General features: G+C 55.7%; 4 protein-coding genes across 13 annotated transcripts in view; all 4 read right to left on the bottom strand.

The window, feature by feature from the left end:
• IKZF4 (IKAROS family zinc finger 4) overlaps positions 1-22732 on the bottom strand; it is a 46512-nt gene extending 23780 nt beyond the window's left edge. For 2 of the 7 annotated variants that reach the window (XM_039514346.1, XM_039514348.1), the window contains exons 1-2: positions 22519-22650; positions 6140-6194 (exon numbers count right to left, since the gene is read on the bottom strand). In XM_039514346.1, coding sequence (XP_039370280.1) covers positions 6140-6179 — 40 coding nt within the window. In that variant the 5' untranslated portion in view covers positions 6180-6194; positions 22519-22650. Of the gene's footprint in view, positions 1-67; positions 212-6139; positions 6206-22518 lie in introns of those variants that run through there. The other 5 variants (XM_039514347.1, XM_039514342.1, XM_039514344.1 and 2 more) reach the window with 5 other exon arrangements.
• Positions 22733-27532: 4800 nt separating this feature from the next.
• On the bottom strand, positions 27533-36731 carry SUOX (sulfite oxidase). Of its 3 annotated transcripts, none has more exons than XM_039513683.1 (4): positions 36684-36731; positions 32377-32443; positions 31061-31232; positions 27533-30482 (listed from the first exon to the last, which is right to left on the bottom strand). In XM_039513683.1, exons 2-4 carry the CDS (start codon positions 32430-32432, stop codon positions 29037-29039), a joined length of 1674 nt encoding a protein of 557 aa, XP_039369617.1. In that variant the 5' UTR covers positions 32433-32443; positions 36684-36731; the 3' UTR covers positions 27533-29036. The 3 variants fall into 3 exon arrangements, with proteins under 3 accessions (XP_039369617.1, XP_039369616.1, XP_039369618.1); XM_039513682.1 differs by lacking the exon at positions 36684-36731 and adding an exon at positions 34716-34817; XM_039513684.1 differs by lacking the exon at positions 36684-36731 and adding an exon at positions 32914-32966.
• Positions 36732-37782: 1051 nt separating this feature from the next.
• RAB5B (RAB5B, member RAS oncogene family) lies at positions 37783-55721 on the bottom strand. The gene is made up of 6 exons (XM_039514599.1): positions 55587-55721; positions 44502-44778; positions 42975-43126; positions 42650-42772; positions 41967-42060; positions 37783-41088 (listed from the first exon to the last, which is right to left on the bottom strand). The coding sequence occupies exons 2-6, from the start codon at positions 44662-44664 to the stop codon at positions 40973-40975; spliced, it is 648 nt and encodes a 215-aa protein (XP_039370533.1). The 5' UTR covers positions 44665-44778; positions 55587-55721; the 3' UTR covers positions 37783-40972.
• Positions 55722-58854: 3133 nt separating this feature from the next.
• CDK2 (cyclin dependent kinase 2) lies at positions 58855-65676 on the bottom strand. 2 transcript variants are annotated; one of them, XM_039514750.1, is made up of 7 exons: positions 65523-65676; positions 63504-63581; positions 63072-63192; positions 62787-62957; positions 62067-62168; positions 60912-61115; positions 58855-60363 (listed from the first exon to the last, which is right to left on the bottom strand). In XM_039514750.1, the coding sequence occupies exons 1-7, from the start codon at positions 65636-65638 to the stop codon at positions 60259-60261; spliced, it is 897 nt and encodes a 298-aa protein (XP_039370684.1). In that variant the 5' UTR covers positions 65639-65676; the 3' UTR covers positions 58855-60258. The 2 variants fall into 2 exon arrangements, with proteins under 2 accessions (XP_039370684.1, XP_039370686.1); XM_039514752.1 differs by lacking the exon at positions 65523-65676 and adding an exon at positions 64470-64488.
• Between the last annotated feature and the right edge of the window lie 2895 nt (positions 65677-68571).

Raw genomic sequence — 68571 nt, 5'->3', positions numbered from 1 at the left:
CTCCTCCCCACCTCGACGACACAGAAATGACACGGAGTTCTTCCCCCAGCCCTCCCGTTTCACTTACATGATTCTACCTTGCTGAAGATACCCTGGAGTGTTCTCACAGCCAACTCCTTGGAAACAGCACTGAAATACAGGCTGTGTGTGCATGTCTGCATGGCAGTGGTAGGGTGAACTCAGCCACTCACCTTCCAGGAAGAACAGATTCCTGGAAGTGAGAGAAACGGCCGTCATTTTACAGGCAAGCGGCACAGTTAGCAGGAATTCAGGGCTGCGGCATCCCCTTTTGCAGAGATGCACACTCGCTCCTCCGGCTGCTCGGCGGGTGGGCGCACGTGTCCGAAAATAGCACAGCCAGCGAGAGGGCAAGGCTGGGCCATCCCTTTAACAAGCCAGCTAGGTGCTAACCCCCGAGCCCTGTCTCCATGGGGAATGGCTGCAGGGCACCCAGCACACCCAGCACTGTCCAAACGCGGGGAATACACCTCACACTGCAAAGCTACAGATCTGCCATCATGGCCCTTGCAAGCCACAGACATGAGATGCTACTGAGCAAAGCACCATGAAATACAATGGGGGGGGGGGGGAGACACTTACGCCAAACAAGCAGCAGCCACCCTCCAAGCATTCAGTTAATGACAGAACACGGGGGCAGCCCCTCCAGCTGTAGTAATGGGTTGGGAGAGGACAGTGTCTTTAAATCTTAGTCATGGATTGAAGATGGGTGGGGAAACCCTGGCAAGCGACCTGTGTCCTGGGGAGCTCCGAGACAGCCGAGTGCCCCATCTTCCAAGAGGACTTTAACCCTTCCCTTCTACCCGGACGGGGAGTTCGTGCGAACTGCTCTGGATAAGGCACCCGCACCTGTCAGAGAGGCCCAGGAACACACAATGGAACTAGCAGGTTTCCTTTCAATACACACAAAGAGAAGAACTGCAGCTTTCTCTCATTCCTTTGACCTACTTCCTGGAGGGACTAGTGTAGGGCTTCTGATCCTCTCTTCAGAGTTTTCGACTCGAATAACTCTTCCAGCTTTAAGACTTCAGGCAGCGTAAGGTAACACTCTTCACTAACTAAATGTGGGCACAAGTCTTGCACACAACATAAAATAACAATGTGTTCGTCTATAGCACCTGTTGTCCAAAGTAATTAAACCTCACTAAGCCTCTGTTTGCTATTATCCCCATTTCATAGATGGGGAAACTGAGGCAAAGAGAGACCAAAAGCAACTAGCTTCACCCAGACGAGTGATCTGACATACAAGTAAGCGGCAAAGTTGGGAACAGAACCCAGGAGTCCTTGCTCCCATGGCCCCACCTCACACACACATTTCTCTGCTTCCAGCAATCACCTCAGGCAAAAGACGAGGCAAACGGACAGTGTCAGTAGGCAGCAAGGATCCCAGTCTCAGAGAGCACATGTGTTTGATGGTAACAGAACAGCAAAGTTCTAATCACAGAGAATGGCTCTTACTTTCTTTTTAAAAACCATGGAGAGAGTGTTCTGTCTCCACAATCCGAGGACTTGCTGCCTCAGGGAACTGATATGCCATACGTGTTGTTTACTGCCCCCGTGACTGAGTCATTACCGGAGCTGATCAAAAACTGTACTTTATTTTCCCAGAAAAAGTTCCCATTTTCTTAAAAACATTTTCAGGTTTTCAGTTTTCCAAGGAAAGCCTGAAAAACTGACAAAACCGGAAATTCCCTTTAATTACAGAGCCAGTTTTTGTGGAAGAGAGTTTTGACGCAAGTTTTGGTTCTGTTTTTTTTTCTTTTTGAACCTACTCAAGACCCGAATCAAATGATTGGGTGGCTCTTGGTCTGGTTCCTAGCGGAGAGGTAACCATTGAGAACATCACCCGGATCCCCCTTGCAGACCATCTAAACTGTGAGGTCAAGGATCGAATGGGCCCTGGAGAGTGAATTCCCCCACCCCCCAAAGGGGGGCCTTCAGGGTAGGGCTTGGTCTATGCTGTTGCTGAGCACAAGATACTCGTTCTGGGGTTCGAGGACTTTGATCCATCAAGCACTTTTCATTGGCACTAAATTCACTTTAAAAGACAGACTGAATATAAGGTCTGGGGTCTGACTTTGAGCAAGAGAAGCCAAGACACTTTCTGATGAAGCCACTGCTCCATGCTCCACTCACCACGTTGTGGACTTGCCCTCTGGGCCAAATTTAGATGTGGCGTAAGCAGGTGCAACTCCATTGGCTTCCACTGGGCCTGACTTTCGCCCCCACCAACGTGGTATCAAAGCATCAGTAAGAATGGAAGGTGGAGCCCGATCCCCTGGCTATAGTTCACGTTTTCCTGGAGAAAGGTTTCCTGCTAGATATGCCGGTGTGTTTAGTGTCAGATCATCCTTGATCACACCCCTTTGCAGCCTGGGACGACAGGCCAGGATAAAGCTGCTTCTGAATTCCTTCTGGTCACACGTGTCCCTCTTGCACCAGGTGGCTACAGGGTGAGTGCAGAGAGCATCCTTGACAAAAAGCGAACACCGGCCCGGACAGCTTTGCCACCCCACAGGGAAGAGGAAAATTTGATTGTGTGACTGCAACTCATCTTCCCTCCTTGGTCGGTCCCTTTGCTACTTTATCCTTGACAAGCTGCCAGCAGCTGCTTGCAATTCGGAGTTCCCGCACCCTAAGCTCAAGCAGGATTCAAATTACATCAAGGGAGCTGCTCTCTTTTCATTTCAAGCATTCTTCCCGAACTCCAGCATCTCCATGGAGTTCAGGGGCAAACAGCAACCTGCTGCAAAGGCGGCGGGGAGGGGTGAGGCTCACCAGAAAATTCCCAAAGAAAAGGAAAGCAACAGCTTGCAAGACAATGCAACCCCCTGAGCAGAGTGCACCCAGGCATGGTCAAACTCGGCTGCTGCAAAGCAGGGAGATGCAGCTCTGCCGAGTGGGAAAATGAACTAACCAAGCAGAGCAGCCACTTCCAGCAAGCGCCCACCCTCGCTCGCTCCATACGAGCCACCAGCCTCTCCTCACGGAAGCGTTTCATGACTTAACAAGGGGGCATCCCGACAGCCAGACCCCAGGGCTTTCCGACGACCCACACCCCAAGCAGCAAAGCACTGCCAGAAACCAACGATCCAGCCACCAGCACCCGCCCTCCAGGGAGCAGAGGAAGCTTCTTTTCTTAAAAGCAAAAAAAAAAACCGAACGAACGACTCAGGCTCGTTGGATTTGGTCAGTCAGAGTCTGATGCAAACAGACACTGTTCAAGTTTCCTTGCCCAGCTCCAGCAGTGCACCCCAGTGCTGGCCGGCGGCAGTACCCCCGTTTAACAGGCCTGGCTCTGTCATGCACTTCACTTCCCACCTTCACCCCTGGGAGTCCAGGCCTTTTGGGCACTGCCAAGGAGCTCCATCCGCCTATCACCTTAGCCTACAACCTGAATTCAGGGAAGCCCCGTGGCCTGTGTTATGCAAGAGGTCAGACAGCTGACCTCAGTGCTCCATTCTGGCTTTGTCATTGATGAATCTACCCCAACCCTTATCCTAGCCCAAGGCTTTCCTTGAGCAGAGACTGAAGTTCAAACTGAAAGGAGATGAGATGGACGCACATCCACTAGAGAACTGCAGGGCCCCGCCAAGCTAGCACGCACGGCTCACCTACAAAGACTAGGCAGCAGGTTTCCAGCGGCAATCCTCTAGCCTCGGAAACCCCCTGGCACTCGAGCCCACGTCTGGAGATGTTCACAAGTCACTGAATCCCTGGCACCATCATTCTGACCCACGCTCTCCACCCACACCCAAAAGGGTAGGGTGACCAGATGTCCCAATTTTATAGGGACAGTCCCGATTTTGGGGTCTTTTTCTTATATAGGCTCCTATTACCCCCCCACCCTCCGTCCCGATTTTTCACACTTGCTGACTGGTCGCCCTACGAAAGGGTCTTCATGTTACCAACAGATCGTAACAATCAAACAACAACAAAGAGGTGAACTCACCCCACGCACACACCTCACCCTCTCCCCGCGCAACATTTCATGGCTCCAAACCCAGCCTGAGCTCCAGATTTAATCTTTACGCTCTCTAACGAACAATAGTGCAGTGTTTGGCAGGGCAGATATTTCAGAGCCGCCATGGGGGTCTTAAATATCACATGTTTGCAAGTTTAGCATTGATTCATGTGCAGAAGAATGGAGTCTAACAGGAGAGAATAAAATATCCATCCGATAAACATAAGCAGGGTATCAAACTCCTTCGACTATCTAGCATTGCAGATCAAGCCAGATGTCACTGGAAAGATACTTTTCCTTCTGTTTGCAGCGAGGGCCGAGATCTGACCTGTGGTCTGGAGGACCCGCGGTACTAACGATCACCAAACCAAGGAGCAATTATGACATTGGCAGAGGGCAAGGGGCTTCCTGATATCTAGCAGTGAGTGGCAGCTGGCCTGACCAGCCCAGCATCCCCCAACTCACTATTGTTACAATCTGTGTCTGAGGTGCCATGTAATGTCATTGGAAAGCTCGTAACTTGCTGGTTATTAATATCAATGTGTCATGTAGGTGCAAGAAACTGGTGCAAAGTTGTGGACAGAAACTGAAAGTACAGTTCTTAAAATATGTTTTCCAGTCAAACAGGAGTTACCCCACCCCACACAAAGAAATGTGGTTTCTCTACTGGGCAGTTACTTCCAAGGTACTTGGAAAGACAATGAGAATGCATTTACAGACAAAGCTATCAAGCTAACACACGGGAGGGGGTGGGGCAGGAGAGACAGCATGGTTACACCCCAGCAGGGAAGAGAAATTTTATCTGAGCTATAGAGATGATGGAGAATCTAAGCATCAAATCATATGCAACTGAATCAACTGCCTGAATACAATATCAGGTCATTTATGAATGCCTGGAACACGCTGGAGATTAACGTCCTTGGGAAATGTCTGCATTAACGCTCGAGGAGGAATCATGAAGACACTAATAGTATGTTTTAAAACGTGTGGCTGAAGAAGAGAAGGAACAGCTCCCTCCCAGACAAGGAGACAGGGGAGGCAGCTGTGTACCAGTCTCTAGGATGGGCACGGGGGTTGCCGTCTGAGGGAACTGGACTAGAGAGAAGGGGAAGGGACCCCTACGAGCTCTCTCTCTTGGGGAGACAGGGGAAGCTAGCCTGTTGCTCTTCTGTGACGAGGTCCTGGCCTTGGAGTGATCAGCCATTTTGAGTTATCTTGCTGGGAGCACGTGGTAAGGATTTTACCTTGATCCCAGACAGTAGCTTGGTAAGTGAAGTCTTAGCCATTGGAAGCATGTTTTGTTGTGTGTTACTTGGAATCCTTTCTACCTTTATTCCCTTGAACTCACTTCATTCGTGCTCTTTTGTTAATAAAATGGTTTATTTTTACTATAGACCGAGCCAGTGCTGTGTTGAACTGGCGGTGAGTATTAACTCCAGTTAAAGTGATGAGCTGGTGGGATGGGACTCTTCACAGGAGCAAATCAACCTTATTATTTCCCTGAGCTGGCTGGGAGAGGGCTGGACATGTCAAGGCATATGGTTTTGGGGAAACTCAGGACGGGGGGGAGTTGGGGTCATCTCACTGGTTGTAACCCAGGCTGGCGGAAGCCAGAGTGGGGCTATATTCAGGCTGTTGAACCATGGCTGTCGAAGCAGACACTCTCAGGATGCGATTTGCACGCTTCTTGCTGACTGTGAGCGTCCCAGGCTGAGAACTCCAGTATCAAGGCCTTGAGAGGCACCCAGTGTTGCATAGCAAGTGGTGACAACCCCTCGCTGGCCTGGATTTGCACCCTCAACAGACTGGACCATCACACACGACTAACCAAGTGTATAAAATCTGGTACCATTAGGTTGATCTTGGCAAACTAAATTCTAAACGATCCTTCTTGACAGTGGACGTGTCTGTTGCTGAGAAGGGGAATGCCAACAGCATGTGTTAGCACTTTTCAGGTATTAGTATTAACAAGACACACTAGATAATCTGAAAACAACCCATATCACCACCATAGAGCATGCGCCTTACGGGAGAGCTGTGGAGCAAGGCAACACACCGGCATTAGACTCCCAGGCAGGTAACTACTGAGCATCGGAAAATGGCCTTTTGAAATACAGCTATCCAAAATATCGGATAACAGCAAAACAAGTGACATACCAGATATGTAGGAGCGTCCATTGCAGTCTTCTATATCCATCTTTAAGGTACTTTGCTGAAAGAGAAAGCAGAGCTCTGTCAGCAAGTCTCTGGAAATGCAGGGCTGGAATCTCTTTCCAGACACAACCTCTTTAGTAGAAGGGCCCATCAACCTCTGACAGTGGATGAATTACCCAGCCCTGAATGATAAATGCCAGCTTGCAGCACTAACTTTGACACAGTGGAACAAGCTAAAACTTTGATTTGATCCCCACTTTGGAACTTAATGTGTATTGCCCTCTAAAGAGCTACTTTCTAGGCACCGAGAAACAACCTTCTATTAGAAAGCAAAACCTGCTTTTAAGCTGTAGCTATTATACAGCAGTCAATGCGAGGCAGGGTTGGCAGTTTGCAGTACATAGCATCCAACTAACAAGCAAGGATTCCCAATAAACAACATGAATACAGTGCGTTTTCATCCGAGCCCCTGCCTTCAGCGCTCCACCATCACAGGGCTGCAGCAGTTACACGGGAGTCTCTTTGTCAAATGACATTAGTTCTTAAAAGTCAGACTTGTAACACTGGGAGTGCTGTAAGACGGGGAGGAAAAGCAGCTGTCAATTCTCCTGGAGCATCTGACAAAGTAGGACCTGATTCAAACTTCACTGGTCCAGAAGGACGAGCGCCCACAGGTCGTTGCTAATTAATTTGAAACCTCAAGTGGCGAGGTATGATAGCAGTTGTACATACAATTCATTTAATCAACCAGACTCCTTGCTGCGATGCCCCATTTCAACAGGGGACTTCTCTACTGAAAACTGATGCTGGAATCTATGGGGTGGCAGCAGGTACCTGAAGTCTGGAGTGGGAGAAGTGTTTAACTGAAACATTCTGCTTCGTTTTATCAATGAAAAAGGATGCATCTTTGGGCAATGAGATTGAAAACTCGCACCCAGTGTGCCGCTGAGCAGTCTGGCAACAACCATTCCAAAGATCACGCTAGAATAAAAGCAAATCTGCCTTCTATTTTGCTACTTGGTGCCCTGCAGAGATAATGAACATTGTAGACATCCAAATGGCTTTTTGTCAATTACATTTGTTGTTTAAAAAACAAAATGAGGACAGCCTCACAAAGCACAAGTTTGGCTGTTTAGAATTCAGGCTGTAATTGGCAGTTGGTACGTTCAGAAATGAGGAGAAGTTGCTGCAGAGAACAATTAAAAGTGATCATTTGCCGCGATGAATTGTCTCCTTGAGAAGGAAAATAAATGCCATTTACAAATTGTGAACACAAAGGCCAAAAAACCAATAGAATTAACTTTTTTCCTCCCTTTTTTAATGATCAAATGTTACTTAAAGCCAGTGCAAACTGCTTTAAAAAAAAAAAAAAGGTCAGAGAAATAATCCGAGTTACCCCCCTTCTGATAATTCCCATTTTAGAGAGGATTTTTTTTTAAGCCAAAGGAACTCAAATAAATGGTGTTAATGTTACAATTTTATGAGCAAACTGGGGGCAGCGTAGAGGAGATCAGTACAGAGATGGATGGGGCAGCCAGGGAGACAGGATGGCTTAGTGGCTTGAGCAATTGACTGGGACTCACGAAAGCTGGGGTTTAATCCCAGCTTCGCCCCGGCCTCCAGGGGGACCTTAGCCAGGTCACTCTGTATCTCATCTGCAAAGCAGGGACAAGGTTACTGACCTCCTTTGTAAAGCATGTTCAGATCCCTGGATGAAAAGCAGAACATATTTGTTTCGTTACTAATCACTTTCTATTAACCCACCAGATCTAATTACTCGTTTTTAAATAAATAAAGTTTAGGTCTTGACAACCCCCACGGAGTTGAAAAGCACCCTTCAAAACAAGCTGGCTTTGACAACACGGAGCCTTTCGCTCCTGGGTCTCCAGCTTACAGCCAGGCTAGGTCAGCAGTGGTGGTTTCCATTGGACAGCTATTTGTCAGCCTTTGTCCCGTGAGTTGGTGGGTCTCCGCTCAGTTTCCAGTAACGCAAGTATCCCCGTTACAAATACTAAAATGGGCTCTGCTGCTGGTAATTGCAGCAGAAACTGCCCTCTCAGCCCTAAAGGTGGTTTGGAATCTCCAGAACGAAGACAAACCTTGATGGTGGGAGTGTGGGGGAGTTTGTGAGGCTGCTTGCTCCTATTTCGGAGATAAACAAGAGGACTCGGTCCCGATGCATCACTAACATTTTCACAGTTAATCACGCTAAATAAACTGACCCCTCCACCCTCCCCCCAAAAAAGCAGAGAGCCAACCTTCTTTTATTGTCCTCCCAGGACAATAAAACAACTATAGACAACGGGCCCTTGCTCTATCTGCTACTCAAAACGCTGGATTTGCTGGTTATTCAGTTCCAGTTCCAAGGGCTGAATTACACTGGAAACGCTTCCTACCCACAGTGGCAATTAACTTTACGAGATGAAAATAATTTAGGTTGAAATATATATTTCAAGGCCAGGTTATACGGTAACTGTGCCTCCTGCCGTTTTATTTTTGTTGAATCCATAATTTTGCTGTTTAATGTTATGCGCACACACTTGGGGATTCGCCTGGCTCCATACGAAGGGCACACGACACGCTAATACAAGTCATTTTTAGTTAGTTCACTCTCCCGCCCCTTTCCCTGGACTCTGCAGAAGCCATTGAAAACACTCAATTAAAAAAGACCCACAAGAAAATGCAAAGGGATTATCCTAAAATCTTTGGAAAGACGAGTGTTTATTGATGTTCAAAAGTGGATTATTTGGTCAGAAGTGGGTCCATTTCTCAGGTTTCCCCAATTTATGTTTAATAAAGCAAGTGCCCCTTTCAAATCACGTTCTCTCGACACCAACTTGAACTAACACTGCCCCATCTATCGCCATAAGACCCTTGTTAATTACAAATCAGAGTTTGCTTTGGCTCTGTAACGCCAGACTCAGGACAAGCCGAACCAGACTCACTCTTGCAGCCAGCATGTTCGTTGCTTTTCCACCGACTTGGTGCTCACCAGATCATCATCAGCTGAACACACAAGCAGTGCAGGCTTCCCTGTACGCCCCCAATATGCCTCAGCCCCATCCTAGAGGGAGCTCTGGGCCCCATTCAATCCTTGGCCTCTTGGCCACGGTGAAGAACAATTTCAATTTTTATTTTCAACTGTGCACAGGGGCTGGCAAGGAACAGGACCGAGATCGAGTAATTTCACACACGCTAAGTAATCGGCTAGTAATGCCAAGAGCGCCGCCGAGCCGGAGACCCAGTTCCGCAGCCATTACTCCTTATTCACACCAGCAGCCCCATTCGAGTCAAGAAGTCTGTGCCCAACATCAAGGAAGCGAGGCTCAGACGCCAGCTCTGTATTTTAAAAGGGGAGAAGACAGCAGTTGGCCAAGCCAGGTGCCGGCCAGCAGGAATTTTTACTTTGGAAGACTGGCTACATCTGGTGAATAAGGCACTACTCATCTAAGCCCACTAGCAATGACTGGCCTTAAGGACCCTCAGCTGAACAAACAGTTTTGTTGGTATTTTTTTCTGAGACATTTTTACACACACACACACACTCATCTGCACTGATCAGACCCTAGACCTCAAAGTCAGCAATGCCAGGTGACTGAAAACAATCCCTGGTTTAAAGAAACGGATTGCTTCAAAGGATGAATTTTCCATTTTGGTGACATGCGCTGGGTCTGGAAGGAATTTGATTATAAAGGAAGATCAAACGGTTACGTTCTCAGGTTTGCTCTAAATTGCCAGTTAGCAACTGCTTGATAGGAGTGTGCTTGTATTTGCAACACTAGCTTTGTCTCAAAGCCTTTTACAAACGCTGAATGATCAGCCCCTATGAAATACAGCTCCTGAATGGTCTGCACAACTGAAAGGGAAGGGGATATTTAGATCACTGGAGGATCCCCTATTCTTAAGAAAAGTGTCCCATGGGATCTTTGGTGCCCACACAGAAGAGACGTGACCCTCCTTGGTTTATAAGGTCTTGTGTGAAAGATCCAGCACAAAATGCCCAAAATCGTTTATCTCCTTGGAGAGGGTAGAGACCCTGCTCCTGGAGACCTGACCCTGCAGCTACAGGGACATAAAACATGTCAGACTTTGCCCATTGAGCCGTGCCATCTCACACTGCTACTGTGGCAGAGAGCAGGCCAATACCTACCCTCTCCTCCTAGCTTTCAGACATGAGCGTGTTAGAGCATTAGGAACTTCAATGCACTAAAATTAGAGCAGAGTGGCTTTAGAACTGCTTGGAGTTCTCATCTTCTCTGAAATAAGGACTTTTCCCCTAGTGACAAGACTCAGGGGGGAAAAAACCTCAGAAATAGCCCAATTAAAAGCAACATTTACAAACGGCATCACAGTGAGATTGGAAACGTCCTTTGCACTGAGAGGGGCTTTGAGAAAAGCTAGGACTGGACTGCCTTATGGAGGGGGGAAAGGGCTGCCTCACTGTGTATTTAGTCATTTGGATTATGAAAGAATTCTAGAGCTAGAAAAGTCGTTAGGTCACACCTCGTCCATCCGTCCCCAGACTCCCGTCTAATTCCAAGCATCTCAAACCATGAGGATTCCATCAGTCCCTTGGGACGCAATTCTGCAGTCCTATCGTTCTCACTGGAAGACAGCCTCAATTTTTCTTCTCTTAATTTCATCCCATTACTCTGTTTATACCTTAAGTACTGTGAAATAGTGCTCTGCATTTTAAATATCCCAACGTCAGCCGTGGTACACTTTTCAGATTCCTGATGCCGTAATTGCAAGAGCGAGAACACTAAATTCCAACCAAATTATACTGAGGCATCTGCATTATTACGAGTAGGATCACAATGAACATTAACCCCTAATGAGAAGAAGCCTGCCTTCTGCAGAAAGCTCCAGATCCTACAACAGGTTTATGGAAAGCCTGGCCACGATGATTAAAATTCTTCAGATCCTCACGAGAGCCCAACACTCCAAGATGATCTGCATGTGTATCGTCTCCCTGGAGAGAACGGACGTTTATTTTTGTGCTCGCCATGATTCACTGTTTAAGATGCACAAATTGGACTCTTCATGCCATTCAAGCTGTGAGCTGGGATAAACAGGAGCCTCCCTAGGGAACGGTTCAAATGAACACCCTCACATTTTAATGGCATGAAAACAATTAACCGACAAAAGCAACGCAACAGATCGCAAGGAGCGATGAAAACGTCCAGCTTCAGTGAAGCCACTAATCAAGGCAAAAGCAACAGCTTGTGCTTTTCAACTCAGAAGCAAACTTGCCACAGCCAGCTTCCGAGCTGTACATTTATTTTTCCCTCCACTCAGGGTGCAAAGAAAACAAGATACTCACAGGGTTGATGGTGCTAAAACGTACTCGCTTCATCCTCTCCTTGAAGGAGACGGACCTTGTCTAGACTGAGACTCTCTCAGTGACCTTTAGGGTTAGCATGCCTCCACTTACTGTGCTGAAAGAGCTGGGGAACTACCTAAGTGAGTGAGTTCAGGGCCCCCATTCTGCACAGGGGGTGGAGGGCTAAGATGATATGTCAAGATGTATACTTAGCTTCCAATCAGTTACAGAGTGGGACGTGACCTTAAAATGGCCCTATTAATACTGAAAGATCCCAAATTTAAAAGGTGGCATCAAACCAATAATTGCTGTTAGAACTGACTTCATCCTACCACAAATTGCAGCTACAATCCATCTTTTCTCTCCTGCCTAGAATCTCTGAATTTCTCTGCCCCCTCTTCAGCCAAAACTCCTTTCTGTAAACCTCCCTTCCACTAACTAAGCTGTTATTGAACTTTGTTCGGGGATAAGAAATACAATATCAAATAAAGCTGTAATGCAAAAAGAGCCAGGAGGGCCATGCTTTAAAAAAGCAAGAGAATAAACTTTCAAACAATAGCCTGGAACATACACTGGATAAAATATTCTGATTTTTCAGTCAAACCCACGGAGGGTCTGCACCTGATGGAATATGTCTGAGAACTTACGTACTTTCCTTCACAGACAAGGGAAGACACTAACACTGAACACTTTTTGTTCGGGAAAAAGGAAACATACAAATCAAAACACCTTCAAGCCAAACTGCATTCATCAAACAGAAAGCTGCATTTCTCCTCCCCTGTTACAAACAGTCCCTAGACAAAGCCCCCTTCAAATAATGACATTTTAAACTTAATTTTTATTTTACCATTAATCCAAACTGCATGGCAGTAGTGAGGTTTCAAGCTGCTTTTAAATCCGTGTGGCTAATAACTGTCCAATAGGTTTTCTGAATTAAGAACATAAAAAGGGCCATACTGGGTCAGACCAATGGTCCATCTAGCCCAGCATCCTGTCTTCTGGCAGCAGCCGCTGCCAGATGTGTTAGAGGGAATTAACAGAACAGGGCAATTTATTGAGTGATTCATCATCCCGTTGTTCAGTCCCAGCTTCTGGCAGTCAGAGGTATAGCGACACCCAGAACATGGGGTTGCGTCCCCAACTATCTTGGGAAATAGCCATTGATGGACCTCTCCTCCATGAACTTATCTAATTCTTTTTTGAACCCAGTCACACTTCTGGCCTTCACAACATCCCCTGGCAAGGAGTTCCACAGGTTGACTGTGCGTTCTGTGAAGTAGTACTTCCTTATATTTGTTTTAAACTTGCTGCCTATTCATTTCAGCAGGTGACCCCTGGTTTTTCTGTTAGGTGTAGGACGTAACTAACACTTCCTTATCCACTTTTACCACACCATGCTTTTACAGACCTCTATCATATCCCTCCACAGTCATCTCTTTTCCAAGCTGAACAGTCCCAGTCTTTTTAATATCTCCTCCGATAGAGGCTGTTCCATACCCTTTATCACTTTTGTTGTCTTCTCTGTACTTTTTCCAATTCTAACATGCCTTTTTTGAGATGGAGCGGCCAGCACTGCAGGCAGTGTTCAAGGGGTGGGCGTACCATGGGTTTATATAGTGGCATTATGATCTTTTCTGTCTTATTATCTATCCTGTTCCTCACATTGTTCGCTTTTTGAACTGCCACTGCACACTGAGCAGATGTTTTCAGAGCACTATCCATGACTCCAACCTCTTTTTCGTGAGTGGAAACAGCTAATTAAGACACCATTATCTTGTATATATACTTGGGATTATGTTTTCCAATGTGCATTATTTTCCATTTATCAACGTTGAATTTCATCGGCCATTTTCTTGTCTAGTCACCCAGTTTTGGGAGATCCCTTTGTAGTCAGCTTTAGACTTAACTATCTTGAGTAGTTTTGTACCGTCTGCAAACTTTGCCACCTCACTGTTCACCCCCTTTTCCAAATCATTTATGAATATGTTGACCAGCACTGGTTCTAGTACAGATCTTTGGGGAACCCCACTATTTACCTCTCTCCACTGTGAAAACTGATAATTTATTCCTATCCCTTGTTTTCTATCTTTTAACCAGTTATTGATCCACGAGAGGACCTTCCCTCTTATCCCACAACTGCTCACTTTGTTTAAGAGCCTTTGGTGAGGGACCTTGGCAACGAACGGCTTTCTGAAAGACCAAGTACACTATACCCACTCAATCAACATGTTTGTTGACCCCCTACAAGAATTCTAATAGATTAGTGAGGCATGATTTCCCTTCACAAAAGCCATGCTGACTCTTCCTCAACAAATTGGCTTACTGGTATATAATTGTCAGGATTGCCTCTGGAGCCTTTTTTAAATATTGGTGTTATATTAGCTGTCTTCCAATCCTCTGGTACAGAGGCCAATTTAAGCTATAGGTTACATACCACAGTTAGCAGTTCTGCAATTTCATATCTGAGTTCCTTCAGAACTCTTGGGTGAATTCCGTTTGGTCCTGGTGACCTATTACTGTTTATCAGTTTGTTCCAAAACCTCCTCTACTGACACCTCAATCTGGGACAGGTCCTCAGATCTGTCATTCTAAAAATGACGACTCAGGTGTGAGGATCTCACTCACATCCTCTGCAGTGAAGACAGATGCAAAGAATTCATTTAGTTTCTCCACAATGGCCTTGTCTTCCTTGAATGCTCCTTTAGCAACTCGATTGTCCAGAGACCCCACTGTTTGGCAGGCTTCCTGCTTCTGATGTAGTTAAAAAAAATCACCGTTAGTTTTTGTGTCTTTTGCTAACTGCTCTTCAGATTCCTTTTTGGTCTCCGTAATTATACTTTTACACTGGATATGCCAGAGTTTATGCTCTTGTTCTAATTTTACTTTCTTTTTGCAATAGTAATTTGGTTTATTTTCTCCATCACCAATAAATGTTTTATATTAAGAATCAGCCATAAAAACTGAAAGCTAAGCAATTAAGAAGAGGAAGATTTGTTGAGGTTTATTTTTCAGCCAGACTTATTCCAAACATTGTTTTTCTAAGTGTCTATTTAACTCCAACATCTGATGCACTCTTGGGAGAAAAGCTGTGTGTGAAAGACTCAAACTGGTACTTCAACTGAGTGCTGAGAAAGTTCCCACAACAATTTTCTAGTCCTCCAGGAAACTTCCATTAAAAACAAGACAGACAAGACTTGATATTGCCAATGGTTAAAAAACCAAGCAAAACCTTTACATTTTATCATCACATGGAAGCAATAAACAAATAAAATACAATAAAAAATGACAAACTTTTTATTCCTTTGCGGGTCAGCTTTATATTACTAAAGTTTCTTCAGGAACTTGGTTTCATAAGGAAGCATTGTCAGAACTTTGAAATACATCCTTGCTGCCTTCCTACAACACAAGACATCAGAGAGATGGCATAGTCTAGCAGTCCTAGCATCAGGTTTGGCAATCAAGAACTTCAGAGTTCCACGCCCAACCACCACTGATACAGACAAGTAAATTTCATCTCCTGTGTTTCAGTTTCCCCATCTGTAAAATACAGGTGAAGATACTCATCTCACAACTGATGTTATTAGGATTAGCTAATGTTTGTACTGCACTTTGAGATATAAAGCCAAATGCCAGGAACTGAGATAACAATGATCAGCAGACAAGCAAGTGCTTAATAAGCAGCATCACTTCAAAGATTTGCAGAACCTCTCTGCTTGGACTGTTCTATGGTGGTTTTTCCAAGTAGAAGAATGCTTTGAAAACTGAAGACAATTTCTTTTACTATGGTGATGGGATATAATTGAAATATTTTCAGTCCAGATATGAAGCTAATCAGGAACAGCCAAAGACATTCCCAATCCTGAAAACATGCCCATGGAAATCAATACCACTGCAACATAGGCTGCACCTTTTTCCTTCCAACCCAGGGCTGTCCAGGAAGAATACAGGGAGGCCTCACAAGCTGACTGCAATGTCAGTTCAACAAGTGGATCATTCAAATGTCGCAAAGCAAACTCTTCAGAACATCTTCATTCGTCTAATGACTTGGTCAGCCACGGAGTCACTGACAGAGGATAAACTTACCCAAGAGGCTGTGCACCTTTGCAGCTCCAACCAAAGTACTAATGGTGGGAGTGCTAACGCACATAGAGTCCAGAAGAGGACTATGCTCTGAGGCAGCATGGCCTAGGAGGACAGAGCACTGGACTGGTACTCAGGAGAGCTGAGTTCTATTCCCAGCTCCACCACTGGGCCAGTCACCCTAACTCCGTGCCTCAGTTTCCCCACCCTACAGATAATGATACTGACCTCCTTGGTAAAGCCCTTTGGAACTTATGGATGAGAAGCCCCTACATAAGTTCTGGGTATTATCATTTATACAAGCAACACACCACCAGTTGAACTCCAACTGTGGGACGTGTGAAGAAACAGATTTAGGGCAGACGCAGCCATAATTAGCATCTCTGCTAGGGTAAAAATTAATAAGAGCCATAAACGCCCCTGTATTTTCTTTTTCTAACCCATTGTTTCCATCACCAGCAGTTTATTTTCCAGCATGAGGACTTTTTTCCACTTTTGCTACAGACAGACGTTCATCGGATGAACCGGCTTCTTTTGACATTTGGGTCATTGGAAGCATTTAAAAAATAAGCTCAGCGCAAAGAATTAAAAAAAAAAGTTTGTTTTTAATCAAACTGCCAACGCTTTAAATGCCAAGGAAGCTGCTTTCAGAGCTCCGAGTGGCGTACCCATGCACTGCTGCGAAGAGCTGCAGTTATCTGGCAGGGCAGAACTGGAGAACACCCTTTGCAGCCGAGTGATTGTGACAAATTAGCAAGTAAATAGACAAAATCAAAACAAAGAGCTGGCGCATCACGATGTTGTCTTTGTCCGTTAATATTATCCATTGCAGCTGAGTTTACTGATCTATTACAAAGCATTAAAAAATTAAAACAACCTGGAGTGTAACTGGAAAAATAAATTCAGTGTAATACTAGACCGAAAGGCAGCGTCTACCTGGGCATCATTTCTGAATTGGGAAGGGACGACCGATTTTCTTGGGTGCTTATTCTGAAGTGTGCGTCTAATGAGGTGGTACTGGGCAAATTTAACGTAATATTGAAGTGTTACGCTGCAGCCTGTTCAAGTTTCTGCTTTAGGAATGGGAGAAAGAAACGTGATATAGAAATAAATCTAACTCACCCACTCAAGAGAAGATGACTATGTAAGAATGGCCATTCTGGGTCAGACCAGTGGTCCATCTAGCCGAGTCTCTTGTCTTCCAAAAGTGGCCACTGCCAGAAGTTTGAGGGAATGAACAGAACAGGGCAATTTCAAGTGATCCACCCCCTCATCCAGTCCCAGCTTTTAGCAGTCAGTGGTCCAAGGATATCTGGAGCATGGGATGTGTCCCTGGCTCTCGTGGCTAATAGCCATTGATGGACCTGTCCTCCAGGAACTGATCTAATTTTTTTTTTAACCCACTGACACTTTTGGCCCTCAATACCCTGTGGCAATGAGCTCCACACTTCGGCTGTGCGTGTGTGAAGCAGAACTTCCTTTTCTTTGTTTTAAACCTGCTGCCTATTCATTTCATGAGGTGAGCCCTAATCCTTGTGTGATGCGAAGGGGTAAATAACACTTCCTTAGTCACTTTTTCTCTGCCATTCGTGATTTTATAGACCTTGGACATACCCCCCTTTAGCCATCTCTTCTCTAAGAGAAACACTCCCAGCCTTTTTCATCTTTCCTCAGATGGAAGCTGTCCTATACCCTTAATCATTTTCAATGCCCTTCTCTGCCCCTTTTCCAATTCTAATGTATCTTTTTGAGATGAAGCGACCAGAACTGCACACAGTATTCCAGGTGTGGCCATACCATAGATTTATAATAGTGACATTCTGATATTTTCTGTCTTATTATCTATCCCGTTCCTAGTGGTTCCTAACATTGGTAGCTCTTTGCTCAATGTGCAGCCGCAGTCCAGATGTTTTCAGGGAACTACCAATGATGACTCGGAGATCTCTTTTGTGAGCATAACCAGGTGCGGCGCTAGGCATTTTGCCGCTCCAAGCACGGCAGACAGGCTGCCTTTGGCAGCTTGCCTGCGGAGGGTCCGCTGGTCCCGCGGCTTCGGAGGACCTCCCGCAGGCGTCCTCTGAAGCCGCGGGACCAGCGGACCCTCCGCAGGCAAGCTGCCAAAGGCAACCTGCCTGCCGCCCTCGCGGCGCCGGCAGAGCGCCCCCAGTGGCTTGCTGCCCCAAGCACATGCTTGGCGTGCTGGGGCCTGGAGCCGTCCCTGAGCATAACAGCTAGTTGAGAGTCCATCATTTTGTATGTACAGTTGGAATTACACACACCCCCCCCAGTGCATTACTTTGCACTTATCACTGAATTTCATCGGCCAGTCACCCAGTTTAGTGAGATCCTTTTGTAGTAGGGACTTATCCTAATAAACAAGTCCCCTTTACAGCTCTGGTCAACTCATCATCACCACCATTACACTTAGCAGCATCCTAAGCTATAAGGATAAGTTGGATATTTTTCCCTCTAAGAACATCAGTGGACAAGCACACTTAACACCAAGCAGCTCTTAAATAACTTCCATGCCAGAGTCCCCTATTCCAAAGGCAGCCTAAATATGAGTAAAAATTCTGTCCTTTCTATAAAGATAATGCTTGAAAATCAGGGTGTGAGGTTGCCAGGGATACGATAAACCACTTTAGAGATCTAAATCCATTTCCTCTGGGCAACACCCAAAATTAGGTCCAACCGAGTGACTTTCTGTAAAATATGAACTGTTACAAGAACTATACTTGACTGAAGCAAAGGTGCTTTTTTTTTTTTTTTTTAGGATTATATCATTGGAAAAGCAGCAAAGAATCCTGTGGCACCTTATAGACTAACAGATGTTTTGTATTCACCCACGAAAGCTCATGCTGCAAAACATCTGTTAGTCTATAAGGTGCCACAGGATTCTTTGCTGCTTCTACAGAACCAGACTAACACGGCTACCCTTCTGATACTTGATATCATTGGAAAGAGTCTCCCAGAGATGAAACTTTCTAATAATGCTAATAGGAGGCCTGTGTGTAAATTTCCCATGCAGCAATCTACTTTTTATTTAAAGGCCATTGACGGAAGCGTAATAAAACAGTAAGTTCAACTACTGCTCTTAGCCATTAAGATTAAAAAAACTTTTAAAACAAAGTTTGAACTGAAAGCGTAAAAAGAAGGACTGTCTCTTACCGTGTTTTTGTACAGCATCTGGAGCCTTGTTGAGTTCTCTGGGCACTACCACAATTTGAATAAATAATAACCATAATCATGGGCTGCTATGCTGAAAACTACAAGAGGTAGCATGAAATGCAAGAAGCTTCTTTTCTTTCTAAGGGAATGAAGGAAAACCCGACCTCCTCAGCATTTGCCTAGACGGATTCACAGACAAATGGAAAGTCAGTCCCACTCCCACCCACCACCCTCGAGTGACAACGACCTTTACAAATCAAGGCGGACTGCACTTCTGAACACCAATATTTTGAGATCCAACATGAGGCAGTATAGAAACACAATGTACTTCACTAACATTAACTGTACCGATGCCAGACGCACACAAGCTTTCAGCTGAACTGATCCACTGCAAACAGAATAAATAATCCTCACGCGCTCCCCCCCCCATTGGCATTTTCTACCTCTTCCTCCTTTGGTGACCTCAGATAACCCCATCTCCATCTCACAGGATGGGACACCAAAACCTAATATCTGCGACCCTACAAGTCCGTTACCAGCGTACAAGCTGCTGCTGTATAAATTCCCCCAAAGGAATTAAAGCTTTTGGGGAATCAAGTTAACTACTAGGCCAAACTGCCTCCCACTCTAAACAGTGACACTTTCACTAGGTCTCCCAGCTCAGCCTTTGCAAGCTGAGGGGCATGACTAGCTCATTATCCCGTCTGCGCTGGGTCTCTCGCTACATGCACAAGACAAGTTCTAAGTGAGGACAAAACTTACCTCTGCAGCCTTGATCAACAACTCAGCAATGACCGTGCCCTGGTCTTCACCAAGCAAAAAGGAGAGTGATGGTACCATGCGCTAGCTGACATGAGCTGAAATCCTAGGGAAGCGTCCAAGCATGTACCTCAACCTGCCAACACACATGAAAACTACATACTGCCTTGTCTTTAGGACTTGAACATGTGGTAAGAACACACCTTGATTGCTAGTCTGAGCACACCCCAAAGCTCTGTCTAGATAACACCTCTGTATGCCAAACTTACTGCTTCAGGGGAGCAGCCTCAGTGCCTGAGGAATGGACTGCACCAACCCAGCACCGCTTAGCTGAGGACCTGGAGACACTTTACAAATATTATGATTAAAGCGTTACATTTTCTTAACCTTCCTCAAGAGATTACCCCAAACTTACTAATAGGGAAACTGAGGCACGGGGACATTATATGACTTGCCAAAGGGCACACACTGAGTCAGTGGCTGGGCTAGGAACATAGCATGGGACTCCTGCCCTGTGCTTTGGTCACAAGACCATCCCTCCCTCGGGGGGGGGGGGGGGGGTGGCAGCTGAACCACAGATAAGAAATATTTCTTCTAGCGTGCAGGTCCCAGGACAGGCCATTTCTGAGCCTGGTAAGCTCACTCGAGAGTTCAGATTCAGCATCAGGAGCCACAGAACCAGACAGAGGAGTCCATAGCCGAGGCAGCTACGTTTATCCTCAAGCTGCCAACAACAGCTTGTGGTCCAAGAACATCTCGCCGCAAGGCTGCTGCTGCTGAGTCTTCATGCGCCTTACCCCTGCCACGCTAGGAAATTTGGATCCTTCTCCCTTAAGTCTCCACGGCCCCTATCTATGCTGAGATACTGCATGTGGATAGAAAAGAATTAATCCAGCCCTCCTCTGCGATTGCTGGAGAGCCCAAGCCTAGCCTCTGTGGAACTGCACATGGACTGCATGGACAACCAGGGCTGATGAGGGGCAATTGTACTGGGGCCCTGAGCTCAGGGTCGCCCCCCAAAACATCTGTCACCGCTACATAAATAAAGTGAAATGGGAGTGGTGGGGCCCTAGTGAACGTCATACCGGGCCCCCAAATGTCTCAACGGCGCCTGTGGACAATGCCTTGTCCCAGTGAGGAATGCTTGTGTGTGCTGTAGTGAGGCAACACTCCTCATGTGGGAAGAAAGTTTAGATTTTGTTTGGATCTAAGTCGGCTTCAGTTATGAGGCGAACAACATACATCAGTGGTCGGGTACCATCCAGCAGATGGCACTCTGCACAATACATCCTCCTCCTGAGGTACCGAACATCAGGTGATAAAGAAAGGATGGTCCACTGGCTAGATCTGTACAGCACCGAGCACAACGGAGCCTGGTCCATGACTAGGACTCCTACGCACTATGGTAACACAAATAAAGTAATCACAGGTGCTAGCCTGGGACATGGGTGTTCAATTCCCTGCTCCACCACTGACTTCTCGAATGACCTTGCTCAAGTCACTTAGCCTCTTGTGGCTCTGCTCCCCATCTGTAAAATGAGGATAACAGCACTTCCCCCCTTCTGAGGGGTCTGACGCAGGTAAAGACGTTCAAGATTATAAGTAAATCTTCCAAATACCCCAACAAATGGAACTGTTAGTGCTGAGATAAAGCTGAGCAAGGAAATCATCATCTAAGCCAGACACCAACCTGACAGTTTCACGCTTCTCAGATGAAAAGTGCTAAGTATTATCCAACAGCAGCCTTAACCTTAACTCCGCCACCATGTGCATGTGCACCATCACACCAGCTGTAAGTAATACAACGTGCACACGGCTGCATCTGCCGGGCTAGGGAAAGGCAACCGAAAAGAAATTCCTCCAAGAATGTAAGATGATCAGACAAATCAACCTACAAGACACTGGACTGAAGCAGAGAAGCAAAGCAATTTTATGGAAATCCAACAAGATTCACTGTCCCTGAAGGACTAGAAATAAGAAACTTTAGTTGCATTTCTAAAAACGTGAAACCCTTCACTCTTCCCACACCCCCACAGGGTGCCTGGTACCACCAAGTGCCAACAAAACAGGCAGGTTAAGTTTATGTTTTCTTATAGAGGAATATCATGACGAACTACAGCACCATTAGAGAGCTGGGAGCGGCCAAAGTAAAGGGAGAAGGGTAACGGGCTGGAAGTGGGGGGGGGGGGCGGATGTCAGCGAGTGTTTCTTTCCTCTTTCCCAAAAGTAATTACAAGGAAAACCCTAGGAGGCGAGGATTTATTGTGGATTCGTTAGTCAGGTGGCTGGGGAGGGGAGGGGAGGGGAGGGTGTACCTGCCCCCACCCCAGTTCCCCAACGCTACCAAGCCTGCAGGGCAGTATACGGAGAGGAACCGAGAAGGGAAAATAGAAGGACCCAGGTACGGCCCCAGTCTGTCCCCTCTCACGCCAGCGCCCCACCCCGTCAAACATGAAGAAAAGGGGCTTCATAAAGGAAGCCTGGGACTCCTGAGCAATGGGGAAACACTCCCCAGCTCTCCCCCCATTCCCAATAGGTCCCCTATCAGCCCTCCGGCCTCAGCCAGCTGCACCCCATTACCCCAGCCTCCCCCCCACCTCCCTTATCCCCCTCCCCACTGCTGGGCAGCCGCCCCTCCCTCCCACAGACACTCCCCAGCCCCCTCTATCCCCTCCCCGGCCCCGCCATCTCCCCAGCCCCAGCCCCTGCCTTGTCCTCCCAGCCCCCAGAGATGCCTCTGTACCCTCCCCAGCTCCCTTATCCCCTCCCCACTGCTGGGCAGCCGCCCTGCCCTGCCCCCTCCCACAGACACCCCCAAGCCCCCTCTATCCCCGGCCCCGCCATCTCCCCAACCCCAGCCCCTGCCTTCTCCTCCCAGCCCCCACCAGAGATGCCTCTGTACCCTCCCCGCACCTCCCTTATCCCCTCCCCACTGCTGGGCAGCCGCCCTCCCCTTCTCCCCTCCCACAGACACCCCCCCAGCCCCTCCCCCGGCCCCGCCATCTCCCCCAGGACCCCCCCCCGCCGCCAAGCTGCCCCTCCCCCTTCTCACCTGAGGGGAGGGGCTGCGGGGGAGGGGCCCCCCGGCCCGGCCGCTGGGGGGTGGGGACTGGGGGGCTCAGCGGCTCCGCAGCGGCGGCTCCATCGGCAGCGGCTTCACCTGAGGAGGGACCGGGCCCCCCTCCCCTCCCCGAGCCACTTCCGGTCCCACTGCCAGGAGACAGGCGGGGGCAACCGCGCGCCGAGCGCATCGAGCTGGCAGGGAGCAACCGAGAGCATCGTTCCGGGGGGGGGGTTGGCAGCAGCCGAGCGCCGAACGAATCGAGCGAGCAGGGAGCAGCCAGGCGCCGAGCCCTCGTTCCGAGGGGAGCCAGGGAAGCGGGCGAGTGCCGAGAGCATCGAGCCAGGGAGAAGTCCCGGGCAGCGGCGAAGCGCATCGATAGCCAGGGGGCCGCAGGAGCAGCCGAGAGCATCGATTGGGGGAGCAGCCCAGCGTCGAGAGCATCGATGGGCAGGGCTGGCCCCGCAGGCTACAGCTGGCGGCAGGGCGGGGTGGAGGGCGTCGGAGATCATCGATTACCAATGATCGATCAGCGATATTGGCAACGATCGATCCTGAATTAGCTCCCCCGCAACGAACTTTCGTTATTCATTTTGATTAGCAAAGTATTTGCAAAGCGACGGCTGATCACATCGATCGATAATCGTCTGATTAATAATCGATAATCAGCTGATAATCACTCCGCCCTAACCCTCGGGAAATAACAGGGCAGCAGCTTGGCAGGAATCGTCGCAATGACCCAGTAACGGGTTAAATAGCATCAATTCACCTAAATCACAGACCGAGAATCGATCCCGTCGCCGACAGGCCAGTGCGAACAGTTAGCAAATCAGCATAACCTGGGGATGACGTAACATTAAGGACTCATTAGTGCATAACGATTTCCCAACCGATTCATTTGCATTAAGGAATTACACATTAATCATTAAGCTCATTCCTTACTAACGAACGTGCAGTGGGTGCGTCCCTGTCTATTAACACGCAGCCTCTCATGGCCTCCCTGCGCTCCAGGCCTTTCCCGTACTCCCCACCTGTTCTAGGAGTTGGTGCTGTCTGTCTTTTTAGTGCAGGGCCCAACACAACTGGAGGACTTGCCAATCCAGCAAGGAGCTCTGCTTTCACACAGGGTTCGGCTGGCACACAGCTCACTGCAGGATTGGGACCACAGTCGGTTTTATTTTGACCCTTTAAATGAGCCAAGCTGCCTGGAGTCAACAGGAGCTGTGGATACTCAGCACCTCTGAAAATCAGGCCCGAGGGGGGGGGGTGTCTCATGTTGGGTTCCCAAAATCAGTGGCCACTTTTGAACATTTGGCTGCAAAACTCCCATCCTGAGGGTAGGGTTATTACTAACCTGCACTTGGCAGAATTCATTTCATTACAGAAATTAAAGACAAGAAACATGGATGATGGGCCAGATTCACTCCTGCCACAAGCCGGTGCAATTTCAGGCTTCAGTTGGGAGCTAGACCTGCTTACGCTGCATAGAGCGTCAGGTCTTTTGTCGTGTGCATGTACAGCACCTCACACATGGGGGGCCACAACGGGGGCTTTTACTGCACTACAAGTTATACGTAATGATCGTCATCGGAACAGAGTTGCTCTTACCAAAGCTCAAACCACAACTACCCCTGTGCCGCTTCCTCTCGCTGCTTCTCCGCCTCTTTAGGCCTTGCCTGGGCAGTCCCAATCTGAAATTCCCTTTGAAGCCTGAGGCACTGTCTGAAGGACGCAATCAATTCCCTGCAGATGCTAATTCCGATCTCTTTGGAGTTGGGAATTTTTGACCAAAGTAGCTAATGAAATCGTTGTAGCCAATATGCAAATGGCACAGAGCCTCAGAGCCGACTGAGTCAAATGACCTTTTGCTCCTAGAATTTCCCTTTGATCCAGACATGAGCCACTTCAAACCTTTGCTGGCTCGCGGCAGGAAAGCTGGAGTTTTTCCTTATGTGCCATGAAGTGAGGGGACCCTCTCTTGGCTACATCATGTTATTGTTAGGCCCCTGCTGTTTACACAGCGATGGCTGCGGTCTGGGTGAATGATGCTCTGTCAGTTACCCCGGGGATCAGGTTTGATTCCTCGGTAGCCAGGCTCATCCGCATTTCTCCCTAAGCAGCCTGCGGCCCTTCATCACTTGAAGTGCGTTGGTGGCTCGGTAGGTGGCAGTCTTCCCTTGGCGCTCACTGAGGGCTGGATCCTCAGGCAGGCAGGCACCTAATTCCCATTGCAATCCAATGAGGCCAGATGGGCAGTGCTGGCTGATGTCAATGGGAGTGAGGCACGTTGAGGATCTGGGTCCAAATCGGAGCACCAGAGATAGATGACAAAGACCCCATGACACAGTCTGAATTCGCCTCAGTGCCCTGGCCCGGATCGTTATAGTCTGTTTCCTTTTGTCGTTTCAATGGTGTACAATGTTCCTCTTCATTCCCCCACCTGGAATCATTGCAGCCTTGTCACGGGCTGTTCTACAGCTGCCACGTTCCACCCCAGCGGTGGCTGCATTTCTGTGGCGGGTGGAGAGGCTAGAAAGCGCTAGCAGCTGAAAACTGCTAGAGAAGGAAGGTAACATTTGTTTATGAACAGGCCCATGGAAAGGCTGCAGTGGTGGCACATCTTCCTGCTGCAGAGCAGCTTTCCACGGTTCCCAGCCTCCCCTGATTATTAAAATAGGCAGTGGTCTCCGGTCTAGCTCCCCCTCCCCGCCCTTTGATTTCAATGTCTTGTGACACCCGCCCCCCATGCAGCACATACCAATGAATCCATTAGCCATGAATCACTGTCACTGGCTCAGAGCCAGGCCGAATAGCCCAGTTTCTAGGGTGGTTGTTTACAGGCCCGATCTAAAGCCTGTGGACGTGAGTTCCGCTGACTCCAAGGGAGGTTGGCTCAGATCCGCTACGCCTGCCACTCGCGTTACAGGGGAATCTAGATGCCTCGAGTGTGACTGGACCTCGCTGTGCCAGGTGCTGCATAAACACGGGGGCAGGCTCTCTCCACTAGGCCCTGCTGCCTCCCAGAGTCTCTATCACATGCTCTCTGTTGAGGGGAGAATTCCCCCACAGTCAGTCAAACCCGGGCAAGGCCAGCTGGTGGCACAGCCTGACACCCCCACCCCCACACACTCCTCAGCATTCCTGGGTCCCACTGAGCTGTCAGCCCCTCACCAAGGCACTCTGCTCTGCCTGTGAGAGGACAAGCCCCCGAATGCGGGAATGCCGCGTTCCCTCCCTCTCCCTGCACTCGGGCTCCTGCCACCCCTCGCCCCTTCTAAACCAGACCCACCAAGCGTGCCCTTGTGTCCTTGTCCTTCCTGGGCGGGTGGGTGGGCGTATCCTGGCACCAACCCACAATCACTCCTTCGGCCCACCCTGACCCCACCTCTGCGGGCTCCCGGCGAGCCCAGAGCACACCCCTGGGGGGCTCCTTCCCGCCCAGCTCAGGGCTGGTTTGGTGGGTTAGCCAAAGGGGGGGGGTGTCAGAGCTTCTCAGCAGCCCCCAGAAGCACCCCCTCCAGGGTGCAGTATCACTCGGTCCATTCATTCCTTCCCGTAGCATTGGGAGCTGGTGCCTTTCAACACAACCGGTCTGCGAGCGGCCCCGTGTCCACAGCCCTCCCCAGGGGCCGCGACATGCCGACGCGGGCCCATCTCTTCCCATCGCAGGCCCGACGGTGCCCTTATCCCCCCTGCGGGGGACAAGCCAGCTCTGTGTATTCTCCCCACACACTGGGGTCAGGGCCTTGTACCTGCTCTGCATCGGCTGCCCACTGGCCGTGCTGGTTGGACCTTCCCAGCCGTGAAAACGTGTGAAATCTGGAATCTGAGCAGGCAGGGAGTGGGGAGAGCGGGCAGCGCTCTGCTCTGCCTTCCCGGCCTTTTTTTTTTTTTTTTTTTGACCTGGGGCAATTGGAGCTGCCCGCAGGATTCAAGGTGTGGGCCTACCCTGGATTTATACGGTAGCGTTACAGTTTCTGTTGGTGTTATCTCGCCCCTGTGCTAATGTCCTGTTTGCTTTTCTGACGGCCGCTGCACACGGAGTGGATGTTTTCAGAGAACTATCCGCAATGACTCCAAGATCGCTGGTAACAGCTAATTTAGACCCATCATTTGATATGGAGAGTTGGGATTGTGTTTTCCACGGTGCATCACTGTGCATGTATCATCACTGAATGTCATTTGCCAGTTTCTTGCCTAGCCAGTGCCTCAGAGTCTCATGAGATCCCTTTGTAACTCTGCGTGGTCAGCTTTGGACTTAACTAGCTTGAGGCACGGTGCAGCATCTGCAGACTTTGCCACCTCACGGTTTACGCCTTGTTCCAGATCATTTTATGAATATTCTGAACAGTGCTGGTCCCAGTACAGATCCTTGCGGGACCCTGCTATTTACCTGTCTCCACTATCAAAACTGACCCTTTGGTCCTACCCTGTGTTTCATTGTTTAACCTGTTACTGACCTGTGAGAGCACCTTCCCTCCTGTCCCTCGACTCCCTACTTTGCCTAAGACCCTTTGGTGAGGGGCCTTGGCAAGGGCTTTCTGAAAGTCCAAGTACAGTGTATCAACAGATTTGTTGACCCCCTCAAAGAATTCTAGTAGATTGGTGAGGCATGATTTCCCTTTACAAAAACCATGTTGACTCTTCCCCAACATATCATGTTAAAGAACAGAATTATCAGACAAAGATTACTGTAGTTTCAACGAATTTGCCTGGTACTGATGTTAGACTTACTGGCCTGTAATTGCCAGGATCGCCGCTGGAGCCTTTTTTAAAGATCAGCATCACATTAGCTACTCGCCGGGCATCTGGTCCAGAGGCTGATTTCAGCAATCGGTCACATGCCCCAGTTAGTAGTTCTGAGGTAGCTGGACCATAGAGAATGGGGGATGAGGCACCAAAATCACAACCACCAGGAGGCACTGCTCATCTGGGTGCAGATTAACGCTGAACTAACCTGCAACGTAGAGTAGAGCTCGACAAACCGGACGGCTCAGAGTCAGGCCAGCCTCAGACAAAAGATTTTATTTACAAATTTTCTCAACAGAAAATTGAAAAATGTCAGGGGAAAAAAAACCCTGAAATTTTCCTGGTGAAAAAAGTTGAACTTTGTGGAAGCCGCACATCCTAGTGGAGAATCCCCGGCCAGCGTACGGCTTATGACTTTTAACATCTCAGCAGACTGATATCGACCACAGCACGGGGGACATTTATGTAGCATTTTCCTAGTGGGGGGGAATCAGAGGAAAATCCCCTCACCCAGCTCTTGATCCCAGCCCGAGGCAGATGGCACCAGCAGAGCCAGGCTAGGCAGCATGGCTGGGGTGGTTTGAGCCGTTTAGAAATCAGATCATTCCCCTGGCCGAGACACGAGCTCGTCAGACTCATGCTCAGCTCCTGCTGCGAGGAGAACTCAGATCAGGGAGCCCTGACTTCCACCGGGGTTTTAACCTCAGCCTGACCCCAGGCAACAGTTAACCCCACAAAGCCTCGGTGGGTAGCCAGCTGCCCTGTAAATGAACGAGACGAGTCCATAAACGCGGCACAATCTTTACGGCCGCCTGCGTCTGACACTTCCCTGCAGCCGTAAAGCAATCGGACTTTGGCCCGGCCCGGAACAGCACCGGGGATGGGACGGGAAGAGCGAGCCGAGGACGCGGTGGATCGGTCGGCGAACAGGCCAGCTACGCGGCAGGAGGGAGGCGAGTGCTGGGGCAGCGCTGGGAGCAGAGGATGAACGGGCTCTAACCCAGAAGGCACGTCGGGCTGAAGGCAGGTGGAGGGCACAGGCCGGCACGGGCACCAAGGGCAGGTGGGGAGAAGGAGACGGCTGCCAGAAGGGGGAGTGGATTTTACGCCAGGTTAATGGGGGGAGCGGGGGGGGGGAAACGTGGGCAGGAATAACGGCACCAGCGGGAGAACTGGGCACTGCCATCCTGGCTCCAGGCCAGGAACAGCTTCCTCTCCCTGCCCCCGCCCAAGCCGGGGGGACCTGCCTCCAGGGATAAGCTCCGTCCCCGCAGGCCGGTCGGGGGGGGCGGGGGGGCCGCTTGGGGCGAGCAGGAACGGTATTTCAGTGCTAAGGCCCCCCTCCCCCATCCTCGTGGGAACTAGGCCGAGACCCACCAAACTCATCTCCCCAAGGGCTGCAGCCCCTGGCTCCTAGCTCACCCTGGGGCCAGCCCGGCTGTCCCCCCGCCTCCTCCCTGGGGGTCGCTGCTCATCAGGCCCCTCCAGAGAGGGGATCGTTCCCAGGCCAGGCCCACGGAAAGGGAGCCCTGGAGGGGCCTGCGGGAGGGTCTGTCCCTGAATCGGCCTCTCCAAGCTCCCCCTGGGGCAGGGTGGATCCGTTTCAGGGACTCCCTCCCCGACTCTGCCACCCATCTCGATCCATCCGAGGAGGGGGCAGAGGGCACTGGGGGGGCCGCATGTCTCCCCTGCCCCCCCCCCATGCTGCCGCAGGCCATTGGTGCCCACTGAGCGGCCGGGACCTGCTCCCCCCTCCCCGGTTAATCCTCAGCCACGGTGACGCGGACGCGGTGCCAGGCGTTGCTCAGCACCCCCCGCAGGTTCCAGATGGGCTCCACGGTGTCGGGCTGCACGTTGTAGCTGGCGTCCACGGCCTTGCAGACGATGTCCAGCTCCGCGGCGTCGGGGGGGACGGGGGCCGTGAGCCGCCACAGGCGCCAGGCCCAGGCCCGGCCCGGCCGCTGCTCCTCGCCCGTCAGCTCAGCCACGCGCCACGTCCGGCCGCCGTCCAGCGAGACGTCCACGCGCACCACGCCGCGCCCGCCCCCGCTCCAGGCGTAGCCCTTGACCGTCAGCTCCCCGGGCGGGACGGTGGCCCCCGGCGCGGGCTCCGTGATGGCCGACTGGACGGGCAGCTCCTGGATGGCGGGGGCCGTGGTGAAATCCACCGTGTCCCAGTCCACGGCGGGCGAGAAGCCCTTGTAGTCGTTGCGCTGCCAGTGGCTTGGGCTCTCCTCCCGGCTCACGGAGACCCGACCCAGCCACTTAACGTTGCGGGCGCCCACCACGCCCGGCACCACCACCCGCAGCGGGTAGCCGTGGTCCCGCGGCAGCTCCTCGCCGTTCATCTCGTAGGCCAGCAGCACGTCGGCCCCGCGGCCCATGGCCGTGCGGTAGGGGATGGAGGCGCCGTAGGCCGCCCCACTCAGGTCCTTATCCAGGCCCTCGAAGCAGACGTGCTGCTCCCCGGCCTCCTCCTCCTCCTCCCCGTAGCCGGCGTGCGCCAGGACATCCCGGAGCCGGACGCCGCCCCAGCGGGCCGTGCTGATGGCCGCCACCCCCCACTCCAGCCCCTTCACCTGCCGGACGCGGCTCATCTCCGACCGGCGGTTCCCGGCGCACTGCAGGGTGACCGTCACCTCGTGCTTGGGAAAGCGGCGCTTGAGCTCGGGCAGCGAGAGCGCCAGCCCCCGGCCCCCAGGCCCCTCCACCTGCAGCCGGTAGCTGGCGGGGTCCACGGCCGGCACCGGCAGGTGGTTGCGTTTGAAGAACAGCTGGTTGGGCGTCAGGTAGTTCTCGGTCAGCAGCTCGGCCGGCGGCTCCGCGTTGAAGGGCTTGAGGCTGTTGACTTTGAGGGCGGGGTGCCGAGGGGGGTCCCCGGAGTAGGGGTCCCCCTGGCTGGGCTGGCTCTGCTCCTCGGGGCTCAGCTCCCCCACCTTGTAGGCCCGCAGGATCTCCAGCACGTGCTCCTGGCTGTGCACGGCGTACATGGCCCAGAAGGGCTCCAGGGCGCCCCCTGCCGCCAGCAGGATCTTGCTCTTGCCCCCCGGGTGCAGCTCCACGAAGTCGGTGATGTCGAAGACCTCGCCCCCGTAGGTCACCCAGACCCGCTCGGCCAGGCTGCGGTGCCGCCCCACCTCCTGGCGGGTGAACACGGGGTACGGCGCCCCGGGCACGGCCTCGGCGTTTGGCTCGGCCTCCGCCGCCTGCAGGGAGGAGGAGAGGGGCTCGAGTGTGCGTCCGCCAACATCCACCGCAGGCCTCCGAGGGCCCGGCCCCTCACCCGCCTTGGGGGGGAAGGGATGCACCCCAGGCTACGCAGCACATCTGGTTCTGCTCCCAGTTCTGCCCCTGGAGTCCTGGTTCCCAATCCTCCCTCCCCACTCTAACCCTAGACCCCACTCCCCTCCCAGAGCTGGGGGGAGAACCCAGAAGTCCTGGCTCCCAGTCCCCCCACTTTAACCCACAAGCGCCCACTCCCCTCCCAGAGCTGGGGAGAGAACCCAGGCGTCCTGGATCCCAGCCCCCCCTGCTCTAACCCACTAGACCCCACTCCCTCCCAGGGCCAGGGAGAGAACCCAGGAGTCCTGGTTCCCAAGCCCCCCGCTCTAACCACTAGACAATGCTTCCTTCCCCAAGGTGCCCATCCAGCTCTCAAGCCACCTTCATGCCCTGAGACAGAGAGCTGAGCCCCAGCCCCCTCTGCTTCCCCACCCACTGCTTCCACCCCTCCCGGCACAGCACGGGCCCCTCCCCATGACGCTGGTCCCAGCTCCTTCCTCACCCGCCGGCGGTGATCTCCGTAGGCCAGGCCGGCGCCTAGGCCCAGCAGAGCCCCCACGGCGGTGACCTTCCATCTCCGGCTGCCGTCGCCCGGGCTCCAGGTGCCATGAGTGCGGGAGGGGGTCCAGGCAGTGCAGGCTTGTGGGTGGGACCCCCAGGCTACAGCTGCCAACCTGGGGGAGAAACCAGAACTCAAGTGAGGGCAAAAATCCCCCAGCGACCTCCCCGACACCCAGGGCACCAGTGCGGCTCGCCTGCCATCTACTGACTGTGCAGCAGGGGGCGCTCTCTGCACAGGGCTGATCCCACTGCAGCACTAGGGAGGCGCAGTGCTGCAGGGTGGGGCTCAGCCAGGGGCGCTCTCCCCCCGCCCCCCCCACACGTTCCTGGCCTGCTTCCAACCCAGCTAAATATATTCTGCCTCCCTAAAACACCACCTGTAATTTCAGCCCGACCAGGGGGTCCTGCGCCCTTCCTTTGCTAGGCAACTGTTAAACAGCTGCCACCTGCCACCCCAGAGGTGGCTGCATTTCAGCCTCCAGCCCCTGGGTGCCCTCTGGCCCGTGAAAGGTTCCCTTTGGGAGCAGCTTTCGGCAGCTGGTCCATGGGCTCCTTCCCAGTCCAGCAGCCGGTGGAACATTAACCCAGTGTTCCCCTGCCACAGGTCTGATAAGATAACGCCAGCCACAGAGCCATAAAGGGATCTCCCCTGCCAGATAAAACCCGCTGCTCTCTGGCTTGGGCTGCGGGGGCTGAGGCTGCGAGCTGTCTGCAGGGGGACCGCAGAGATTAGATTACAACCCAGATCAGATTAGAGCCGCTGGGTGATTCTGCAAAATCCTGGCAAGGTGTCAAAGCGGCAGCTGCCCTAAAGAGAATCCCAAAGGAAATTCACTCTAGCGCCCTACGGGAGGGGCACCGGCAGAGCTGCGGGAGGCAGGAACTGGGCTAGCAGGGGGCTGCGGGTCAGGAGTGAGGGACACCAGCAGAGCTGCGGGGGGGAGAGCCCGGGGCTGGGCAGTGAGGGGCACCGGCAGAGCGGGGGGGAGCCGAGGGCTGGGCCGGGAGGGGCGCGGGCAGAGCTGGGGGCGGGGGGAGACCAGGGCTGGGCAGTGAGGGGCACGGGCAGAGCTGGGGCGGGGAGAGCCCGGGGCTGGGCAGTGAGGGGCACCGGCAGAGCTGGGGGGGGCAGGAACTGGGCTAGCAGGGGGCTGCAGGGCAGGGCTGAGGTTCACCAGCGGAGCGGTGTTGGGGGGCCCAGGGCGGGAGCAGCGGGGGGGGGTGTAGTGATTTCTGCAGTCTCTCTCTCTCTCATACCTAGGTGTTCTCTGGAGGACCCAGGGTCCTCTCACAATGGGTCTGAGCAGCAGCATCTCCGCCGGACCTGTGCAGGGAGCGAAAGAACAAGAGATAAACGACCTCGGCCCCAAGCCATGAACCCGAGACACCCGAGCAGGCAAGGCAGGACCAGTCCCTCGGGGAGGAGGGGGGGGGGGAGACACGCAGCAGCTTCCTCCTCCCGGTGCAGGGACCCCAGACCCCACAGCGACGAGCATCGCTCCGCCGGGGGCTCCCAGCTCAACGCTGAGCCCAGCGGCCAGGAGCCACGTCCTCGCCGGAGCCCCCAGAACAGGCAGCAAAGGGACCGGGCAGGACGCGGCTGGCTCGGGCCGATCCTCCCAGCCGCGCCGGAGGAGCTGGGCGCGGAGCGGAACCGCCGGGCAGGACATTCAGCCAGTGGCCGGAACGGGCAGCCGAGCCCGTGGCAGAGTTCCTGGCCTAGCCGCTCGGGCTGTATTTCCCTCATTTTCTGAGCCCGGGGGCGGGGGGGGGGCAGAAAAACCTGCCCTTAACTGTTCCCCTCGCCTTAGCGACAAGGGAGGGATTCGAAATCCCCGGGGACGGTAGCGGCGCCGGGTCTTGTCCTTCCATTCCAACCCCCCAGGGGAGGGACCGCGGCGCAGCACAGACAGCGAGAGCCAGGCTGGATTTAACCCCCCCGCCCGCCCGCCCGCGACCTTGTGTTCAAACAGCCCCCGGGGCGAACACCCGGATCTTTGGCGGGATGGGGACGAGGCAGCTGGACAAGTCAACACCCGCTTCTGGGCATCCGGCACCACAGGATCCAGCTGATTTAGGAACCTGCAGCCACCCCGGCCCTGGGATCTAGTCCCTGCGACAGCGACTCCTTTGTGAACCGGGCGAAAGAGAAACGGGGCTGCAGGCAGGTGCTTGGATCGGCCAGAGTCAGAGCTGGGCTCCGCCCCCCCCTGTTCCCCCCAGAGGGAAAACATCCACTAAAGATTCACCAGCTGCCAGTCAGCTGGGGGCCAGGCTGCCCAGGCTGGGGGGGAGGGATCGGGAGCACAGCGGAATTTGGACCCGATCAGTCCAGATAGAGTCACCCCCCCCCCCGGAACCATCCCCGCCAACAGCCATGGGGGCGCCTGCCCCCATCAGCCAGTGGGGGGGCTCTGCCATAGGAGGATGGCATGAGAGTTTGAAGCCCCAGGCAGTTTGATCTCCTGGAGACCCCCAAACGCTTGGGGACCAGGCGCCCCATACAACTGGGCACTGCACAGGGAGGAAGAAGGGGGTCACGATGTGGGGTGTAAATCCCTGTCTGGACCCTGCCTGGGGGCACCCAGAACAGGTGGGAGAAGGGAACCACCTACTGCCCCCACCCCCAAATGCGCCTTAGCGCCCACTAGGGAAGGAACAATGTACAGCCAGAGCTCCAGGGAGTCCCAGAACACCCCCCAACCCCCCCCAGAGCAACCCTCCATGTACCCCCCAGGCACACAGCCCTAGAGCACCCTGCCCCCAGTGCAACCCGCCACATGCCCCCCAACCCCCAGGCAACCCGCCCTCACTGCAACCCTCCATGTACCCCCCAGGCACACACCCCTAGAGCACCCTGCCCCCAGTGCAACCCGCCACATGCCCCCCAAACCCCAGGCAACCCCCCCGAGCACCCTGCCCTCACTGCAACCCTCCATGTACCCCCCAGGCACACACCCCTAGAGCACCCTGCCCCACTGCAACCCCTACACACACACCCAGCACCCGCCCTGCAACCTCCACGAGCCCCTGCCCCCAAGCACCCTGTCCCCAGAGCACCCTCCATGTACCCCAGCCCCTGCCCCCAAGACCCCTGTCCCTGAGCACCCCTCCATGTACCCCCCAGGCACACACCCCTAGAGCACCCTGCCCCCACTGCAACCCGCCACATGCCCCCCAAACCCCAGGCAACCCCTGAGCACCCTGCCCTCACTGCAATCCTCCATGTACCCCAGGCACACACCCTAGAGCACCCTGCCCCCACTGCAACCCCACACACACACCCAGCACCCGCCCTGCAACCTCCACGAGCCCCTGCCCCCAAGCACCCTGTCCCCAGAGCACCCTCCATGTACCCCCAGCCCCTGCCCCCAAGACCCCTGTCTCCTGAGCACCCTCCATGTACCCCAGGCACACACCCTGTCCCCAGAGCACCCTCCATGTACCCCAGCCCCAGGCAACCCCAGCACCCTGCCCCCAGCGCAACCTCCACACCCCCGGCACCCCTGCAACCTCCACGAGCCCCTGAGCCCCCGTCCCCAGTGCTACCCCCCGCAATTACCCCACGAGCCCCCCATGCGCCCCGCCTCTCCCACCTGTGAGCGCGGCGCGCGGGGGAAGGAACGTCACCGCCCCCCGGCCCGAGCCTGCGCCTTTAAGGCCGGGGAAGGGCGTGGCCTCGGCGAGTGACATCAGGGGTGGAGCCGAACCCCGCCCCCTGGAGGGGGAAGCGGCGATTTAAAGGGCCAGAGGCCGCGCTCGGGGGGCGGGGCCCGGCGGGGGGCGGGGCCTGCCGCAGGCGCGGCACGTGCCCCCTGGTTCCCACGCCAGAGGCGAGGGCGGGGTAGCGTCCCCGGGGCGGGGGATTTGGGGGTGCAGGGGGGGGGCTCGTCAGGGCACCTGCAAACTCACCTGAGACCCCTCCCCCTCCCCATGGGGTGATCGGGGCAAAGCCCAGCCGCGGGTGCAGTGATTTACGGGGCCCGGCCCGGCCCGGCTGGGAACAGGGTGCAGCTCCGGTTCCCAGCCCGGGCGGGGGCAGAACCGCCAAGGACCTAGTTCCTCTCCCCTGGCAGCAGCACGGGGCTCAGGGCTACGCAGGGTGACCACATGTCCCGAGTTCAGAGGGCCAGGCCTGACTTTGGGGCCTTTTTCTGATAGCGGCTCCTATTACCCCCCAGCCCCGGCACACAGGTTGTCTGGTCACCCTACGGCTCCAGGAGGGAGGGGAGGTGGGTACCATCTTTCCACCATTAAATATCCCACTGACATTCACCTACAGCCTAATCCCACCACAGCCCCCAGCCCCGGGGCTGCTCGTCGCTGGGAATTTAATGCAGGAGCTTACCCTGGGCTAAGGTCCTGGGACACTGCTCCAACAGCGTCCAGGTACTGACAGCCCCCGCCCCCTGTCCCTGCCCCGGGGGCTGTTCTGTCATAGACCTAGAGCTTGGAGAAGGGCGATACACTAGCCCTGACCGCTAGGTGGCAGACCGAGGGAGGGATAGAGGGCTCCACCCTATAGCTGTGTTGCATGTCCCAGCAGGGTACGTTAGAGCAGCCCTGAGACTGCTCTAACTTCCACTGGGAACCAGCCCAGTCCCCGTACAGCCCCAGACCCCAGGGGAAGGAGGGGGGTGAGGCTAGTTATTGCCAGTTGTAGAGACACATTTTGCTGTGTAGACGCAACCCCTGCAAACCAGAGACAGACCCAGCACAGCCACGAAACAGGAGCAAACTCTGGCAAGTGCTACCGGCAGCTGGCTTTGAACCTGTGACCTCTCAGTGCAAGACTCCATCAGTCATCTCTCCTGGGGCCATACCCCTGCCAGCACGGTTCACACCCAGGAACCCGCCCCAGCGGCTGGCAAGGGGCAGCAATTCCCCCTCTCAGCCCCAGCCGTGTGGGGAGCAGCTACCCTACAACAACCAGCCCCCCTGGCCCACACCCCCAGGCAACTCAGCGCCCCCTGCCGGCCAGTGAACAGCTTCTGCAGCCAGAGGAAAGTCTTCATGCAGGGGAGGTGTGGGGAGTGGGTAGCTGCACAGGCACAGCTGTTCCCAGCCGGCCCTCGAGCAGAACTAGCCTTCTGGGGACCCCTTGCCCTGCCCAAGGCAGCACCCAGCCAGCACCCGCTGCCTGAGAACGTTTCTCAGTGCGGCGCGGTGCTGGTGAGAGCTGGGAAGGAGCAGATTCTATTTCCCACCTCTCCCCTGGTCTCCAAGCTCCCGTGTTACGGGCGTAAAGCCATCACCCCTCCCTCCCCCCATGCTGGGCCTGCAAAACCTTGGCTGGGAACCAGCTAATTACAGTCCCATTCGCTTCCTTTTCTGAGGCCCAGCCCCTCCCTCCTGGCACCAGCCCGTGAGAACAGGGCAGAGGGGCTCTGCTGGCACTGGCTGCCCTTGGGCAGGCACAGCCTGGAGGGGCCAGGGGCTTGCCCCACCGTAAATCTCAGCCCCCACCCGAGGGTGAGCTCCTCAGCCCAGTGCTAAGGCTGCCAGGCAGGTACCCATCACGCCCAGCCTCAGGACTCGCCTCCCCGCTTCCCACCAGGACTCACCCCGGCTGCAGAGAAGGCACAAGCTCCCTCGCCTCCCCCAGGCCCCAAGCTGACCCCTCCTGGGACTTGTTGATTTAACTCTGCGCCTGGGGGCGGTGACATGAGCGCAGCTCTTATCAGGCGGGGGCAGAGAGGCAGCCACCGGCTCCATTTATCACCAGGGACCGGCTGGTCACCCCAGGGAAGGGGAGTTCGGAGCAGAGGTGGCTAGAGCCTAGGAAAGAGGCTGCTTGGCCACCTCCAGCCTGAAGAGCTGGTGCCCATCAGACAGACCCAGGCCCGTCCCCTCAGGCGTTAACCTCACATCTCTCAGGGCCTGAGAAGCCCGGCCTGGCCGCAGGCTAGAGCCAGTTTCCTGCCAGTCACCCCCCACCCCCTCAGCGGGGGCGTCAGGTGGCCTGGCTGAACCCCTGGTCTATCACCCCCAGAGGGGCAGCGCACCTGTGCTCGCTGGGCATGGTGGGAGCACGCCCCAGCCCAGGAATCCCCCTCAAAGCAGGTGCTGGGCTCAGACCGGGCCTGTGTGGGAGCAGGGGGTGCAGGGGATGCTCACCCCCATCCAACGGGCACCTCGACAAATCCAGTGACCGCCCCTAAGCCAGTGCCAGGCCAGGCCCTGCCAGCCATGAGCTTCAGCTTACAGGCTGCTCAGCGGCCCCCTCTGCTGCCCAGCCGGGCAAAGGACAAGCCTGACCTGTGCTCCAGGCACCCCCAGCCTGAGGACCGGGGGCAGGGGGCGCGGGAGCAGCTCTGCAGCAGCCATGGAGTCAGTGCCCCCGCGGCTGGGGGAGCTGGGCTCACAGGCAGGGGAGCTACCTTTAGGCACCCAGGCTCATTCCCCTTTGCCTCACTGGCCGGCCACGAGCACAGAGAGGGAGGCCCAGGACAGGCAAGTTAAAATCGCAGCTGTTCCCCCACTTCTGGTGCTGGGGTCCGTGGCCAGGGGCTGAGGGGCAGCAGATTCTCAAGTCTACAGCCCGGCCCCCACCCAGAGAACAGGAGCCAGAGCCGGGGGTGCGAGCGGGTGCTCGGAGAAGCCGACCCTCCACATTCCCCCCGCCCCCACACCAGCTACCTGCAGACACAACCAAACAGCAGCTTCATTTAATACACTGATTTTTTTTTTTTTACTTACATTAAATACATTGGTAAATCAGCAGCTGAATTCTGTTACCATGATTGTTATTTTAAATGCGATGTAGGAGCTTTCTCAAAGCAAAAAAAAATTCATCAGAAAAAAAGGCAAGCGGGATTGGGGGGCAGGGGAGGGCTTTCAAAAGCTGCAGTGTCCCAATTTGGTCCAGGGATTTAGCCAGAAAACCACCCCCACTCCTGCGAGAGGGGTGTGGACCCAGGCTCGGGGCCTCCGGGCTTTGCCAGCAGGGTGGATGCTCGTGGTTGTCACACAGATCAGTAGAGTCTTTCCAGCAAGGACAGAGCCCCCCCATGTTACGAGTGAAGCCTGAAATCTCCAACAACGCCCTTGTGCTAGTGGCAGGGGAAGTTACGTGTCACGTCACTGCAGGGCTCAGAGGAGAAAAGAACCAAACACCCACGAGGCCATGTCACGCTTCAGCCCCCTCAAAGGTCTCCTGCCCCTAAGGCCCCCCATGCACAGCCCCACTCAGCGAGGGGGGCTGGGAAAAGCTAACAGCCTCCCAGCCCCTTCCCGAGCAATTCCCCCCCCTAGGCTGGCCTGGTGCTTCCCCTGCTTAGTTGTCTCTGGTTGACCCAGACAATAGGAGCTGCTTCCTGGAAGATGTTGGGGCTGCAGTTTGGCTAGTGCTGGGGAAGGGCACCACAGCTCCCCCTTGGAGAGATCCCACTTCAAAGCCACCCTCCCACCCCAACACACGCCCAGGGCAGCATCCTCACCTCAGCGAGGCAGGAGCTCCCCTGCCCCCGGGGCAGTCAGAGCAGCAGCAGCAGCACAGAGCGGCCCTGAGTTTCAAACCATGACTGACCGGCGAAGGGGCCGGTGCTGACAGCGCCGCAGGTGGCTGATGCAGAGACCAGGTGCAGAGGGACGTGCGAGATTCCCTTCGCCCCGGCTCACAAGAGGCAAAGTGCAGCCTGGGGCCCTGGCAGCCTCCGCGACACCTAAGAAAAGCCAGCAGCTGGCACCAGGGGTAACGGTGCAGCCAGGATCCTCGGCAGGTCGCAACACACCCAAGGGCGACTCGGAACCAGAAGCAAGAGACTCTGGGCCCTGGTTTCCCCCTGCAGCTGGGCAGGGCCCCAGGACCCGTCTGGAACCTGCTACGGCCCATTAAGCCCCAGGGGAGACCAGCCGAACAGGCAACCCCTGTGAAAGAAACCGGTTCCTGCTCCGAGCAGCTCCATCGGGTGCTGCTCCGAGGCAGCTGGGATCAGCGATTCCCGGACTACACCAGGGGCTTCCCAGACAGCCGCACAGGACCAAGCGCTGGTGACAGCCAACGTAAAGCTGCTGCTGCGCACGCGAGAGCTCGGATTTCACAGGCCCGCAGCCGTGGCGCTGAGTTTGAGACACTACATAGGCAGGGGCTGTGCGCAGGCAGGCTGGGTGCCTGTCTGACCCCCCAGCGGAGCCAGCTGGGGCAGGCGTGGGGCTGAGAAGCAGAAGACGCCCCCCGTGAGCTGTGACACCCCCACAGCGTCCGGAGAGGACGCAGACTGGCCTGTGAGTTGATGCAAGGAGAACCTGCAGGTGAAGCCGACAGGGAGCTCAAGGTACCCAGTGTGTTCCTCTTCCATGGGGGGAGCCGAGCCCTTGCCAGTGTCCCAGACTCCTCCCCACCTCCCCCAGGTTCCAGCCCCCGCTAGACAGACAATGGCGCGGACGGGGCAGCCGCCTCCCCCAGGCCAGGAAGGAAGGCAGGTCCTCTGCCTTTGCATGGCCTCCCACTCTCCTTCACCTCGTCTCTAACGGACTCCCAGCCCCACGTCCCGCCTGGAGCTCCCTAGGTTTGCTGCTCAGTGCGCCCCGACAGGGGGCCACCCCCATTCTGAAGTGAGCCTGGCTAGCCACTTGGCCTGCAGGGGAACAGACAACACGAGCCCCGTTTCCCGGCACACAGCCGGGGCTCTGCAGCGCACACGACACAGGAGCGGACTGGAGCCCGGAGGTGGGTTCCCTTAGCGGCGGGAGCAGCAGAGCTCAGAGCGGTGACCCCCTCCAGACAGCTTAAAAACCGAACGCGGCCCCAGGCGAGCTGAGCTCAACGGGACAGACTGGAGATTAAAGTGCAGACCAGAGAACTGGCGCGGCTGGTGATGGAGCTCTCGGCTTAGCCCTCCCCTGAGAGGCCAGGAGCTCTCGGGAGACGAATCCCAGCGGGAACTTTGGGGTTTTACACCCACCCAAGTCAGTATGAACGAGACCATCTGCCACACAGCCGTGGAATCCCCCCGGCACACGATGCTGGGTGCATCGGCCTGGTGTTACCACCATCAATGGGATTACGGGGCTGGCCACTGCTCACACTGGCTATTCATAGCAACGTATTTCACGATTCTATTCCTGCTACTGAGACTTAGCCACTGAAAAGTCATCGTCTGTGTTCGCTTCGTAGCGATCAGCACTAGCCAGAATCAGCCCTCCCGCTGGAGCACAGGATTCCAACCCCGCACTCCCCCCCGTTCCCCATCACTGCCGATCCCCTGCGGGAAAGGCCACCCAGGACAAAGTTAAGGACACTGCAGCTTCCCCGCTCCCCACCCCCAAACATTGAAAGAGATGAGGGGCGGAGGGGGGTAGAGAGAGAACAGGAGAAAAATTAAAGAGTAAACCCACAAAAGACACCCTCAGAAACCAGTGTTTTCTGTAGGTCCCCGTTCAACTTATTCTTCATAAAGTAAACCCACAAGGATTAAGTTTCCACCTCCTTTGGGCCCCTCCCCCCAGCATTAAATAAGGGGGGGGGCGGTAGAAGAGGACAGGTGGTATGGGACCGAGAACACAGATTTACCAAAGCAAAGAGGGGGCGGGCGGGTGGGAGGGAGGAGTTAGCTGGGAGAAGGAGACGGGAATCAATCAGAATTAGGTAGCGATTTGCACCTATAATACAAAGTGAAGAGTTTGTTTTTTGGAAGTTAAGTCCCTGGTCGATCTGGTTCCACTGTCACTGGCCTGGTGGGAACAGATGTCTGGCGGTGGTTCTGAAGCATTAAAAAGTGCAGTTAGAGGCGCCGGGAGGGCTTCGGTTCAGCCGGTGTTAGGGGAGGTGAAGTGTGGCGGACGGGGGTGGGAATGGAGGGTCTCTCTTAGCTCGTCGTCTCGTGCCGGCCTCGCTCTCGACCACCACCCTTCAGTTGCTACAACACTGGCTCTTGTTCTGCTGGGTCTGCTCGTGGAGGTCCACCCCTCGGTTCCGTCCCGCCACGCCACCCGTGCTCTGCGGCTCGCTCTTTGGCAGCTTCTTGGCTGGAGGGGGGAGAGGGGGAGAGTGAGCGAGGCCGACGGAGCGGAGCAGCTCCCCTCCCTGCCCCCTGGGACACTGGCACCCAGCCACCTTCCGCCCAGGCCGGTTCTCAGACGGCCCATTTCTGAGACTCAAATCTGGATTTCAGAGCCACCTCCCTGCTGCCCCCACCACCACGCTGCTCTGTGGGGAACCCGGCTCCTGTCCTGCTGTGACCCTGGAGCGCCAGCCAGCGCCAGGAGAGCTGGCTGGAGTCGCTCCTGTGCAGGTCCTGCTGCACGACCCATTGTTACGGGCACCAGCCAGGCCAGAAGGGCCTTCCCATGGATGCGGAGAGTTGGGCACATCCCAGGTGATGCAGATTCTGTGCAAGCAGCAGCTCCCAGGCCCTTTGTTTGCACACATGGATTTGAAGGCACTAAAGCCTGAGGTGCTACGACAATCAGAAACACGGGGGCCCTGGAGATGCGAGGAGCCGCCAAGGTTTCAGGGACGTGGGAGGTCTCTGAGGGCAAACACCCAGCAGCCTAACCTGTAACCGCAAAGACTAGCCTGGCGCTTCCCCAGTGGAGAGCGTAGGCACGGGTCCCCTCCGAGCCGGCCAGCACTAATGCAGCTTCAGCATGGAGCCTGCACAGAGCCCAGTGCCAGAGCCCGATGCTTCCCTACTGAACACGCAGCAGTACAGCTCCTCCCCTCGAAACGCCTTCAGGAACCACGGGCACGTCCAGCCCTGTGGTACTGGAGCAGGGCAGGAAGGGGAACTCCAGCCCTCCACACGGACTGGAGGAATCGGAGCGCCGGGGGGAACTGCCTCCCACAGCCCCCGGGACAGAGCTCCCAAGACAGGAGCCTGGTGCGTGCGGCACCCACACCTTACCTATCGCCAGGAAGAGATCGTTAACATTCATCGCGGTCTTGGCCGACGTCTCCATGAACAATAGGCTGTTGTCATCTGCATAAGCTTGTGCCTCCTGTAACAGAGATGCAAGTTCCACCGTTGAGGGTGTGGGAAGGGGGAGTGGCAGCCAGACCCACCAACGAGGCCCTGTTACAGGCACTGACAGTCCCGCCTCTACACAAGAGGCCGAGGTCCGTCCTCTGCTACGCAGCCGAGCCAGCAGCTCCAGAGACAGACCCTTAACCCCAGCTGGGCTGGAGGCAGGAAGCGGCAAACTCTGCTCTCTGGGAGGCTTCGAGAGGCCGCTGCAGGGGCTTGGCTGTGCCAACAGGCCTAGCTAGGTGCCCGACGGGAGCAGCGATCCACCTCGAACGCCCCGTGCCACTCAGAGGGGCTGCCAACATGGCCAGGACACCCCTGCTTCTGGGCGGATTAGATTCCAGGGGGCTGCTCCCCCTTCCCCGTGCAGCCCCCACCCTCGGATTCTGGGAGTACTTGACAGAGCACACGTCCAGCGGACCCACGAGCTGCTGCTGGCCGACCCCTGGCCAGGGCAGAGGGACTCCCGTGCTGCTGCAGCTAGATGCCAAGAGGCTTTCACAGGCCAGGGGCAGAATTCAGGTGGCGACGGGGGGCCAAGTCCACAAAGCCCAGCTACTCACTTCATATTCTACCATGCGCTTGTTGGCGAGGTCGGCCTTGTTGCCTGCGAGGGCTATGACAATGCTGGGGCTGGCTTGCCGCTGCAGCTCTTTCACCCATGTCTTCGCTCGGGCAAACGTTTCCTGGAGGGGAAGGCGGGAGAGGACGGCGTCAAGTCAGCGACCTGCCAGGTTCCGGGCGCTGAGCGGCCAAGCTAGACAGAACCCAGGTTTCCCAGCTCCTGGCCTTCCCCCGAGACCATCCTCCCGCCTAGAGTGGGACAATTCCCCCCCCCCTCCCCTTCCCTCCCTTAGCTGTCTCGGTGCTGGAGAACTCCCCGTGTACCTGGTTGGTGATGTCATAGACCACAATGGCAGCTTGTGCCCCCCGGTAATACATGGGGGCCAGACTGTGGTATCGCTCCTGGCCAGCCGTGTCCCAGATCTCAAACTTGACCGTTGTGTCATCCAGGCAGACGGACTGTGTGAGAAACGCCGCTGTGGAGAGGCAGGGAGACAGTGGTACGGTAGCACTCAGCCCATCGCGTAGGGCAAGAGGCCCTGCCCTGGCGCGCTGTCAGGCTAAGGAGATTGACAGCAAAGCCTGGGAGGGGAAGTGACTGCCCAAGGGCGCGCAGCAGGTCTCCTGGCTCTGAATCTAGGACCTTGGAGCCTGCCGCCTCTCTAGGCACACAGGAGCAGGTTAATCATTGCAAGTTGGGACATCAACATTCACCCCCTATTGCTGAAACCCTGCTGCTGTGCACAGCCGCTGCTCATCCAGAGATCAAAGAGACGGCTCCCATGGCGGCTGCCGTGTTCTGCAAGGAGCTGGGGGCTCCCGCCCCGTCAGACGTGGGGGATCCAGCCATGTCCAAACAGGAACAGCGTTTGTGCCCAGGCAGGTTGGCACATCCCGACGCCGTTGTGCGGGACGCATCGAGTCAGTGTGGGATACTGCGACCTACGTTTCCAAGAGGGACCAGCAACCCTGTTAAAAGGGGCTTGGTTTCCAGAGGAGCCCAGCACCCGCTGGTGTTAAGGTGGGAGCCCTAGCGCCTTCCCAAGACATTCAAGAGCCTGGTTCCATTCCCTGCAGCTTTTGGGGCGATACAAAGGCTTTGCATGCGACGTTCAAACCTGACTGGCCCCCAAGTCCCCCTGCACAGGGAGGGAAACGGATACGACGCGCTGGTGTTTGCCCGCAGCAGAGCCCAGGAGTCTTGGCTCCCAGGTCCCCACAAACGGCTGTCTGTGGCCACACGAGTGTGCTCTCGGTACCCCCGGGCTGGGGGACGACAGGCTGAGAGAAGGCAAAACACATTAAAAAGGTTCTACACGAGCCAAGCCTGAGCGCTCGGGTGGTGAGCAACCCGGGTGTCACAATCTCAGGGCTGGAAGGGGCCTCAGGAGGTGTCTAGTCCAACCCCCTGCTCAGAGCAGGCCCAATCCCCAGACAGATTTTTACCCCAGTTCCCTAAGAGCTCAGGTCTCAGCTCCTGCTTCAGTGCTCTACCCTGCCTCACTGCCCGTTACACAGACATGCCACCTACTCATCGAGATCCATCGTGCCTCAGCCGGGATCGGAGAACTGGCTGTGCCATCTCACACGCACTACGGGATTCTTTCAGGAGCCTCAGCAAGTCACAGCTGCATCCTTCTCCATACAGCGAGGCCGCAGGGAACTCCGGGAGGAGCATGGATTCCTTACGCCAGCTAGCACTGACCTCACCCCGCTACTCCCAGGCCTGGGGCGGCTCCCAGTGACACGACGGGGTCTGGAGGAGCGAGGGAAGCCGGGAGCGCCAGAGCACGGTGGGGAGTCTGCGTCTACCCCCCCAGACACGCCCCCGCGCCCTCGCCCAGCACTTACCCCCAATGGTGCTCTCCTGGTATTCGTGGAACTGACCCTTGACGAAGCGCAGCACCAGACTGGACTTCCCCACCGCGGACTCGCCCAGCAGCACCAGCTTAAATTGACAGATTTTACTGGCTTGGGACTGACCATTCGGCCGGGCGGCTCCTCTGCTGGTCATGGCCTGGATTCTGGTCACACCCTGCGCCCCAGCGGATCCGAGAACCTTTGCGCCACTGACCAGCTCTTGGCTTGGTTCTGAGCCCAGGAACAGTATCCTAGTGGCTCAACGCTCCTGAAACACAAGAGGGGGAAGAATCAACACCCGGCCCAGATACAACACTACAGAGGTGGACGTCTCAGACGGTGATCGGTTGGACTGAGCTGCCTTCTGCTCCAATCAGACAGAAGCTGAGTGCAGCAGGAAAGCACTGACTACTCTGCTAAGCCCCAAACAGCCCCACAAGAGGGACCGAGCCCCAATGCATGGACCAGTAACCGCCTTGCATACCACACCGGGGGAGCGAGGAATAGAACCCAGGAGTCCGACTCGCCTACTGCACCTCCTAGGCCGCGCTCCCTTTCCTGCCAAGAGCTCCGATTCGCCCACACATGAAGGCAGAGAGGCCTGCGCCCCGGGCCTCACTGGTGGATGAGCTTTAGAAAGGAGCATGCCGACGAGCAGAAATCGGGGCAAGGAGGGATCCTTACAGCTGAGTGAGTGAGTCAGCAATCCTAGCAGCTCTCACTCGCATTCCTGGAGACGAGCACACAGCTCCTGGACAGGACCGTGCATTGCAGCATGTGGTACCAAGGGCGGGGGCGGAGGGGCAGCGCCTCTGACCTGTTCTAGGAAGGGGCAGGAGGATTCAAGAGCTCTCTGTTGTGCAGCAACAAGCTCAGGCCCCATTTGCAGCCTGAATGCAGCTGTTCTGTTTACTGCAAGTGGCCTGAAATGCCACATTATCTTGTCTCCCCTCCCTCCCCGGGGCTCTCTGGGGGCAGGACGGAAGGACTGAACTATTTCATCGCTGCCGCCCTTGGGAAGGGAAATTCTTAACTGAGGGACAGTCAGGTCAATGTTTGTTTGTGTCTTTGGAGATCCCCATTCACGCAAGCAGTACAGGCTCACCGCCTCCACACCAGGGCTATTGGCAGGCCACATTCCCTGCCCAGCAACCCCCACCCCTTTTAAGGCCTTTCCTGTGAAAAAAGCCCTTGCACGGTCTGCAGCAGAGTGAAACTATGCAAGCCTGGTCAGTTTCACACAGCCACTCCCCATGGCCATAAGTGGTTCTCCCCCACCCCGGCAATGGGTGAAAAGAACCACCCTGCGGGGCGTTCTCAGGGGGGACACACGGCGACCACCCAGAGCTGTGCTGGTTTACCTTACACCAGTTAGACCAGCGCCAGGGGCTGCGAGAACAACTTACTGCAGTTTAAGTGAAGTCAACTAGGAATCGGTTTAAACTAGACTGAAATAAGCCACTCTGAAACCTGAGGCACCCAAAGGTTTGCAAGAGTGGAACATGTACAGTCAATACCAGAGATCCTATTTCAAGTGGTGGCCAGTGGTGGGTGGAGGGGTTAACCAGGTAGGGCTAGAACTGGAATTGCAACAGGACACGATCTGAAATAAGCACCCAGACATCTGCACCACAGACTCTTGGTTTGGTTCCAGTTTGTGCGTACCAACGCCTCCGGTCTGCCAGCGGCTGAGAGTTCAGGTCCCACAGGTCTCAGGGCTTCAACTCAATCCTTTGTTCAATGCACTAAGCCAGGGATCAAGGATTCCTTCGACCTGATGTGAAATGCATTTGAAGAGCTCAAAGCACATGCATGCTAGCGATGCGTCTTTACTAGACTCCCCTTCGAAAACAATGTAAGAAGTGGGCTGTAGCCCACGGAAGCTTATGCTCAAATAAATGTGTGTAGTCTCGAAGGTGCCACAAGGGCTCCTGTTCTTGTTGTGTTCATTCCAATAGCTCTACGGCTGCTTTGGGATGTTCGTAGCTGCAAGAGATATACCGGGAGCAATGGAAGAAAACGGCATTAAACTTCAGAGTGTTTATTTCACTGTTTAACGGATTAAATTAAGTGATGAACATCGTAGCCCTTTATGCCAGGGGATTCGTACCCCTGGCGATGAGTCAGGGGAAGTTTAGCAAAATGGGTGGTGGTTAGTTTGCCTCCCAATTCTCCGGAGCCCATTTCTGGATTCCATAGCCAGCACCGGTGACCTTGGCACTAAGGGCAGACAGGTTTCTCAAATGCAGGCAACTGGGCCAAGATTTTTCCAGACGAGTCCTGATTGTGGCTATCAAATCTGAGACACCTTAAAGGGACCTGATTGCACAGCCTCTGAGTCGGGTCTCTTGGAGACCTCTTAAATCAGACACCCAAAGATCACTAGCCATTTTTCAGTGTCTCAGGCCTTTCCTTCTGTGTTCAAACCCTAAAGGAAGCACTTCCAGGCCTTGAGGTGAGAGATCAGATCCAAGTCTGGTGTGTTATAGGGAAGACCCTGGAGCAAAGATTTGTTAGCATTAACAGGGCCAAGTCTACAAGAAAACAAGGGTCATCTGAAGACCCACCAGCGAGCTGCCAGGAAAAGCCTGGCCTGGCCATTTCCCGTTCCCCATCTGCTTGGGGACACAAGCAGGCGAGAGGCCAAAACCTGGCAGGAAATGCTAAACGGACCCACTGATTTGTACAACTCCAATGCTGGGCAGCCCGATACTTCCCAGCCCCACCAAGGAAGAGGGACAGTCGCCCGTTTATTTTTCTAAACCAAGACTCCAAGAACAGTGTGAAAAGGTTTCAAAGCCCGTAACACCCGAAGCCAAGAACTGCGTGTTCAGCTTTCCTGGAGCTGAGCTGGCTAAAGCCAGGGAAACGCTTCCTTCCGCTTTGAGGACCTTGTTTTGTTAAATATGTAAGAGGAACGATTAAGCAATGACCTCGTCAGCATCCTACGAGAGTTTCCTGGGGAGAGTCCTGCGTGGTTCTGGAGAAGCAGCCTGCACAAGCCACAGTGCTCTGATGCTTAGCAGCCACTCTCTGCTTTGCCTGTCCAGGAAAACGCAGGCTGCAGCGACGCCAGGTTAGAGCTTCAAATTAGGCCAGACACAGATGGGGAGAGTTAGATACAGAGGGAGCAATAAGAGGGTTTAGCAAGTACAATTAGGGCCAGATTTGAAAGTCCTCAGCGCCTCCCTTTGTGAGCCGATCTCTTTTGGAAGTCCGGCCCTCGGGGTCAAAAGAATATTGGGCTTCTCCAACTGAAGACATTGCCATTGCTTGTCCCGCAGGGTGAACTGTGGGTCACCCCACCCTCTATCTCAACCTGCCAATCACTGGTCAGTCCCAGCCCTTCGTATGCTGGCTTAAGCAAGTCCCAAGAGGCTAAACACGAAGGGAAGCACAGCCTCATTGCAAAGCCAGTCACCGCAGACCCTTCACGCCATCCGCAAAGGGTGGCTTGGTCGGGTTTTTGACGGGGCTTTGCCTTTGAAGGCTTCCGCAGCAATCAGGAGCCTTGTCTGGCCTTCCCTCTATGCTGGAGGTTCAAGCTCCCACAAAACACGAAAGTGGCGTCTCTCCCGAGCGCGTGTTACATATTGGGTAGCGGGGGAAAAGATGCTGTGACCCTTCTGTCAAAAATCCCTTCTCCTCAATTGCTGCAGCTTTCACTTCCTTGTGACGCGCTCGTTTCATTCGCTCCCCAAGTCACCGCAGTCCTCCAGGGTGGGTGGACAGGAAAGTCAAACGTAAAGACACTTTTCAGATTCTTCCACAGCATAAGGACACAGACACAAGCCAAGTTACCCAGCTCCTCACTGCAGCTCAGGTCACCTAAGTGCCTAGTAAATTAGTACCAGAGAAAACTCATCTCTCAGCAATCCTCTGCACTCAGACAGGGCCTTCCAAAACCAAGGATCTACAAACCAAGCTGAATTAAGCCTCCCCATGCCCCCGGGAGTAGCACCCCCATTTGAGACAGGGGGAAGGGAAAGCACAGACATGAAGTCGCTTGCAAGTCTGCAGAGCCGTGTGTCAGGCATAAGAACGTTCAACCTGCACGTTATTTCACCCGATAGCTCCTAAGAGCTTCTTCTGTTCCGTGGGTTCCCTCCCCAACAAGACCAAGCTTCTTCAGAGTGTTTGACAGTGAGGTGTGTACACACATCACAAGAACAGACAAACCGACACCGCTCATGGAGGTACCCAGAAAGGTTAGAAATCCTGTTGTACTATTGGTGTCCAGAGACTGGCATGAGATGGGAAACTGAATACAAGTGCTACAGCCGCTCTTTAGACTAAGCTCTTCGGAGCAGGGACTGTCTCCTCTGCATTGTGCCGAACAACGAGGCGCTGTTCTTGGATGGTCCCTAGCCACCGCTGTAATACGCACCATCAGTACAATCCCAGGAAAGCTCCAGGAACTCACCCCCCGTGCAATCAGAGTAGCTGATCCAGCCGTCCACTCGTATTCACTAAATACAGAGCTCCAGCACAACAGAAGCTTCCACCAACAAGAATGAATTTAACTCAAAGAAATTCAATCAGAAAAGCCCCCCTCTGACGCATGGGGGCCCCTACAATCAGGGGTTCTCACCCCCCCCCCATGCTATAAAATCTCCATGGCCCAGCTGTGCCACCACAACTGGTTTTCTGCATAGGGAGCAGCAAGGAGGACGATTGTCTGGGGCCCCACACCACAAGGGGCCCTGCAAAGCTAAGTTGCCCAGGCTTCGGCTTCCACCCCGGCCCTGGTGGTGCGGCTTGGGACCCCGGGCTGCAGTCTTTCTGGCCTGGGCCCCAGCGAGCCTAATGCCAGCCATGCTCGGCAGAGCCCCGACCCCTGCTCCTGGCCCCCCTGGCTGAGAACCACTGCTACAGATCATATGGACCCCTTTCTTTAAAAGGCTCCTGCCCAAATGTAGCTCTTTCATTGACTACCTGAAATAACCGGCATGAGGTATCCGACCCCTAACAGGTCAAAGCCCACGGTCCATCAGCTCTTCGGCTCTTCCAGCAGATCAGCGTAACCAGCCGTAGCAGCCTTTGGACATCTCCAGAGTAATTTTACACCTGCATGACTAATATTAAACATCTGCTGGAACCACAATTACTGTCCAGAAAGTCACTTACCAACCAAAGCAAAACCTTTTCAGTAAGCAACTAACAGCTGGCCCAGCAACTGATACCCCCCCACCCCTCGGAGCCCCATTTTATTCTGCGGCAGCAACTTACACATCACAATCCGTAGCTTGCACAAGTCACACCAACGGTGTTCTAGCAGCAGGCAGCCAACCAGTCACGCTGTGCGCCGGCATCTCCACTGCCAGCATGAGAGATCCAGGAGTCCGTTTGGCTGACCCCTGCTCCGCTTCTCGGGGTAACACAACAGCCGCCTCGGATGCACTGAGCAAGTTCACCTTCTTGTGGACAGTACAGGGTGAAAGATCCGCACAGCCCAGCCCTTGCGGATTCCTCGCCCCCTAGTACCGATACCGGCGTAGGGAGCCAGCTCGATATCCACCCTTGGCTCAGATCAGGCCCCGTTTCACTGCACTGCCCTGGCTGGGGTCACGGGAGGGATGAACGCGTCCATTGCAATTCAGTCATGAAGAGCTTCAATAGCAGAACTTGGTTTCAGGGAAGGGCCTGCTCAGGAGATACCCCCAGGAGTTGGAGTTGCAACAGCCTATCTGGGTTAACTGCTTTCCTGTTGCCAGTGTTACTTTTCCTATGTCTTAATCACATACAACATAAGCCACTGCCATCCAAACCGCATGCATGGGTTACCCTGCCGTCAGCCTCTTTCCCCCACCCGGCTTTATTACCTAGCCAGACAGCCAAGAGGATGCAACGTTCTAGAGCCGTTGCAGACCTGGATCCTACCCGACCACTCGGTATTTGAAAGCCTGAAACACGGGAGTTACAGATCCGACCCCCGGTGCAAACCTGAGTAGTGCGGAACCCCATTCCCTTCAGTCCTGGCCGGCAAGGGCTGCAGGCAGGGGCGGCTCTAGCTTTTCTGCCACCCCAAGCACGGCAGGCAGGCTGCCTTCGACGGCACACCTGTGGGAGGTTCCTGGTCCCGCAGATTCGGCGGCTTGCCTGCGGGAGGTCCCCGGTCCCGCGGATTGGGTGTACCTGCTGCCGAATTGCGGGACCGGGGACCTCCTGCAGGCAAGCCGCCCCCTCGCAGGGACCAGCAGGGCGCCCCCCGCAGGTTGCCGCCCCAGGCGGGCGCTTGGAGTGCTGGTGCCTGGAGCCGCCGCGAGACGCTGAGAGCACATTACGAGGGAGCCACTGCTCTTGACTCTGAGATGTTAGTGAAGAGCCCCAGTGATGCACCATCAGATACAGGATAACGGGAGCAGAGCGACGTTCACTACCCAGCCTTGCTAGTCTTCAAAGCGCCATCCACACTAGTCCATCCTCAGCCTCCACAGCAAAGAGACAAGAATCCTCCCCTCCACTCCTCTGTTGAGAACTAAGCCCAAGAGCTGCTTGCAACAGGTGATGGAGGGTCTTGTCTACATGGGGATTTGAAGCTAAGAGTCCTGTGCCATAGCCACCATCAGAATGCTGCCATTCCTGCCTCCCGGTTCTCTCCTCCGCTCCTTTCTCAATACGGATCCCGGCCTCTGAACTATGCTGCAGTCCAGCCACCGCTACCCAGCTGGGTTCCAATGACAGTCACCAAACAAAACTTTAAGAGTCACCGCTGGGATAATTAGCACCTCTGTCTCAAGGGTGTTTACTGTGTAAAGTCATTGCACACCACTGGTCATTAAGTAGGTAATGCTCGTTGACTCAATAGTGATATCCGGTGGCTCAAGAGCCACCAATCTTCTTTCTACTAGACAGATTAGGAATATCCTGTACAACTGCAGTCACCCAGGAATGTCCTGTCGTCTCCAAATTAATGCAACACTCACACAGAACTTGAGCAGCCACAGAGATAGGACCCAGCCCCTCTTGCTCCAAAACACACGTCCATTCAGTTGGGGGGGAAAAGGAGAATCTCCCTTAGCAATACAAGGCCTATCTAACACAGATGAGCAGTTTTGATTCCATCCAGTGGAAGGCAGCGATACATGGATGGAATTAACCAGCACAATATAGCAAGTCTTAAATCAAAGCTTGTTTTCAGCAGGCATTGGGCGCGGGGCCGGCTCCAGGCACCAGTGAAGGAAGCAGGTGCTTGGGGCGGCACGTCCGGGTCTTCGGCGGTGGGTCCCTCAGTCCCCCTCAGAGCGAAGAACCCGCCGCCGAATTGCCGCCGAAGAATTAAGCGGCGCAGTAGAGCTGTCGCCAATCGGGGCTTTATCTCTTCCTCTCCCCACCCCCCACCCCCCCCCCGGCTTTGCCCTGACTGGGCGATGTAGTGCTCTGGCGAAGGATCAGCTAGAATTTGCCAGGCTTAAGAAAACGTCTCACCCAGGGCAAGCATTAGCTCTGCAGACACCAGCTGAGCTTTCAGGGCATTGCTGGAAGACTAAGGGACACCCGGTTTATTAAGCACCCCACAACAAAGCTGTCACTTGTCTCTATGAACCTGCCAGGTCACAACCACTTGTTGCAAGCGTAAAATAAAAGCGGGATTTACCATCAAACACCGGCTGGCGGAGAGAGGACGGAGCGTGTTGCAGGCAGCATGGAAAGCTCTTGTGCTGAGCTTACAGCAAACTTTGGAAATTAGACACACGAGAAGCACCTGGAGGGCAGGGCTCTCTCCAGATAGGCCAGGATATTCCCTGCCACACCCCCCCATACATGAGAACAGAGGCACTAATGCTCCCACAAGTTGTCTCTAGCAAGGGCGTGTATTGATTTAACTACCAGGAGAGGCCTTGAGCGTTAGCTCTCCTTGCCACACTGGCCTGGCCACTAACATTGCTGAAGGGCTAACAATGACAAAGCCACGTTCTAGGCGAGCGTGGGGAGGCGATCGGCAGTCACCTGGCAATGTTTAATAGATCCCGACACCCAAAGAAGGACAAACATCCCTGCCTCTTTACAGATGGGCGAGTCACTTTCCATGTGCCTCCATTTCCCCAGTCACTCAGTGAAGCTATGGCAACGCTGGCAGTGCACCCAGAAGTCCAAGCTCCCAGTCCCTTGCACTAGCTATTAACAATGCAGCATCTCTTCCTTTCCCTCCATAAGAAGTTACGAAAGTTCATATGGGTGCTAGGCCAGTCATCAAACATTAATAAGCGGAGGGGGGGGGGCATTGCACACATGAATCCACTTAGAGAACACAAAGTATTTCTGAGATTGAGTTGAACCTAGGGGGAAATCCAAGGTAAGGTTTGAGAGAGTACAACGCAGCTGCGACCCTTAAGGATTTCAGCACTGGGAGGAGTGAACCCGCTTGACCATTGTGAGAGCAGGAGATCTGCTTCCACCCCTCCAGCACACTTAGAGGAAGCTGTTCACATCACTGGAGAGAATGAGAATAGTTGGAGCAATGGGATGAGATAAAGAGGCGGCAAGCTCAGCCTGAATAGCAGGACAAGCTTCCCAAGAGCAGAGGAGACCTGCTAAAGGATGGAACAGTCCTCAGGGTAAGCCCACACTGCAATTTAAGCCCAGGGATTGAAATCTGGCTCAAGCCTAACCCCCCTTCTGTCTACACACAAATGGTGCAAACCCAGGGCCCCAGGACCCCACAGGGGCGGAGGGTCCAAGGCCGAGTCAAGTTCAAACCCTTTGCTTTGCAGTGCAGATGCAGCCCCACTGGACTTGCGCTCTGAGGGGATGTCTACACGGTGATAATAAAACCCACAGCACGACACAGGTCAGCTGACTCAGGCTCCCAGGGCTAAAAACTGCAGTGTAGACATTCAGGCGGGGGCCCATGCTGGGAGACCAACCTCTCAGGTCAGGGATATTTTCTCACAATGTAGATGTACGGTGGGAGTCTGCCGGAATTACTGCACAGTCTCACGGGCCGACTTGCTTTGTCCTCTGGACAGTCAAGTTTTCCCACACTGCACCACAAACAAACACACTTCGGGAGGGTGCTAGGGAAGTCTGGGATATGGGTGGATGAACTTGGGCCTGCAAAATGGAACGTAGACTCTGGAGCCCCAGCGTCCTACAATTCCTAACCTGGAGTTAGAAATGAGTGTAGGCGCTCAAACCTTAGGTTAACAGTTCCAGGGTCTGCTAACTCAAGTTCTACTAGCCCTGGACTGACACTGCAGTGTAGACATACCCCCAGAGAGACCTGGTGAAAGCACCGTTATTCCAGGAGATTTAAAACTAACCGGATACAGGAGACAAGACTGTAGGTAGCAATTACGCACTAGTATAGTGTGGACTGGATGATCTCCAAGGCCTCCCCAATCTCTGAACGTCCATGATTCACTTCCTCCTTTCCTTAATTGACATGCAAATAATAGAGTATCCGATCCGACACAGACACATTTAACACGAGCAGGCTGCACTGCGGCCATCCCAGAAGGGAAAAGAACTAACCTAAATACCAAGAGCCCTCGAGGCAAGCGCCCTGGAAATAAACATTCCAGCACATATTGCATGTGAACGTGCCCATCACCATAGCCTCGACTTATGTTTGGAGCCAGCCATAGGATTCCAGCTGAGAGACTCACCCATACTCCCAGGTGGAGTCTGGCAGTCAGCCCACACCTGATAATTGATGGTATGCCGGGGTATCGCAGCTACCCAGCCGCCCCTATTTAGGAGACAGGGTCCTTTTTGGCTCTCTCCAATAAAAGAGATATTTATCCCTTTCCCCTCCGGGAGGATCTCCTGTTCCAATGCATTTTTAATGGAGTTAAATAAGGGGATTAGAAGCACCTCAGGGCTGTGGGAGTCTATCCATGAATTTCTAATATGCCCGTCTTCGCACTATCCAGGGGCTAATTACAAGGATTAGTGGAACCATCAGCAGTGCCCAGCCAGGAGCACGTTGGAGGCTGAGTCGACAGACCAGCCCTGGATGTTAATTATACACTCCGTGGTTCCCCTTGCACAGGTCAGCTCGCAAGCACGGAGAAGCAATGAGGTGGTGTTTTCCCGCCCCAGGTGTCCCTACTGTGAAGAGCTGTACGCTGCTGGTGTGTTTGCTGGGCTGACCAGGAGGAGGAGGAGGAGGAGTGGGGAGCATCTGTGCTGTACTGCCCTCGCTATGGAAAACACACATTCGCAACATGGGCAGGCGTGAGGCCCAAGAATGAACTCAGGCCCCAGCCCCGGGGACAGGTGCAGCCAGGCCTCAAGCGAAGCCGTGTGCAGGGAGGGGGGCAGGGGAGATGGACGAGCGTCTCTGTAACCTCACCTAGGCAAACAGAGCACAGCGGGGCTTGCTGGGACCTCAAGAACCCGGCCCTGGGGGGTGGGGGATACAGCCCCTTTGCCATCCTACGGGAAGACGCACCCTGACCCCAACCCCCGCAAACGGGGCAGCTGGACCAGCTGCCAAGCCCCAGCCATCCTACGACCCTGGGCACCCTGAAACCTTTGCTCCCCCCAGAGCGAGCCGAGTCTCCCCGCTTCCTTCCAGCCTGCCCCCCCCAGCAGGTCAGTCATCCCTGCCCCCCGCCTGCCACCCCCGTGCAGTAACCCCCAGCCTGCCCCCCCCGCAGGCCAGTCATCCCCTCCCTGCCCCACGCCTACCCCCCGCAGGCCACTCATCCCCTCCCTGCCCCCGTGCACTAACCCCAGCCTGCCCCCACAGGCCAGTCATCCCCTCCTGCCCCCGTGCACTCATCCCCTCCTGCCCCCTGTGCACTAACCCCAGCCTGCCCCCACACCCCTGCCCCCCCAGCCTGCCCCCGCAGGCCACTCATCCCCTCCCTGCCCCCAGCCTACCCCCACAGGCCAGTCATCCTCCCTGCCCCCCGTGCACTAACCCCAGCCTGCCCCCTGCAGGCCAGTCATCCCCTCCTGCCCCCGTGCAGTGACCCCCCCAGGGCTCGCCCCCGCAGGGCTCAAGGGCCCTGACCCCATCCCCGCTCCCCTCACCCCACGGGGCGGGGCAGAGACCCCCCCGCAAACGGGCCAGGCCCCCAACCCGCCCTGGGGCCCCGCCCGGCTCCCGCTCCCGCTCTCCGGTACCTGAGGCGGCTCCAGCTCCGGCTCCGTCCCCCCCCCAGGTCTCGGCCCCCTAAAGTGTCGAACACACAAACAGCTGCTCTCAACCAAACCTTCCTCTGGTGGGCGGGGCTTAGCGGCGGCGGCGCCAATCCGTGCCGGGCACCTGGCGAGCGGACACGCCCCTGCCAGCCGTCTCGCCCAATTGCTGCTGCGGAAAACGCATTACCGGGCCACCCAACTCGATTCACCAATAAGAGCTCATAAATGGCCGGACGGGCGCAAACGTTAGCCAATGACGACTGGGGCACGATGGAGCTAACAGACCAATAAAATGGAAGAACGTCATGGTAGGGGGTGGATCTTATGTTAACTGACGGACCCTGAGACCAATGAAACAGCAGTTGTTCCGGGGACTGCAGCCACAACAAATAAGGTGACCTAAAGGGGCGGCACCCTCGAGCTCCACTGTCCAATCACAATCAGGAATGCGGTCCCCTCTGTCCAATCACAGGGACCAGAAAGCGATGATTGACAAGCGACGGACGGCGTCTCACCCTCCCTATTCAGGCCAAGCAAAGGACGGCCCGCCTCCCCGCTGGCCAATCAGAGACGAGTCGGGGAATGATTGGCAGGGTGCGGGTGAGAAGGAAGGTGAGAGCCCGGAGGCCTCTGGGAATCTGACCTTTGACCTTGGCATGAACCTCTCCCCAATTAGCTTAATTGAGCTAAAAATAGACGATGGTTCCCGGGCTCAGAGACCAGGGGCCGGGGCCCAGAGAGGGGCAACTAGGGGGTGGAGCCAGGCACCAGGAGCCCAAGGGGGCGGGGCCCAGGGATAGGGGCGGGGCCTGAGGGGTGGGGCCCGGATAGGGGCGGGGCCTGAAGGGCGGGGCCCAGGGAGAGGGGCGGGGCCTGAGGGATGGGCCCAGGGAGAGGGGCGGGGCCTACAGGTGTAGCCCAGATAAAGGCGGAGCCAAGGGAGGGCCGGGGCCCAGGCACCAGCAGCCAGGCCGGGGGGGGGCACGTGGCCCATGTGGGGCTCCAGGCCCCCGGCTTGCCAGGCCCCTGCTCCCTGATAGCACCAGGGCTGCAGGCGGCTGCGCCAGGTGCTGCGCAGACACCACAAAGCTGGCCCCTGCCTCCACGAGCTCACACCCCTTCAGCAACGTGGCAGCTGCTGGGCCAGAAAGGTGGCAGGAGGAGGGAGGGCCGTGGGTGGGGCCGGCGGGGTGGGCCGGGAGCCCAGGGCTGGCGTGGCCGGGCGGCTGCCCCTTGCAACATTCCCAGAGCTCATGGGAGCTTCGGCCAACGGCTCTACCCTCCCGTACGACAGAGCTGTTAGCCTCTTGCCCTCAGCGCTAAAATCGCCCCTGACACGGCCCCAGGGAAGAACGCGAACTTTCCCAGATAAACATAATGGACCTAGTCCAACCGTGCACGTCACTGGTGCTATTCTGCTTATGCTCGGTCAGCTGCTGGCTCTCATCTTGCCTTGTAAGCACTTTGGAGCAGGAGCTGTGTGCAGCACCTTGCACAATGGGGCCAGGCCCATGACTAGGCACTCTTAAGCCCAGAGCCTGACAGGTACTGGAGTGGCCAACTGCCATTGAAATCGGTGCCTAACGCTCACTTCAATACCTCTGTATTTGTACCAAGGTCTGTAGCAGAGCTGGGAACAGAACCTGTTTCTAAGTGACCTACTCACTGGACAGGACTTCCTCTCTCAGCTCACAGAAGCTATTTTCCTCTGTAGCTATCCCCTTGGAAGAAAATCACATTCACGACAAGTTAAAACTAAGAATATTTTTAATGATTTATAAACCAATCCCATAATATTATTAACATTTGGTAAGAAACAACAGTCTACAAAGAATTACAAAAATCAAGGACGACAAATATATTTGAGGGTTTGTTTGTTAAAAATATTCACTTAGACAAGCACCGTGAAGTTTTTGTAACAAACTTTATACAAATCCGGAGCGCTGCTTTAAAACTAACCCAGCCTTATAAATATTGCCCTATTTATTCCAGTCCAAAAATATATATTCATGCTCCCAAATATTGTGTCATTATAGCTAGTAACCCCCATCTCCGTCTCGCCTTCCCTCTGTTTTCATCATGAGTTGGCAGGACCACCATTTTGGGGGAATTCTCTTCCGCCTTCTGTAGGCGGCGGCTCGGAGACTCAATTTCCCCTCCCTCCTCAAACCGGTTCCCATCAGGCACTTTACGTTGCTGTCCTAATCCTACATTTTTCTTTAGGCAACTGAGTTGAGAAAAAAAGCTAGTCCGCTGTGGAAGGAAATGAGACACAACCCTTCTGCTCTAAAGAAACTCAAGATGCAAGAGCTCAAAATAGCTGTGCTAGGAACAGAACCATTCGGACTTTAACCCTCACCTGGAAAGGGCCCATGTGGCTTATGAGCTTCCCTTAATGATCATTCCTCTCCTGGAATGTTAATTTGTACCCCTAAAATACTTTTATAAACAACCCTTAAATATAAAATGCTTTACTATAAAATACACTAAGTCTGTTTTTAAATAGTCTATTCCTCTATTGTCAACTGATCACTTTTGGTTTAGACGTGGATTTCCCCCTCCCCCCATCTCCTCTTTAAGCAGACCCCAAGAGCTTGGCGGTGGGCGGGTGAGAGCAGCCCACCATCCGCACCGTGGGATGTTCCAGGCTGTTACAACTGGGGCTGTTAGTAGGGAAACGTCACCAACGCATCCGGAACTGATCCCGTTACGCTGGCGGACAGCTGCCCCCAGCAATAGCTGCCTCCAGTGAGCTCGACTGGCGCCTTCCTGTCCATTCAAACACCCCATCTGCACTGGAGTATCTGCTGCCACCGAGGGCTGGGTGATGGGGGATACCTTCCAACACCCTTCCCCGCCCTGCAGGGCAATCCCAGTGGAAGAGTGCTTCAACCCAGACTCAGCAGCACCCCCCAGCCCCTTGAGCTGCCCCTGCTTCCCCAGGTTTGGGCCGTTCTTTGTGGATTTAAAATCAGATTCGTTGCTGGGTGGCCAAATCAGACCTTCCAGGGAAACACAGACACCAGGGTGGCGGGGACACCCACAGGAAAGGAGGTGAATTAAAATCGCAGTTTGGGTGCATGTACTAATTTCACAGGCCAGATCCTCAGCTGGTGTAAATACGCATCGCTCTGCTGAAGGCAGCGGAGTTTCACCGTCCGCACGAGCTGGGGATCTGGCCCCACGTGCCGGAGCCAGCCTTTCCACGGGCTGAAGCGCCTCTGGCATGGAAAGATCTGAGCCAAAGGAAAGCGGCAAGGAATCCCACCCCTCCGGGAGCCAGCCCTCCAGCCCGGCTGGCAGCAGTTCTAGTGAGGTGTATGTCAGATTGTGGGGTCAGATCCGTACCTGGCATAAGCTGCCATTGCACCATTGACAAGTCAGTGGAACCCCACTGATGGATGCCCACCGAGGCTCTGTCCCCTTGCAGCGAGCTTGGCCATAGGCAGTGCCACAGAATGAGCGGCCAATGATGCAGTGGGTGGAGAATCTGCCAGAGGAGACTGCAGCACCGTCAGGTTGGGGGCTCCTTTCGGGGCCAAAGACCTTTGCTTTCAAAGCCCTCCAGGGAGCAAAGAATTGGGGGATGTCTTGCGGGGAAGCCATGAGAAGAGCCGGCTGCAAGGATGTTTCAGCTGCTGGGTGCCTGCTCCACCACCCGACGCAGGGTGAAGCCTTTAGAGCAAACCCCCTCCTGTGGGTGCAGATTTTCCCCGGAGCGGATGAGGAACCTGCTTCCCCGCAGAAGCCACGTGCATCAGGTCACACCTGGTGAGACTTCCCGTGGGGAGGAGGACGCCAGCGTCGGACGTGCGAGGGTCTCGGGCCCCGTCGGTCAAAACGCTTCTGCCCATGGGACATGGGGGGATACTAAGTGAGCAGAGTCCCTGCTTAGGGTCAGATCCTGCCAGGGGAGGAGGGGAGCTGAGCGGGCCCAACACACTGCAGGATCAGCCCTTACAACGCATGTTTCCTGAGCGGTTGGGGACGCGTGGGCCCCCCTGACCCAAAGAGCCGCTGGGGATTCAGGCAGCCGATCCGCAGCAGGAACAGGAGTTGCCAGCAGCGACGGCTGCAGTTCGAGGCCCTGGTGCAGCAGACTCCAGGGTGCTGGCCTGGGAGCAGGCAGCGGGGAAGCGGGTGAGTTCACCGGGGCCAGGGAGCGGATCTAGTTTGTGGTTCCCCAGCCAGACCCTCCCTGCCTTCCACCCATCGAGGAGGCGTGCGGGCTCCAGGGGGGTTCACCCTGTGTTGGAGCAAGAATTCGGGGGGCTCCGCTGAAGAGGCTGGGGGGGGCATACCGAGGGAGGGGAGAGAAGGGGCTCAACCAGGGCAGGGGGGGGGCGCTCCCAGCTGCAGCGAGCAAGGTCCCATTGCTGGTGCTGAAATCCAAGCCCTCCAGGGAGGGTCAAAGCCACGGACTAGGAGCTCCAGCCAGGGCAACGGGGGCTGGGCTGGGCCGAGCCCCACGCCCCCCGTCCAGCATCCCCACGGTCGGGGGGCTAAGTGCAAGTCCGCAGGGGCAGGATGAGTCACAGGCCCCCCGGGGCAGCCCCAGCCCCAGGAGACGGATCCAGACACAGGCACAGGCCAGACAGCGCCAGCGTGGGGGCAGCAGAGTCCTGGCTGGGCCGGCCCCCTCCCTGAAGCCACTTCACAAGCGCAGGTGAGGGACGGCCTTGGTGACGTCCTGGAAGAAGGGATGGTTCAGCGCTGACTTGGCCGAAATCCGCTTGTTGGGGTCGTAGTGCAGCATTTGCTGGGTAGGAGAGGGGTGGGTGGTTATTGGGGGTGGGGGGAACCCTGCCATTCCCATGGCAACTTTCATCATGAAGCACCAAGGTGGGTCACACCCAAGGCCGTAGCGAAGCTGCCTCTGGGGTGGAACGTGGCCGTTGCTCCAACACCACCACTAAGAACAGGGAATGAGATGGAATCTCGAACATCTCCCGGGGGAACTCAGAGACAACGCGATGGACTCTGGTCCGGACGCCGGGGCTAACGCCTCTCGCGGCGGGAGGGCCTGGCAGGCAGGACTCCTGGGTCTCGGTCCAGCTCTGGGATGGGGACCTGGGGTCTATTCCTGGTTGTGCCGCTGATTGCGTGGCTCAGGCTGCCCCGGGGGGTGGGGGTGGGGGAGGCTGCTTGCTGTCCATGTAGCACGGAGCTTGGCTACAGCTGGAGGGCAAGTGGCTTCCAGCCTCCAGATCCAGCCCTGCCCTCTCCCAAGAAACCTCGTTCCTCCCACCCCCTTCCCAAGCTAACCAAGGTACCAGGTCAATTCTGGAGCCCCCCCCAGCTACTCACAGCCAAGAGCTTCCTCCCCTCCTCGTCCAGCGGGGGCACCACCTTGCTGAAGTCCTGCCTGGCCCATTTGGGGAAGCTGGGCTTGTAATCGGGCATGGAAGTGACCCCCGGCCACACGGCCTCGTCCGGGGTGCCCAGCGTCCGGAAGATGCGGAAGAGCTGGTCAATTTCCGAGTCTCCGGGGAACAGGGCTCGCCTGGTGATCTGGACGGCAGGAGAGGGGTCACGCAAGGTCCCAGCACGGCCCCACCCCCCACTGGCTCAAAGCGGAGAGGGGGGCTTTCCCAAGGGAGGGAGCTGAGGGCTAGGGGTGCCCTGGGCTCAGCACAGGGGAAGTCAATGGCCTGCATGGATCCTTTCACGATCCCCTCTGGCCTTAAACCCTACGAACCGTCCCCTCCCTCTACAGCCTCATGACTGCCCCCCCCCCCCGCAGCAAAGCCTCTACCCGGCGGGGGTGGGGTGACCTGGGCACGAAGGGTTAAGGCCAACTGGCTCCCGTGGGAAACGAGCTGCTCCGTGGTCTGCTCCCCCCTCGCCCACCCCGTGATGCAGACGCCAGCCCATGTGCTCCGCATGACACACCTCTTCGTGCCCCCGCTGCCAGCACAACCCCTTCCCCCGGGGCGGGGGACATGCCAGGCAGGGCACCCCCTCGAGAAGGCAACAGAGCCCCTTTATTTCCTGGTTCCCGCTCCAGGGACGGGTGACGTCACCCAGCGCATCCCGGAGCTGCCCCCGGGCAGAGGCTGCCCATCTGACACCATCAGCAGCTCTGGCAGCGTGTGGGGAGTGGGGGGGCCTTGATCAGATCCGGCCAGGCTGGGATCTGCCCCAGCGCACCCTTAACGCTGCCTCTCACGCCTGGGGGGGAAACTGTGGAGCACCAGGCCAGGCAGCGGGACCTGCTGCCCCTGCTGGAACCGGAGGTGGCTGGGTGCAAGAGGCAGGATGGAGTAACTCACTCACACGCCTTCCCCCAGCATGTGACAGGACGAGCTGGGAACAGAGAGGAGCCAGGTACAGCCCCCCCCACCCTCCATCTCACAGACACACACGACCTCGTTTCACTCCTCCCCCCACATGGGCCACACGTGGCCCCTCCCTGACTGCGGGACGAGAAAAACCACGTGCCAGGGGGCAGGGGGCACATACCATCTCGGCAAAGATGCAGCCCAGGCTCCAGATATCCACGGCCGTCGAGTAGTACTTGCAGCCGAGCAGGATTTCAGGGGCCCGGTACCAGAGAGTCACCACCTGGCCAAGTGGGGGAAATCCTTGTTAATCAGACAGGGACGTCTCTCACCCTCTCCTCGCCAAGGACCCCAAAGGCCTTTACACACAATAGGCCCTCGGGAAACCCCATTTTGCAGATGGGGAAACTGAGGCACAGAACGGAAAACACACCCAAGGCAAGACAGCGAATTTTGGGGGCAGCTGAGAATAGAACCCAGGAGTCCGGGCTCCCGGCCTTGGGGGGGTAACCGTTAGACACCCCTCTCCCTAGCAGGGCTTTGGCCCAGGAATGGAGTGGCAGGCAGGGTGGTGAGAGGCCATGGATCTGGGAGCCTGGAGTAGGCGCAGGGGCTACAGCCGGATCTCTCCCACCTCCTAGGGGCTGGTGGTGGCATGACAGCCTTGGAGGAGGATGGGTCCATGGTTCAGCCCTTACAAGGAGGAGGTTAAGTCACATACGCTCCGCAGGAGGCAGGATCAGCTGGAGCCGGGGGTCCTGGTGCAGGGAGGACAGGGATACTCAGCCCATCGGGGGCACCTACCCGGGTGAGGTGGCCCCATCTCACTACCTAGCCCCTGGGTCCCAGCTCCCAGCAGGTGCCAGACGGCTGGAGGAGGGGGGAGCCCCCCCGGACGCACCTCATGGGTGTAAGTTCGCACCGGCACGCCGAACGCCCGCGCCAGCCCGAAGTCTGCCAGCTTGATGGCTCCCTCGGCATTGATGAGCAGGTTCTGCGGCTTGAGGTCGCGGTGCAGCACCCGGTGCGAGTGGCAGAAGGCCAGGCCCTGCAGCAGCTGGAACAGGTAACTCTGCAGCGGGGAGCAGACAGGGCTGGGGTCAGAGGGGACCTCGGCTCACAGGTCGCGGGGGAGGGGAGGAGAGGAGGCTGGGGAGGGGGCTGAGCAGCCGGCCGGGCCGGTTACCTTGATGAGGGGCAGAGGGATGCCGCTGATGGAGGACGCGTCCATGAACTTCTTCAGGTCCTGGTGCAGGAACTCGAAGACCAGGTAGAGCTTGTTCTCCGTGTGGATCACGTCCAGCAGCCTGCGGGCGCAGGGAGAGGAACGAGGAGACGTCACCGCTCCCTCCCCGGAGAGGCCCTTGCAGGAGGGGCGGGGGCCGTGCCCGTCCTGGCCTGTGCTGAGCCCGCCAGCGGGCAGCACCCGGCGTGACGAGCTTGTGGGGCACACGTCCCACTGGGGAGCCGGGCCCAGACCAGCCACGATGGGGGCCACAGCTCTGGGTCCCCACCGGCCCCGGGGGAAGAGGGGCTCTGGGTCCCGGTAGCTCGGTGACCGCGTGGTGCCACCCTACAGGGACTTTGTTAACTCACGTCACCACCCGCCCCCACTTACTTGACGATGTTGGAGTGATTCAGCTCCTTGAGCAGGGAGATCTCCCGGATGGCCGTGCTGGGGACGCCCTCCGTCTCTCTGCAGGGGGAAGAGAAGCCATGGGGAGCCTGGAGACACGCAGAGGGTCTGGGGCTCCAATCTACCCCAGCTCTCCCCCCCAGCCCAGCACACACAGGCCCCAGCCTAGTGCAGCAGCAATGGAAATGCAGCCCCCTCTGGGGTGGAAGCAACAGCGAGGGGAGGGGACAAAACTCCTGCCTGCCCTAGGGAGTGTTCACATCTGTGCGGAGCTGACGGGACCCTGGAGCAGCTCTCTGGGGCGGAACGAGGGGGGCAGGGCCCTGCGCACGGCCGCATCCCCTCCCAAGGAGTAACTAACGGCCTCTTTGCTAGGCTCCGAGCCCCAGAGCATCAGCTGCTGGACACGGGCACCAACCGCAAAATACAACAGAGCAGCTCCAGGCACGCTGGGCCAGGGCCAGACCGGGGCCATTTCCCCACCCGAAACTCGTGACCAGTGAGTGGCACCCATCTGCCCGGCCTGTGCTGCCCAGCACCACGCAGGCAGCAGGAGCGGCCAGGGGCTGGGAACGCAGCCTCCCCAGGGCCATTGGGATCACCCGGCCTGGCCAGCGTCTCGCAGGCAGCAGGAGCGGCCGGGGGCTGGGAACGCAGCCTCCCCAGGGCCATTGGGATCACCCGGCCTGGCCAGCGTCCCGCAGGCAGCAGGAGTGGCCGGGGGCTGGGAACGCAGCCTTCCCAGGGCCATTCAGACCAGTGGGGTTTGTGACTCGCAGGTTCCATAGGGCCATTGGGATCACCCGGCCTGGCCAGCGTCCCGCAGGCCCGGCATCCCCCAGCCGAGCTAGAGCTGAGCTTGGAGAAAAACGTCCAACGTCCACTTAAAAACGGCAAGTGATGGAGAATCCACTCTGGCCCTTGGGAAACTGTCCAGTGGTCACTGACCCTCGTCCTCCGGGATTTGTGCCTCATCTCCAGTCAGAAATTGTCTCACTTCAGCGTCCTGCCACGGGACCTGTTAGACCAGGGGTCTCAAACTCAACCAGTGCCAGTCCTCATCCTCCCAGCGGGCCAAGAGTGTCACTCATGCTGCCCAGAACCTGCCCCCACCTGCCTAACGCTCTGGGAGGGAGTTGGGGGGGAGAAGGAGGTGGTCTGGGGCAGGGGATTGGGGTGCAGGCTCTGGGCTGGGGCAGGGGGTGGGGGTGCAGGCTCTGGGCTGGGGGCGCAGGAGAAGGGGTGCAGGCTCTGAGAGGGAGTTTGGGGGTGGGGGGGTGTGGGAAGGGGGTGGGGGTGCAGGCTCTGTGAGGCTCTGGGTCTTCTCTGAGCTTCTCCAACGGCTCCACATCCCCCTTGGATTGCGGGCACCAGACGCCGGATGCAGCCTCAATTCAACCTCCGGCCCCCTACTCGACCTGCCCCCGCGCCCCACCACACGGCGCCGACTTCACCTGCCCCCGCATTAGGAGTGACAGCGACTGAGCCGGGACCCCCAAAGCCGGCACGGTGCCACGACCCACACTGAGCGGAGTGGAGCGCTGCTGATTGACCCCACAAACATCCAGCGCCCCTGGAGGGAGTGACCCGGGTGCCCCCCCAGCACCCCTGACCCAAGGGTTATCCGGGCCTCTGGCAGCGTCCTGCCCACCCCCGGCCACCAGCTTGACACTCGGGCTCTGTGGAACCGCCATGGACCCAGCCCACCTCGGCTGCCCCTCGCCAAGTACCTGGTGCCAGCCGCTCCCCGGGCACCCCAGCCCCAGAGGGAGGAAACCGCCCCCCCCCCGGATGCCAGTCCCGCCTCGGACCCCTTCTCTGCCAGATCTGCAGCCCCAGGGTGCCACACGCTTCGCCCCCGGGGGTGGGCTCACGCAGGAGGCCCCCAGCCCTCGAGGCGAGGGGTCTGCCCGCCCCAGGGAGGGGCCAGCTCCAGCCCTCGGGCCCCACGGCCGGAGACGGGGGGTTCCCTGGGACTCCCCCGGGGGGGGGGGGACTCACGTATCCAGGCGGATTTTCTTCAGCGCCACCACCTCGCCGGTGACTTTGTTCCGGGCCTTGTAGACAACCCCGTAGGTGCCCTCGCCGAGCTTCTCCACCTTCTGGAAGTTCTCCATGGGGCGCGGGCGGGCGGGCGCGGGCCGGGGCCGGGGCCGGGGCGGGGCGGGCCAGGCCTGCCCGCCCGGGAGGGCCCGGGCTGGGAACCGGGGATCGGGATCGGGCCCGGGGGGGCGGGGCGGGGCGGCCCGGACAGAACGTTCCGCAGCCCCCGGCGGTTACAAACCCACCCAACTGGCAACAATGTAGCGCCGCCCCCCCGCCGGCCGCTTCCCGCGTTCCACTCGCCCCGCCCACCCCGCCGCGCCATTGGCTGGCGCCTGGAGGGGACGCTGGGAGCGACGCGGGAGTCTCCTTAAAGGGACAGGCGCCGAGAAAGCAGCCTCCCCCCCCCCCCGTAGGGTTGCGGGGTGGGCCAGACCCAGAGCGGCGCTTAAATCCTAGGTGACCCCCCCAGCTGGGTGTCAGTGGGGGGAGCCCCAGGGGGCTCCACGCCAGTCCAAGGGCTGCTCCCCGGTGTGTGTATTATTGGGGGGATTTCCCCAGCCCCCCTCCCGAGCTGGAGCGGGCCAGGCCCCCCCTCCCTAAGGAGACTCCCCTCCCCAATGGTTTAACTCCAGGTGCTCCCCCATCCCCAGGGAGCTGCTCCCCTCCCTTCCCCCACCCCGCATGCAGAACCCCCCAGCCCTGCCTAGGCGCCGCCTGGCAGAATCTGAAGGGGGGTCCCCAGGGTTAAGATTATGATCGATTGATGGCAAGTGCCCCCCTCGGGACCCTGATTGTACAGAAGCCCTGAGGACCTCGCCCAGAGCCAGGGCTCAGACTGGGCTTTCGGCTTCCGTTCCAAACATTAAACCACTAAGGCCCAGCTCCGGAGAAGCATTGAGGATCCAAACTTCCTTGGAGGATCTGGGCGTCAGGCCTCCTCCGCACGGGGGATTTCAGACCTAGCAGCCCAAAGCAGCCAGCCAAACACGCAGCCCCCTTGCTCCCAGGGGACTCGTGCGCCCTGAGCTGCACCCAGCCCTGGCCTTTCTGAGCAGGAGCAGCACAATTCATCTGTGCAGCTGATCAATGAGACAGTCCAAGCGGTGACTTGAGCACAGCCTAGAAACACCTGCCCAGGGCTCTTTAATCCAGCAGACAAAAGAGCTGGCAGTGGAAGGCCGCGGAGTTCCTGCTGAACTGGTTTTGTTCTGCGCCTGCCATTTCGGGTGCCGAGCTCCCGTGTGGCGATGCACCTTGCTCCCTGCCCATCAGGCCTCAGCTCGTGAACCTCGGGACCCAGGGGGCTGCTGTTGTGGTGTGTGAATCGGCTCCTTCCTTTCCGCTCTCTCTCGTTTCCCGGAGCCCGGGGCTCTCCTCCCCGAAGGGATCCGGCTCCAACCGTTCTCTGTGTGTCTCGGATAGCGTCGGCTGGTCTGTTCTGAAAGCCCAGGGGCGTACAGAGTCTGACATCTCCTGGGGACGTGCTTTGGGGCAGTCTTCCACCGGCGGGGGACAAAGGCTCCCCAGTGTTTGTGTGTCAGAGTCATGGCACAGATGGCCATTGGTAACGATTTCATTGCTGACCAAAGCCTGTAGGAAAGGAGCAGGAGGACGAGGTGGGACGAGAACCTAGGAGTCCTGGTGCACAAGCCTGTGCTCTAACCACTAGACCATACTCCACCCGTGAGCTGGCTGCTGTTTAGAATAAACAAAATCCATTCTCTTTGAATCTGGCCAAACCAGATCTCTGCTACCCGAATCAGTGACCAATGAGCTAATGGAATGTGACCTGGGTTCTTCCAAATATTAAACATTATGTCGTTCTGCGAAGGGGGCTGTGACATTCCCCACGGTACAATCTGAACTGATGGACAGCTGTGTCCCCTCAACTTTTGAATCTGAAGTGCCTTACACTGCTTCGCTGTGAGAACAGCCACGCCTGGTCCGTTCACACAGCCTCTAGCATGCAGACTCACTCCCAGCTGAATAGATGAGTGCTTCTAGTCAGCTACTCCTGGATTATATTACAGAGCGACAGCAGCAAACTGCCAGTCCCAGACGTGTCCCCAGAAATGTGCGTCTTGTACTGCGCAGCTCTCTCCTGTGCAGCACAAACACAGAGAACGTCCATCATTACATTCATAGAAAATGCTACGCCCCCCCCCATTGTCTTAAATGGAGGTTCCCAAACACTTCAGTCCGAACACACTGACTTAGATAAACAATCAAACACGTTTATTAACTACAGAAAGGTGGGTTTTAAGTGATTACAAGGAACGAGGCATAAAAGTCAGAATTGGTTACAAAGAAATAGAAGGTAAAACGCAAACTAACACCTGACATCACGAGCGACGTGAACTCAAAGGAAATGGATTTCTCTCACCAGATGCTCACAGCAGTCTGGCTGGAACCCTTTGGCCAGACCCCCTCCCCAGTTCACTGCTGCTTCCTTTGTCTTTCAAATGTCTTTGAAGCCATGAATAGAGATGAGGGGAGAGAGGTGATTTGGGGCCTCTGTTCCTCATTTTTATATCTTTTCCTCCTCTTTGAGAATCATCCCTAACTGGGGTTCAGGTGACAGCAAGTCTGCTCTTTTGCCAAGATGTCAATTTCTTGCTCACATCCTTCTTCCTGCCAAAGAGCGGCTGCTTAATCGGGTGATTGTCCAGTTGATTTTGCTGACACCCGTCTGAGGCATCAATTTGCCTTTTTGTCTCTGAGGAACTTGCTTGGGCTGCTTCCGCGGATTTGAAATATGCTTTAGTAAAATCATACACTAGAAGCTTATAACTTCACATAGAATGCTGCCACACCAATTTTACCAGGACAATAATGATCAGCGAATTATGAGTTTTCAAATGCTACCTCATAAGGCAGACTTTGTACAAAATGTATCACAGTCTTGTAAAAGTGGTGAATGTAGGAACACAGTCTCTCACAGAGAAACCTTGGGCCAGGGGTTTATTAAACAGGATTTTGCTGATATGTCTGGGGTCTGGAGGAA

Source organism: Mauremys reevesii, linkage group 25, assembly GCF_016161935.1.
Source record: "Mauremys reevesii isolate NIE-2019 linkage group 25, ASM1616193v1, whole genome shotgun sequence".
NCBI lineage: Eukaryota > Metazoa > Chordata > Testudines > Geoemydidae > Mauremys > Mauremys reevesii.
The sequence above is the reverse complement of the archived record's forward strand: the minus strand, read 5'-3'. Positions and strand labels throughout refer to the sequence as shown.

What these genes read in the sequence shown, in the direction of transcription:
- CDK2 (XM_039514750.1), bottom strand. Translation starts at nt 65,638, where the DNA reads ATGGAGAACTTCCAGAAGGTGGAGAAGCTCGGCGAGGGCACCTACGGG. An exon ending in AAGAAAATCCGCCTGGATAC is followed by an intron (nt 63,582 to 65,522) that starts GTGAGTCCCCCC and finishes TTCCCCCTGCAG; the next exon opens with AGAGACGGAGGGCGTCCCCA. An exon ending in AATCACTCCAACATCGTCAA is followed by an intron (nt 63,193 to 63,503) that starts GTAAGTGGGGGC and finishes CTGCGCCCGCAG; the next exon opens with GCTGCTGGACGTGATCCACA.
- RAB5B (XM_039514599.1), bottom strand. Translation starts at nt 44,664, where the DNA reads ATGACCAGCAGAGGAGCCGCCCGGCCGAATGGTCAGTCCCAAGCCAGT. An exon ending in TCTATGACATCACCAACCAG is followed by an intron (nt 42,773 to 42,974) that starts GTACACGGGGAG and finishes CTTCCCCTCCAG; the next exon opens with GAAACGTTTGCCCGAGCGAA. An exon ending in CGATCTCTTCCTGGCGATAG is followed by an intron (nt 41,089 to 41,966) that starts GTAAGGTGTGGG and finishes TCCCCCCTCCAG; the next exon opens with CCAAGAAGCTGCCAAAGAGC.
- SUOX (XM_039513682.1), bottom strand. Translation starts at nt 34,812, where the DNA reads ATGTCACTCGCCGAGGCCACGCCCTTCCCCGGCCTTAAAGGCGCAGGC. An exon ending in CCCGCGCGCCGCGCTCACAG is followed by an intron (nt 32,444 to 34,715) that starts GTGGGAGAGGCG and finishes CTCCCTGCACAG; the next exon opens with GTCCGGCGGAGATGCTGCTG. An exon ending in ACGGAGATCACCGCCGGCGG is followed by an intron (nt 30,483 to 31,060) that starts GTGAGGAAGGAG and finishes TCCTCCCTGCAG; the next exon opens with GCGGCGGAGGCCGAGCCAAA.